We start from the raw sequence: 72,089 nt of genomic DNA, 5'->3' as shown, positions 1-72,089 counted from the left end.
ATGCCCCATGGCCCCCTCACCCCCAACCAAACATTATGCCCCATGGCACCCTCACCCCCAACCAAACACTATGCTCCATGGCCCCCTCACCCCCAACCAAACACTATGCCCCATGTCCCTCACCCCCAACCAAACATTATGCCCCATGGCCCCCTCACCCCCAACCAAACATTATGCCCCATGGCACCCTCACCCCCAACCAAATACTATGCCCCATGTCCCTCACCCCCAACCAAACACTATGCCCCATGGCCCCCTCCACCCCCCAACTCAGCACACACACACACACAAGCACCCAACCAGACCCGAACCCCCACCCCCCAACTCAGCACACTCTCAAACATGCACCCATACAGACCCGAACCCCCCACCCCCCCAACTCCAAACCCCCACCCCCCAAATCAGCACACACACACACACGCACCCAACCAGACCCGAACCCCCACCCCCCAACTCAGCACACTCTCAAACATGCACCCATACAGACCCGAACCCCCACCCCCCAACTCAGCACACTCTCAAACATGCACCCATACAGACCCGAACCCCCCACCCCCCCAACTCCAAACCCCCACCCCCCAAATCAGCACACACACAAACATGCACCCATACAGACCCGAACCCCCCACCCCCCCAACTCCAAACCCCCACCCCCCAAATCAGCACACACACACACACAAGCACCCAACCAGACCCGAACCCCCACCCCCCAACTCAGCACACTCTCAAACATGCACCCATACAGACCCGGACCCCCCACCACCCCCAACTCCAAACCCCCACCCCCCAAATCAGCACACACACACACAAGCACCCAACCAGACCTGAACCCCCACCCCCCAACTCAGCACACTCTCAAACATGCACTCATACAGACCCGAACCCCCCACCCCCCCAACTCCAAACCCCCACCCCCCAAATCAGCACACACACACACACGCACCCAACCAGACCCGAACCCCCACCCCCCAACTCAGCACACTCTCAAACATGCACCCATACAGACCCGAACCCCCACCCCCCAACTCAGCACACTCTCAAACATGCACCCATACAGACCCGAACCCCCCACCCCCCAACTCCAAACCCCCACCCCGCAGATCAGCACACACACAAACATGCACCCATACAGACCCGAACCCCCCACCCCCCAAATCAGCACACACACACAAGCACCCAACCAGACCCGAACCCCCACCCCCCAACTCAGCACACACTCAAACATACAGACCCAAACCCCCACCCCCCAACTCAGCACACACACAAACATGCACCCATGCAGACCCGAACCCCCACCCCCCCAACTCCAAACCCCCACCCCCCAAATCAGCACACACACACACACAAGCACCCAACCAGACCCGAACCCCCACCCCCCAACTCAGCACACTCTCAAACATGCACCCATACAGACCCGGACCCCCCACCCCCCCCCAACTCCAAACCCCCACCCCCCAAATCAGCACACACACACACAAGCACCCAACCAGACCCGAACCCCCACCCCCCAACTCAGCACACTCTAAAACATGCACCCATACAGACCCGAACCCCCCACCCCCCCAACTCCAAACCCCCACCCCCCAAATCAGCACACACACACACAAGCACCCAACCAGACCCGAACCCCCACCCCCCAACTCAGCACACTCTCAAACATGCACCCATACAGACCCGAACCCCCACCCCCAACTCAGCACACTCTCAAACATGCAAACATACAGACCCAAACCCCCCACCCCCCACACACATCCAACACCCCCCCACCCCCGCATCTCAACATACACACAAAATACATTCAAATCTAAACATCCGACACACATCCAACACCCCCACCACCCCCGAATCTCAACATACACATAAAATACATTCAGATCCAAACATCCGACACACACCCAACACCCCCCCACCCCAACATACACACAAAAAACATTAAAATCCAAACATCCGACACACATCCAACACCACCCCACCCCCGCATCTCAACATACACACAAAATACATTTAAATCCAAACATCCGACACACATCCAACACCCCCCCACCCCCACATCTCAACATACACACAAAATACATTCAGATCCAAACATCCGATACACATCCAACACCCCCCCACCCCCACATCTCAACATACACACAAAATACATTCAGATCCAAACATCCGACACACATCCAACACCCCCCCAATCCCGCATCTCAACATACACACAAAATACATTCAGATCCAAACATCCGACACACATCCGACACCCCCCCGCCCCCGCATCTCAACATACACACAAAATACATTCAGATCCAAACATCCGACACACATCCGACACACATCCGACACCCCCTCGCAACATACACACACAAACAAAGCAAAACAGACCCGACACACAAACACAAACAGACCACTTACCGGAGACGTGCTGGAAGGCAGGCAGGTAAGCAGGAACGCTGGACTCGTACTACGGCTGGCGTGGTCCAAGGCTGAAATGCCTTCCGCATCAAGCCTTATGGTCCACGCCAGCCGTAGTGCTGGCCCTCCATTGGTGCAGCACACACGCATTACGTGGCTCGTAGGAGCGACGTGATGCGTGTGTTTGCTGAGCCAATGAGGGCCAGTGTTTTGTCCGGCCCGGAAGACAACAAAGAATTTCCTAATGGAGGGCGGCCGCGGGCCGCCCTCCATTAGGAAAGTCTTTGTGCCTCGCGGGCTGGACAAAAGAGCATGGCGGGCCGCAACTGGCCCACGGGCCGTATGTTGTGCACCCATGCTTTATACTATTTAATTTCTTTTTACACACACATATTCAAATCATGTTGAAGTAACATTTTTTAGATAAAATATATAGACTGCATATAGTCAAACAAAATTGCATGCACACCCTATGTTCAAATCTCAAACAACAATACTTGTACAATAACATAAACATTTATTTATTTATTTATTTATTTACTTACTTATATTTATATAGCGCAAGCAGCCCATGACATTGAGGCACGATTACTTGCAAGAGCTTAGTTACAGGAATAGTGGTATTCACTGGTACATTATGAATTTCACAAGTCATAGTAAAGATATTTTGTTTGCTACAGTTAGTCATTGCAATACAGTTTATTTATTAAGAACATATGATATGTATTCAACTGGTGTGACGTATCGTATGTGAATAAGATAGTTTTAATGGTTTTGAGGAAGGCGCTGAGGATGTCAATTAAAAAAATTAATGTCTAAATTAAAAACAGTGCTATATACAAACAAAATTACTGATTTGTTTCTTTTTCAATTGCAGTGAAGACCATTCTCCTGAAAAGAAGCAGCCGAATTTGAAGTACAAAGAACAACTAAGAAGTAACCTGCTCATTTTAAAAAAAAAGTAAGTTGAATACCAGCATAATATTTGTATTATTACTCAAACACACTGTAAGGTTAATTCATGCTATTTCTGTGCCTAAAAATAGAGATTGTGCACCATTATGTCGATAAATCCCCATTTCTTAAACAGTGATTTACAGCCAGAATGGCCCACGAATTCCTATTTTTCGACACACAAATTACCCAACTCAGCCGCTAGAATTTTGATGTTATAGAACAAACAACTGTTTTAATTTTATAGCATTAGATTTACTATTTGTACTTCTCCACACCACTAGCTTACTTTTTTCTGTGATGTGAACTCCAGTTTAGTAACACATTAATTCAAGAATACCCATCCCTACTAGTTGTAGTTGCCCAATGCACAATCACACACCATTACATACATCTTTATCATCTTATTCCAACACTCATGCACACAGCACACATACATTGCAGAACACCCCAACCCATACCTTCTTTATTATTTTCAACAGACCCTAAAGAATGCCTACCAAAAATCAAGTCCGTAGAAAGCAACGCAGAAGCAGAGCAAATGAAAATAGAAGTGTCCAACATAAGCATCCATCTCTAGCAGAATTTGTAAGAAAAGTTGAAACAAAACAGCTAATACAGTCATTTAGTGAAACAAAAGAAGTTTCAAGTACAGAAACTTTGCCTCCTCTATCAAAATGTAAAACAAACCAGAAAACAATTAACAAAAAATCAGCTATCACTACAGATAAAACTGCTCCTATAAATCTTGATATAATGCAAAGTAAGCATACCAAGAAAAGTATTTTAGCCAAAATGTTCCGTCACAGAGTCTTTCAAAATCTTATAAAAACAAGAGAGAAACCAGGTTCAACCCTTAAAACCTATCATAGGAAAATAATCTTAGAAGCGTTGATAGACAGTGCAATTCTTCTCAAAAGAAAGTTATTTATTTTAGTGTTAAACAAAATGAAACCACTAACAAAACTAATGACTAAATTACAAAAAAAGACCTCTCAATAAACAAAATGTCCACAGAAAGAACTTTTTAAATATCTGTGGAGGTGAATGGAGTCAAACTACAAGCACAGAACCAGACTTTAATGAAGAACCATACAAACAAAAGCAAACAAATACAATTGCCATACATAGCAGTGGTCGAGGTTATGAAAAAGTTAATAATACCATAATGGAACAAGAAGTACTGCTTACAAAAATATGCCCTGAAAACTTAGAATGAGTGTACAAATGGCCATGCACGTCAATGTGTACCATTCCCAGAAAAAATGTCAAGTCTTTACGCCAATTCCTCAATCAATATGTGACAGGCAAAGACAAAATCAAAATTAAACTACTGCAAAATATGGATACCTGTCCAGTGCGCAAGTACACAGGACTACAACGACATTCATTGGCCTGCATTACAGGACCTATTTGCAAAACCACCTTCCATGACATCAAAAGGATATCAACACATCATTCAACTATAAGAAATTTAGTCTATAAACTGTACTATGCTAAAAGTCCTGCTTTAGCACTAGCCAATTTAAATAACATTCTTCTACATGGTACAGCAAAAGACCTACTTGAAGAAATCGACTATATCCAGAAAAAATATTTTGGAAGTGAAAGCCACTTACAAAATGAAATAGCTTTAAACCAAATTAGCAACAATTCTACGCATGGCCACCTTTTACTAAACACATACAAAAAAGAAATACTAAAATTTCAAAGTACATCAGCTGAAGTACCAAATCATGTGTGTGTATGTTGCCGCAGAACTTTTTATAAAAGTACCACAAAAACTGTAGACCTATCATACAAAATAGAAGACAATGAAGATTCTAAATGGTTTCAATTAGCTCTCTACCTTATAGCAGAAAACAAATACGAAATAACGGACCCCTTAATACTTTGCAGTTACTGCACTACAAAACTTGACAACACCCAAACTCCTTCATGTGCTATCACAAATAATTTGGAATTATATCCACTACCAAAACCCCTACAACAACTAACAGGGTAATTCATAAAATTCAGCGCACAAGTGGCACATGCGGCTGGCGCACAGTGTGCGTGTGCGACTTTCTGCGCCAGCCGCATGCGCTAAAATCCATTTCCGCACACAGCGGGTACTCTCACACGCGATTGGGCCTTTGTGAGTGCGGTATGTGGATTACTGGGGTGCGCAGGAAGTTTCACAAGCGAATGGTCCTGTGCGAGCGGGGTACGTGGATTACTGGGGTGCGCGGGAAGTTTCACACACGATTGGGCCTGAGTGTGCGGGGTACGTGGATTACTGGGGTGTGCGGGAAGTTTCACACACGATTGGGCCTGTGCGAGCGGGGTATGTGGAGTACTGGGGTGCGCGAGAATTTTCACACACGATTGGGCCTGTGCGTGCGGGGTACATGGATTACTGTGATGCACAGGAAATTTTACACGCGATTTGCCCTGTGCGTGCAGGGTATGTGGTTTACTGGGGTGCGCAGGAATTTTCACACGCGATTGGCCCTGTGCGTGCGTGGTACAGGGATTTGGGGGGTGCGCGGGAAGTTTCACATGCAGCAGACCCTGTGCGTGTGGGCTATGTGGATTACTGGGGTCCGCCGGAAGTTTCACACGTGATTGGCCCTGTGCGTGCGGGGTACGGGGATTTGAGGGGTGCGTGGGAAGTTTCACACGCGGCAGGCCCTGTGCGTGCAGGCTACGTGGATTACTGGGGTGTGCGGGAAGTTTCACACGCGATTGGCCCTGTGCGTGCAGGGTATGTGGATTTGGGGGGTGCGCAGGAAGTTCCACACGCGATAGGGCCTGTGCGAGCGGGGTACATGTATAACGCGGTACGGGGGAAGTTCCACATGTGCTTTCGCTCTCAGAGCGGGGTAGTGTATCCAGTGGGGTGCGCGGGGAGTCCCACACGTCAATTGGCAGTGTGGGTTCTCACAGGTGTGCCCTCTACCTCCTCCACGGACCCTGCAGGCAAACCACACCACAGGGAACTACCCAGCACCCCTGGTCATGTCCCGCAGGCAGTCCATCCACCATGGGCATGCCCCCAGCCAGGCCACATGTCACCTTGCACTAGTGATCACCAACTCATGTCCCCCAGCACCCCCACGCCCCAGCAGTGAGGGGCACCTGCCAGCAGGCCCCCACTCATGTCCCACTCATGTCCCCCTGCACCCACAACCCCCAGCAGTGATGGGCACCTGCCAGCAGGCCCCCACTCATGTTCCCCTGCACCCCCACCCCCCAGCCGCGATGGGCACCTGCCAGCAGGCCCCCACTCATGTCCCACCCATGTCCCCCAGCACCCCCACCCCCCAGCAGTGATGGGCACCTGCCAGCAGGCCCCCATTCATGTCCCCCAGCACCCCCACGCCCAGCAGTGATGGGCACCTGCCAGCAGGCCCCCACTCATGTCCCACTCATGTCCCCCAGCACCCCCACCCCCCCAGCAGTGATGGGCACCTGCCAGCAGGCCCCCACTCATGTCCCCCTGCACCCCCACCCCCCACCAGTGATGGGCACCTGCCAGCAGGCCCCCACTCATGTCCCCCTGCACCCCCACCCCCCAGCAGTGATGGGTACCTGCCAGCAGGCCCCCACTCATGTCCCCCAGCACCCCCACCCCTCCAGCAGTGATGGGCACCTGCCAGCAGGCCCCCACTCATGTCCCCCTGCACCCTCACCCCCCCCCAGCAGTGATGGGCACCTGCCAGCAGGCCAGTGGATAGACACAGTGCATACAACGGTGACCGCACTGCATGAGTGAATGTACACATCATGACGGACATGTGTCATGAATCCATGGCGTATCGAAGTCACAGACACACTTCTCAGACACACACACATGTGCACCATACATGTACATGACAGCAGCACCCATCCCTCACACCCCCACCATGTGCAAGAACAGACACTGGCATGCTTTCATGTGTGCATTTGCCATACAGCTCCCCATGTTGCATTGGAACTCATGCACCAACCATGTGGTTCACACATTACTGGTCTCACATGCATGACCATGATGTCCCTGCACACACACATCCATACATGGCCCATGTCACACATACAGGCAAGTATCAGACTACCAGCACACTGCAACGTGCCCTGTCTCACACACCAATGCTTGGCCACTTACAGCTCAACTCCAGACGGGTCTTCCTCTGAAGTATCTGGGCGTGGAGCGCTGGGCATACGTGTTCCACGTCCCTCATCTAGATGTCACTCATGCTGACCCAGCCCCCCTCCGCGAGGCACCGGGCCTTGTGGAGGGTCCTGGACCTGAAGTCCTCCCAGCGCTTCTTGACGTGCTTGATGTCACGGGTTGCCAGCCCCTCCGCATTGATGGCAACCACTACGTCATCCCGATGTTATCCCAGTCGGGAGTCTTCTGTTCCAGCAGGGGTGGACACAGCAACTGGAACCCTTGCTGATGTGCAGGCACCAAATAGCAGGGCACGTGGGCAGCAGGCAGGCAGCAGCAGATGGCAGGTGGGAGCATGCTCAGGGCTCTGGGGGGCAGTAATTCGGCCTTCTGGGCAGGAGCGTGGTCTTCTGTGTGTTTTCGCATGGCCAGCTTGATACAGAGTGATTTTGCACGTTAAAAAGTTGCACATCAGCGTGTAATTTGAGGAAAGGCCCTTAGCGCGTAAGCACGTCAGCACACGTACGCGGTTTCATTGGACCAAAGGCCCTTAGCGCGTAAGCATGTCTGTGACGTGACGCGCGCGGGCGTTTCCCTCGTGACGTGGGCATAGTGGTTCATGGCGCGTGAAAAAATCTGCACGTCCGTGTGTGAATGCGTGTAATCCGAGGAAAGGGCCTACGCGTCTGTGATGTGACGCGCGCAGGCGTTCCCCTCAGCACAGGTGCATGTTAATCGTACACATCCAAAAACTGCACGTCCGAGTGTTAGCTCGTGGAATTGGAGGAAAGGGCCTTAGCGCGTACACGCGTAAGTGATGTTGTTTAAAAGGTACGTGTAGGACCCCATTTCCTTGTATGTGCTTTTCGTGGAGAGCGAGTGGGTGAATTCTGTACTTCTTGTCGGTTCACACGCGTTTTCTTCACAGCGTTTCAAGTTCGTACTCCCAGTTACCTCTGACAGCGTTAATTTTTTTTATTGGGCCTGTTTCCTCAAACAGCGTTCACTTCTTCTTTTGTCCTGTCTCCTCAGACTGTGTATAATTCTTCTTTTGGTGGGGGTGTTGCCAACGCGCACATGCGCGTCTTTTTCACGTTCTTTTTCCAGGCAGACAGTGAGTCGCGCACGTATTTACCAACTGTGCTTGCCCCGTGTGTCACATACCCCTTCAGAGGTCATTGTAGGCTGTGTGTAACACACGTACGCTTATTTTTGTGTTTCTGGGTGCCAAAGCGTAGTGCATGTTCATTTTTCCACGCACGTGGTCTACGAGGGGTTGCGTGCACGTTATTTTTTGTTTTTGGGGTGCCTGTGCGTTGCGTGACCCGTCATCTTCCCCGAGGGGTCACAGACAGCCTTGCTAGAGCACTAGGGTACGAATTCCATCTAGTACCCTACCCCTTTCACCCCCAATTGCCCAGGACAATCGTTTACTGCTACTCCCATACGCACAACAACATCAGTGCCATGGTTGGGAGGCGACCAAGCTGTAAGGGAGGCAAAGGTGGCCAACCTCCAAAAGGTGGGCGTGTTGGGCTTGGTAGGGGACGTGGCCATGATTTGCAGAGTGCTCCTAAACCCCATGTGTGGAGGAGCAATCAGGGATGCCCATGCCCCCCTCATGGTTGTGGGAAACATAGCTGACACCATCCCAGCTCAGCCCTTGTTGGACCAGCCCATTGTGGCACCTGAACTGGCATAGGATGACTCCCAGGCTGACTTCCAGGTCAGCAAGTCTAGGCCACGTGTGGCGGTGCAAGTTGGTGTCAGCAGGCCACGTGGATCTGGGGCAGCTATGTCATCTGCTGCCCCAAGTAGGCAGGGTGGGGAGGCTGCAGGGGCAGCTGCAGCTCAATCCACCCCAGCTCTGAGTCTCCCAGCCGGGACAGTGTCGGTTACAGTCCATCAAACCGACGTTGCCCCTGCCAACTTCACCCTACAGCCAATGCCTGCACCAAGACCTATGGTCATTGTGCATTCGCACACTCCTATTACCCAGTCCACTGGCGCTTCTGCCCCTACTGACCAGAGCGGCGTAAGCCACTCAGGATCCGCACCACCTTTGAAAAAGAGGAAGAAGGGTGCTCTGGCAATACAGGCTGAGACCCCAGACACGGCTCACACTCCGGCACGTCAAGGAAGCCTAGCTTTAATGACGCCGAACTTGATGCACTAGTGGCCTATGTATCGGCACATAGCCGCAAAATGGTGGTGACTGCAGGGTGCAAGACCACACCTGGTCAACGTAAGGCACACTGGGATACCATTGCGACATCATTAGTGCTTTTGGAATTGTGAGGTGCTCAGCTGATCATTGCTACAAGCGCTGGAATGACCTGAAACGCAGAGCAAAGAACAAGCTGGCCTCAAATCATGCTTCTACTCTGGTGACTGTCGGTGGGTCTCCACAAGAGGACAACCAACTCACTGAGCATGAGTCTGTTGCTGGAACCTTCGTCACAGAGGAACAGATCCAAGGTGTGGGAGACCTACCAGATTACGATGCATTGTCCGGTGAGTGCCCGTACATGTGTGTGTAATCCATGTGTATGTTGTGTGGGTGACGGGTTCTGATTGAGTGCCAGGTGTGGGTGTGTGCACCTGAGTGTTATGGGTGACCCATGTGCTTCCTCCAAAACATTCACTGGCCTTGGATTTGGGTATGACAGTATCCCTTCTGCCCACAGTAGCCATTTAGTGCCACATTACTGAAGTTGCCTTTGAACTGTCATCTTGCAACAACATTGTTCAGAATTTTTCAGTGTTCATTCAGGCTGATTGTTTCAATTCTCCCACTTTTGCAACACATTTTTCAGCCCTATTGTCACATATGTGACATGCTTCTGTCATTGATTACACCCCACATTGGCTCACATTTGTTACCTTGTTATGTGAATGATTAGACCATTCAGGCTGATTGAGTATTGCCCTGCTCACATTGATTTTTGGTGCCTGTTTGTATGTGGTACTTGATAGTTGTTTCCTGTGATGTTTAAGTGACCAACTATTGATGTGTACATCTGCCTGCAATCACTGTATTCTTGTACACTGGATGTGTTGCAGTGAGTGGCACATGCGTATTTTGTCACACTATGTAGCATTTCTCATCTCATCATGTCCATCTCACATGGATGGCTGACAGTATTCATTCACTGACATATGGCTGTACTTGTCAAATGCACCATGGCTATGCTACATGCCATCTGTGTGCTGGCATGTGTCATGTATGTGTATTGGACATGCCACTCACAGGCTAATGTGTGATGCCAGTGCTACCCAGCATGCAGCAAATATGTTGCTTTTCCATCTTGGTGTCATCAGTGTCTGCTTTTTGCCTCCCCTTACAACTCAGTGACAGTGCATGCATGCCAGGGTTATAGTCATGTGGGACATGTGTAAATCATGTACTGTATCTCTGGCTTGTCAGGCCTATGTGTGTGCTATGGTGCTAATGCTTGTTTCAATTTGTTGTATTTCATGTTTTTGCAGGTGACGATGCACTTGATGCTGGTGAGGTTCAGGAGATGGTGCAGACCCAGGAGTATTCTCAGCCACGACCAAGCACTAGTGGGGGACGTGGTGTGGTGGTGGGTGAAAACACTTTGGTACTGCAGACCATACTGTCGAGGGGTGTCTCTGGGTGCAGCTCCCCATACCTCTATTCAGGTGCTGAGTCGGATGATGAGACTTATGTGCTGTCGCAGGTCAGTGCTTCTGGCAGGGATTCTGTTCTGTCCAACCCACCTGCACAAGGGGTAGAACCTTCTATGGGGATATCAGTGTTGGTAGGTCCGCCTTTGGCGGTTACGGATGCAGGGTCACACTCCACAGCATCTGATCCTGTACCTGGGCAAGCAGATCAGAGGGGGAATGCAGTCTTGCAGCCTCAGGCAGTGCCAGCACAGCAAGCTGCAGATCGCCTTGCCCCGAACAGGTGTGGTGCCCGCCGACGCGGTGGCCGTGCACCACCAGGCAATACTGTATGGGAAAACTCCATGTACAGTATGGCAACCCAATAGGCATCATCAGTATAAATGATGGCTCAGGTAATGGAGTGGGTGGCCACTTCCATTATCCCCCCTGAAAGGCAGATGAAGCAACAACAGCAGGCTACAGACTCCATTTGCTAATCACGCAGGGAAGACATGTTGTCGTCCAACAAGGACCGACGGGCGGCACTGGAGACTCTGCACGAATCCATATCAATAGAGTCACAGGGCCACAGGGAAACCCTGCGGGTAGAACTCCATAACCCCAGGCAGAGTCTGCTTGAACTTGAGGCTTCCCGAAATTTAAGGGTAGAACAGCAGCTGGAGCAGATCACACGTTCGCTCTCAGCTGAGCTGCAGGCAACAGGTGAGGAGATCTGGGCATCACGCAAGGCCATGCGTGCAGAAGTGCAGGCAACCCGTGAGGTGCTGCATAGGGATCTCCTCACTTTAATCCTCCAGAATCAGACCTTCCAGACCCGCATGCTTGCTGCCATGGAGGACCATACCAGGGCTTTGCGTGGGCTGCCTCCCATAGTGCCACCACCTCCTGATGCAGCAGCAGAGGGTGAAGAGAGCGACAGTAGTTCTCCCACAATGGCATAGCCGTGCAGGCCATGAGCCCATGGAGGTATTTTTTTTTCGAAACATCCACGCAGATGGGTATTGATGTGCATCCTGTCCTCAAACCTCTTGGGTGCCCCCCCGCAACCCCCAGATGGCCATTTTTACAGTGTGTCGCCTTGTGTGGCTCCCGTGGGCATCTACTGTATTCCGACTGGGCACATGCAGGCTTGTCCTGAGTTTGGGTTAGATGCTTGGGTTTGTGACACACACACCCCTCCTGCTTCCCGTTTCCATGGGCTTGCAAAGGGTGTGACCAAGTGACAGTGACTTACACAGTGACATTGGGCTCCCATTAGCTGTGTGGGCAGTCTGTAGTCAATACTGTGTGGACATCCCTAGTGGGTACTGTTGTTGTATTGTACACTGCATGGTGTATTGATATGTGCTTGTGCATCCATGTCTTCATTCTAATTTGCAGGTTCCTTCCTCATGTCTTCACAAGGCCGTCTCCTTTGCAGATGGAATTCATGTTGTATGCAGTACACTGACACATTTGCGTGGCAGCAACACTCTACAGTTGGAAGGAGTCGATGTGCTGGTTTATTCAGGTTGTAAAACTACCACTACTTTGACTTAGTACTATCATGTTTTTGCAATGTTTCATGGTGTGTTGCTGTATTGTGTTGGTGGTATGTATTTGTTCATGTTTGCTGTTTGTTATTGATTACAAGGAGCATATTTTCTGTGGGCAGTTTCCATTTGGGACAGTGCACTTTGTGGCACTTGTGTCAGGTCTTGTGCATTCCTTGGTTTCCTTTCAAATTGCATGACATGCCATGGTGTGTTGGGTGGCGGAGCTGGGGAGGGTTTGGGTGACATGGCGCTGTTTTCATGTTGTATTTTGCAAGGGGGTAATCAATTTAGCAGCATAGATGTATGTCTTTTAATGACACAGCATTGGTGGTGTTTCGGTAGGTAGGGATGCACACAATGTAACACTTCCAGGTGACCAATCTCAGGGTGGTGTGCTTGTGACAGTTGACTGTCCCTTATGTCATCATCATTGATTGTCAGCTGTGCCAGGGCTGTGTGCACTCCACAGGGGTGTGATTTTAGATGAAGTAATTAGCCACCAGCTGCGTACGAGCTGCCTCACCACGTGCCCTTTCCCCTCCCATGCGCAGCGGACGTGCATGTGTTTGGGGATGTGGGGGCACCACCATGTCCACCCGCAGGCCCCAACATGTTGCAACGTTGTGCAGGACACATGCTGCCACTATGATCCTGCACACTACTGGGGGAGCGTATAGCAGCTGCCCACCAGAGTGGTCAAGGGAGCGAAAGCGTGACTTGAACACTCCAAATGTGCACTCCACTATGCCCCGGGTTGCAATATGGGCTGTGTTGTATCTTACCTCGGGTGGTTTGTTGGGGTTCCGAATTGGCGTCATCATTTGGGCGCTCAGAGGGTAGGCACTGTCCCCTGGGGAGGTGGTGATGGGTATCATTAGTGGGGTTGTGACATTACTCAGTATCTGACATGCATTCATGTGCAGTGGCATTTATACTCACCAAGCAGCCATGTATCGCCATGCCGCCCAGCTTCTAGGTCCCGGTTTAGGGTTGACATTCTGTAAATGAAACTGTCATGGGTGGACCCTGGATAGTTGGCATATACTGAGGTGATGATTCCCTTGGCATCACATACTACCTGCATGTTGATGGAATGCCAGTGCTTGCGGTTTCTATAGATGTGCTCCGTTGCACTGGGGGGACGTAGAGCCACATGGGTGCAATCAATGGCACCTAGCACTTTGGGGAATTGTGCCACCCCGTAGAAATCCTGGACGGCAGCCTGGCTTTCTGCGGGTGTTCTGGGCAGGTATATGTGCCTGCGGACTGGTGGGTGTGCTGTCATGAAAGCCAACACCTGGTGTAGGCAGCGTGACTGTGTGGCCTGTGACACCCCCCCACTATAGCACTTGTCTGCTGAAATGACACAGTGGCCAAGAAGTGCAGTTCATTAAGCACCTTTTCCAGGGGGCTCAGTGCTTGGGAGCACAGGGTGGGTGATGTGAGGTCATCCTCCCACTCACTCACCAGGTCGAGTATTATGTGAGGTGGAAACCTGTCCCATACACCTGGTCATCAGGAATCCCAAAAAGGCTGGTTCTGCGTGTAAAAATTCTGGGCCTGACTATCCTTCTCCTGCGGTATCCCACGACCACTACTGCAAGGAACGGTATATTCATCTAAGCGTCTGAGCTTGTTTGTTGTTTGCGCGCACTTTTATGCTGCGCGGGTCCACGTACGCCTGCTTCCTGCTGGTGTACGTGTTTCTGGATTAGCGCGTCTTTTTTGGCGCACGCATTAGCCCCGATCGATTCCATGAATACGTGTTGTAGGCACGCATGTGGGCGTTCCGCGCATTTGCCTCCTGTACTTTCCCCGTGACGCCCACATTTTTACGCGTTGTTCCCCATTCCGCGTGTTACGCCCCATGTTACGCCTACTTTTGTTGTGTGCGCTGCGCTATGTGCGCTTTCGCTGTGCACGTAACGCACGCTGTTGGAAGACGTGTGCGCCAGCGTGCGTCACGCAGGATTTTAGCACACATCCATGGATTTACGCGCGCACGGACTTCCATGTATTGCTCTGCGTGGGTTTTGCTGCGATTTTCGCACTTGCGCTGCGATTCACACGCTTTCGCACGCTTGCGTGGGAATTTTCAGCACACATTAATTTCATGAATCGGCCTGTAAAGTTATATGAGAGCATCATAATTCAAACAGTACACCCATTTCAAGCAATAATGTACCTTCAACCAAAAACAGCATAATTACCTCCCTCTGAATTAGTGAAAGGTATTTGTGGAAAAGTAGTGTATTTACCATTAGATCTAAAAGAAAATGTGCACACTCTAGGAGTGCAACGTCCAATGTAGCAATCTTTAATTATCTTAGTAAATGGAGTACCTACAAAAGACAAAAAAATATGGTAACAGCTGGTAGATTTACATAAAGTTAGACAAGCTTTGCAATATCTTAAAGAAAATGATGAATACTACAAAGAAATTAATATTGAAGAAAACTTGAAGGATACAACTGAAATAATTCAAGAGACTCAAGAAGCTGGTCAATTTGAGCTCCTAGATCCTGCTACAATATGAAATACTTTAGAGCATTATACAATTCATCCATTGCACTCTAATGACACCATAGAAGATGCACTAGAAACATACCAAATGCGTCAAACAAAAGGATCACCAATCAGCATATGGGAAAAAAGTATAGAAGCACGTGCTTTTCCTCTACTCTTTCCTACTGGCAAGCATTATCAGAATACCGCTCATTACGGATGTATTCTGAAGATCCCAGATTTAGACAAAATGTGGAATACATATTCCACCTACTCTTTGAAAGTGAACTAGCAACTTTATGTTACAGAGTTGCACACACATTAAAATCAGGATCCCACTTTCAAAATATGTCAGCTACACAATTATTACAAAAAGTGCAACTAAAAGATGAGGTTTTACAATCAAATATTACAAATCTATTAGCAAAAATGTGTGGTACTAAAGAGTACTGGTTTCGACGTCATGGAGATGTACATTGTATGATCAGAAACCTTGGCCCACCCACTTGGTTTGTTACATTAAGTTGTGAAGGATATGCATGGGAAGATGTACATGATTTCCTACGCATATCAAACAAAAACAAAACAAACATAGATATACTAACACCTGGAGAACTTTATTCTTTGGATCCTGTTAATGTTTCAAGATATTTTCATCATCGCATCATTGCTATGCTACACTTTATTTGTAATAAAACTGTTTCTCCCCTTGGAGAAGTGCAACACTTCTTTTGGAGAAAAGAATACCAAGCCAGAGGAGCACCACATATCCACATGCTTTTATGGATTAAAGATGCACCTAAATTTGGTCAAGACAGTGATGCCACTGTTTTACAGTTTATTGAAAAATATGTCACTTGTGAAATTCCATCAGAAGCCACAAATAGTGATCTTCATGCACAAATTTTACAATTTCAAAGACACAAATGTGGCAAATATTGTCGTCGCAAATACAAAAACAAAGGGAAATACTACACCAAATGCCACTTTGGTTTCCCTAGACCGGTTACAAATACATGTCAAGTGAACAACCTCATGTCTTCAGTTATCCATAGTGTTAAAGGTAAGTCACCTAAAAATACATATAACATAAAAAGAACAGAAGAAGACAAATATATCAATGATTACAATGCAATCATTGCCCACTTATGGAATGCAAACATAGATGTGTGGTACATTGCAGCCAATTCCACTGCAGTTGCACGATATGTTACAGCATACTTAGCCAAAGCAGAAAAAAACAGAGCTCCAAGACCTCTGGAATGACCTGTCATCAGATAAAACAGTGTCTCAGAAATTATACACTCCCATAGAGAATGTGGATCCTATGAAGCAGCAGATCGTTTAACTGGTACTACATTGTATGGTAAATCTGAAAATATAGTATGGCTAAGTCTTGGTCCTGCTAAATCTAGAAAAAGAGTTCTAAAATCATATGAAGATATAGAAACAATAACCAAACATGATCCCAACAGCAAAGACATTTTAAAAAACAATGTATTGGACACATACTACCCAAGTAGAAGTAATACTTTGTAAACCATGTGTCTATACCACATAGCCCAAAACTTCACATACAAAAATAATATTAAACCTGATGAAAAAAAAGGTAAATACAGAGTGACAAACTGTGAAGGCAGCTTAGTAAAACTCACCAAACCAAATTTAATTAATCATATCAAATTGTCATTAAAGACTCCTCCACATAAAGAACTATATTACATGTCCCTGCTACAAGTCTTTAAACCATAGAGAAAAGAAGAAGAAATATTAGATAACTATGACTCATATGAAGACTCTTTCAAAGCAAATGAAAGCACTATAACTGATGTAAACTTTACACAGTACAAAACAATTTTGCACAATGAACAGCAACACGAAGAAGAACTGCAGGCCCAACTAGATAAGGACACTCCTGGCAGTAGTCAACCATCTGTAACAGGAAGCCAAGAACCACTGGGAGAACCACTAATAACAAATGAGGCAGAATTAGCTATGACAGAAGTAGAAATCGAGTTGTATACGAATCGTTCGTTTTACAACTGTTCAAATTACAATTGACCTTTTCACAATTGACCGAATTGTGAAGGTCAATTGTAACATATATGTGGGGGAAACCCCCAAAACCCCCCGCCCAACGCCAAACCCCCCAAAACCCCTATATATATATATATATATATATATATATATTTATATGTATATAGCTACAGAAAGATATATAACCAGTGTGTTAATACGCGCTATCCCTTAAAATTCCAAAATTAAAATGATTGCTTCAGAATTGGAGTAATTCCAGAACCGTTAAATAAAGAATAGCTGTTATTAAGTTATAACAATTGAAGTCCATCTTAATAATATGTTCCAGTGTACTGACAAAAAACGTTCATTGTAGGTTGGTAGTGTTTATTTTATAAGTTGCTCAGCCGACATGTGTTTCGACAATGATGTCGTTCTCAAGGCTGACATTATAAACCAACACAGTAAGAGTTAACAAAATAATAACAAACAATCAGTGGAGCACAAATAGAGAGATAAACATGTCACAACACAATAGCGTTAAAAAGGATTGGATAATAAAGAGATGGAAAATCATAAACATAGCCAATCAGGTATATGGCAGTGTGGGTTCACATGTACAGAGCATGAGAGAAGAAGGAAAAAGCAAAATAAAACTTGGAATTAGTAAAAGCTATGAAAATATTGAATATGGAGTTAATGAATTGGACATGTCTGCCCCACATCACCAGTGTGTGTGCTACCACTCTCCGTTTGCACCTGGTAGTGAGAACCACAGACATATATATCAGAAGATTAAAAATCTGTGAGCATGTTTCTAAATTTATTGAAAAATATAATTAACAAATATGTGCTCACAAAGTAGTCTTCACATGCAGATTGCACGTGTCAAATAAATGAATAAGTTGAACATCGTATTGTAGGAATATTTTAGAAGTTCAAACAGAGTGAAGTCATGTATTAAATAGAAATATAACTCACCAAAAACTTGTGATTATAAATCGTGTTAATGTTCGTTGGATGGCCGTCTATTCAATATTGAAATATATTGAAAAACATAATATTTCAATGTAAGAAGGTGGAAATAAAAATGTATGCACTGGTAGCGTAACATCCATTGTAATCTGCTACATTACCTTGTAAAAGGGTTAAATCCCGATTCGTATCGTCTTTCGTGTGAGAAAAGTGTTGCGCCAAAAGTTCTGGTTTAAATACAACTCGGCGTAGGTGGGCCGAGGAAAATACATTACTGCGCATGTGCACCATGCGACCATAAAGTAGTGGCTATCATTGCGCATGTGCCGTGAAGGTTACGCTTTTTCAATTGACATGCTCAATAGTTGTAGTATGTGGTTGTATCACGCATGCGTGTTAAATGTCTGTGGGTGAAAATATATAGTGTCTGCACCGATGGATTAGTATTCGAATATAAACAGAAGCCTAACACGGAATGCTTAATTTGAATCTAATAAAAATCTAAATAATAATGAATAACGATCACTATTATATTGAAATTGGAAGTGGTGCTACATTGACTGGTGATGTTGGCGCACACATTATAATGTAACATGTAAATGTCCTCAACACATAGTGACAAAATACATGTAGCTTTTAAATTATCATTGACTGAACATTGAAAAAACATTTTTTGAGTGTCGTACTTATTGTGAAAGCAATCGTATAAAACAGAATATAGCCATATATTTTGCTAGAATTGTAATCTTGAAAAATATTCATATTATGCTCAGATTTTTTTCCATTACATTGTGGTCCAAAAAGAGTGTGTCACATAATCTTGAGTCTAAACATTAAGAGACTTACAATAAAATAAGAATTATAAGAAAACATGCATTTCATCATCTGTATTGAGACCCTCGGTAGTACATCGAAGAAAACAGATCAGTTTGGCTTCCATTTGCCTTAATTTACGGGTGATATCACCCCCTCTCTTACCCAACTTGGCCTTGCTTAAACCCACAAAACGGATGTCGGATTTATTATCAGTTTGATGTTTGGCCTGCCAATGTGCCGCTAAAGGCAATCTGGTGTCCTGGCTGCCCAAGCTGGCTAAATGTTCACGAATTCTGAAACGAAATTGTCTAATAGTGGAACCAATGTACACTTTGCCACAGACACAAATCAATGCATAAACTACATGGGTGGTTCTACAATTAATAAATACATGTATTACAATTTCTTGCTTTGATAGAATGGCAAGCGCATTACACCTTAGTAACCTTGGATGTCTCTGCTCTCTACACTAGCATTGACCACCAATTGGCAATAGCGTGTTTAGACTATACATATCGGGGGGAATCTGCCTCATACAGAACACACATCACTATGCTTAAGATGTTTCTTCAGTTAACTTTAGAGAATAATGTATTTCTATTTAATGACCAGTACTACACACAGGTTAAAGGAGTAGCAATGGGGGCTAAATAGGCCCCCTCTTTGGCTAATCTATTCATGGCCCAAATGGAAGAGACACATATCCTCAACAACAGACAATGCATGCCTAATATTGTTATCTGGAAAAGATTTATAGATGACATACTTATGATTTGGTCAGGCTCCTCTCTCGAACTTCAAAGTTTCTTCACGTACATCAATGACAACAAATTTGGCATCAAATTTACCGCGCAACATAGCAACACCACTATTGATTTTCTTGATCTTACTATTTCCATTGAAGATGGACACATCAATACCAAAACATTTCGCAAGCCCTCGGAGGCCAATTCAACTTTGTTCTCTACTAGTTGTCATCGGTCATCAACCATCCGAAATATTCCGAGCAGTGAATTTTATAGAGCTCGCAGAAATTGTAATAGGGACTCGGACTTTGAACGTGAATGTGCATTACTTTCTAACAGATTCAAACAACGTGGTTATTCTATGGCTAACATTACCAAAAGTTTAAACAAATATCGTAACATGAACAGATCTATTACTCTAGAATCTAGAAAACATGCACCCAGCGACCAATCGACTGTAGATTTGATAACCAAGTTCACCAGGGACTCTAAGGTTCTTTATCGGATATTGCATTGGTACTGGGACATTTTACTATTAGACACCGACATTAAATGCTACCAAGCGGCCAAACCCAAGTTGATATTTACTAGATCAGAGACAATTCGGCACATTATTAGTCCATCATTTTTTGCAAAATAAATGCGTAGATCCTAAAATTAGTTCTACTTGGCTGTCCCCAGTTTTGGGATTTCACAAATGTGGCAACTGTTCAATGTGTCAATATGTGGATAAGAATGTCGTTCAACAACTCAATATTAATGGTCAGAAAGTTTGGATTCAGGACTTTATTAATTGTAGAACCACCCATGTAGTTTATGCATTGATTTGTGTCTGTGGCAAAGTGTACATTGGATCCACTATTAGACAATTACGTTTCTGAATTCGTGAATATTTAGCCAGCTTGGGCAGCCAGGACACCAGATTGCCTTTAGCGGCACATTGGCAGGCCAAACATCAAACTGATAATAAATCCGACATCCGTTTTGTGGGTTTAAGCAAGGCCAAGTTGGGTAAGAGAGGGGGTGATATCACCCGTAAATTAAGGCAAATGGAAGCCAAACTGATCTGTTTTCTTCGATGCACTACCGAGGGTCTCAATACAGATGATGAGATGCATGTTTTCTTATAATTCTTATTTTATTGTAAGTCTCTTAATGTTTAGACTCAAGATTATGTGACACACTCTTTATGGACCACAATGTAATAGAAAAAAATCTGAGCATAATATGAATATTTTTCAAGATTACAATTCTAGCAAAATATATGGCTATATTCTGTTTAATACGATTACTTTCACAATATGTACGACACTCAAAAAATGTTTTTTCAATGTTCAGTCAATGATAATTTAAAAGCTACATGTATTTTGTCACTATGTGTTGAGGACATTTACATGTTACATTATAATGTGTGCGCCAACATCACCAGTCAATGTAGCACCACTTCCAATTTCAATATAATAGTGATCGTTATTCATTATTATTTAGATTTGTATTAGATTCAAATTAAGCATTCCGTGTTAGGCTTCCGTTTATATTCGAATACTAATCCATCGGTGCAGACACTATCAGGGTAATTCATAGAATTTCGCAGAAAAGTGTCGCAAGCGGGTGGCGCAGAGTGTCCGCGTGCGATTGTCTGTGCCAGGCGCGTGCGCCAAAACCGATTTCCGCGGACAGCGTATTCATGGATTTTAGGCTCCCAAACCAGCCGTGGCGCAGAGTATCGCAGCGACCCTGCAGCAGCGCCAGTAACGCCCCCAAGAACGCCCTCGCGCAAGGAAAAGCCATCAAAATCGCTAAATCATCGCAAAGGGCTGCGCTAACCCTGGACCAGTTGATAGGGCTGCCAAACAAGGAACACAAAGAGGGTAACGTTCATATCAGGGGTACGCGGGAAGTTTTACATGCGATTAGCCAGGGTAAGTGTATGACAGGGGTACGCGTGAAGTTAAACACGCGATTAGCCAGGGTACGTGTATTACAGGGGTACGCGGGAATTTTCACACGCGATTTGGCTGGGTACGTGTATGACAGGGGTACGCGTGAAGTTTTACACGCGATTAGCCAGGGTACGTGTATTACAGAGGTGCGCGGGAATAATCACACGTGATTTGGCTGGGTACGTGTATTACAGGGGTGCGCGGGAATTATCACACGCGATTTGGCTGGGTGGATCCTCACAGGTATTCCCTGTACACCCTCCACGGCCCCTGCAGGCAGCCCACAAAACAGGGGACTACCCTGCACACCTGCTCATGTCTCCCACCCCCCACCCCCCCCAGCAGTGTGGGGCACCCTCCACCAGGCCCCTACTCATGTCTCCCACCCACCCCCACCCCCCAGCCACCATGGGCAGCCCCCACCAGGCCCCCATGCATGTCTCCCAACCACCCCCACCCCCCAGCCACCATGGGCAGCCTCCACCAGGCCCCCAATCATGTCTCCCACCACCCCCACCCTCCCAGCAGTGTGGGGCACCCTCCACCAGGCCCCCACCCATGTCTCTTACCACCCCCACCCCCCAGCCACCATGGGCAGCCCCCACCAGGCTCCCACCCATGTCTCCCACCACCCCCACCCCCCAGCCACCATGGGCATCCCCCACCAGGCCCCCACTCATGTCTCCCACCACCCCCACCCCCCAGCAGTGTTGGGCACCCTCAACCAGGCCACCACCCATGTCTCCCACCACCCCCAGCCACCATGGGTAGCCCCCACCAGGCTCCCACCCATGTCTACCACCCCCCCACCCCCCAGCCACCATGGGCAGCCCCCACCAGGCCCCACCCATGTCTCCCACCACCCCCACCCCCCAGCCACCATGGGCAGCCCCCACCAGGCCCCCACTCATGTCTCCCACCACCCCCACCCCCCCAGCAGTGTGGGGCACCCTCCACCAGGCCCCCACCCATGTCTCCCACCACCCCCACCCCCCAGCCACCATGGGCAGCCCCCACCAGGCCCCCACTCATGTCTCCCACCCACCCCCACCCCCCCAGCAGTGCAGGGGCAGCCTCCACCAGGCCCCCACTCATGTCTACCACCACCCCCACCCCCCAGCCACCATGGGCAGCCCCCACCAGGCTCCCACCCATGTCTCCCACCACCCCCACCCCCCAGCCACCATGGGCAGACCCCACCAGGCCCCCACTCATGTCTCCCACCACCCCCACCCCCCAGCAGTGTGGGGCAGCCTCCACCAGGCCCCCACTCATGTCTCCCACCACCCCCACCCCCCCAGCAGTGTGGGGCACCCTCCACCAGGCCCCCACCCATGTCTCCCACCACCCCCACCCTCCAGCCACCATGGGCATCCCCACCAGGCCCCCACTCATGTCTCCCACCACCCCCACCCCCCCAGCAGTGTGGGGCAGCCCCCACCAGGCCCCCACTCATGTCTCCCACCCACCCCCACCCCCCCCAGCAGTGCAGGGGCAGCCTACACCAGGCCCCCACTCATGTCTCCCACCACCCCCACCCCCCAGCCACCATGGGCAGCCCCCACCAGGCTCCCACCCATGTCTCCCACCACCCCCACCCCCAGCCACCATGGGCAGACCCCACCAGGCCCCCACTCATGTCTCCCACCACCCCCACCCCCCCAGCAGTGTGGGGCAGCCTCCACCAGGCCCCCACTCATGTCTCCCACCACCCCCACCCCCCCAGCAGTGTGGGGCACCCTCCACCAGACCCCGCCCATGTCTCCCACCACCCCCACCCCCCAGCCACCTTGGGCAGCCCCCACCAGGCCCCCACTCATGTCTCCCACCACCCCCACAGCAGTGTGGGGCACCCTCAACCAGGCCCCCACCCATGTCACCCACCACCCCCACCACCCAGCCACCATGGGCAGCCCCCACCAGGCCCCCACTCATGTCTCCCACCCACCCCCACCCCCCCAGCAGTGCAGGGGCAGCCTCCACCAGGCCCCCACTCATGTCTCCCGACACCCCCACCCCCCAGCCACCATGGGCAGCCCCCACCAGGCCCCCACCCATGTCTCCCACCACCCCCACACCCCAGCCACCATGGGCAGCCCCCAACAGGCTCCCACCCATGTCTCCCACCAACCCCACCCCCCAGCCACCATGGGCAGCCCCCACCAGGCTCCCACCCATGTCTCCCACCACCCCCACCCCCCAGCCACCATGGGCAGCCCCCACCAGGCCCCTATTCATGTCTCCCACCACCCCCACCACCCAGCCACCATGGGCAGCCCCCACCAGGCCCCCACTCATGTCTCCCACCACCCCTACCCCCCCGCAGTGTGGGGCACCCTCGACCAGGCCCCCACCCATGTCACCCACCACCCCCACCACCCAGCCACCATGGGCAGCCCCCACCAGGCCCCCACTCATGTCTCCCACCCACCCCCACCCCCCCCAGCAGTGCAGGGGCAGCCTCCACCAGGCCCCCACTCATGTCTCCCACCACCCCCACCCCCCAGCCACCATGGGCAGCCCCCACCAGGCCCCCACTCATGTCTCCCACCACCGCCACCCCCCAGCCACCATGGGCAGCCCCCACCAGGCTCCCACCCATGTCTACCACCCCCCAGCCACCATGGGCAGCCCCCACCAGGCCCCCACTCATGTCTCCCACCACCCCTACCCCCCCGCAGTGTGGGGCACCCTCGACCAGGCCCCCACCCATGTCACCCACCACCCCCACCACCCAGCCACCATGGGCAGCCCCCACCAGGCCCCCACTCATGTCTCCCACCCACCCCCACCCCCCCCAGCAGTGCAGGGGCAGCCTCCACCAGGCCCCCACTCATGTCTCCCACCACCCCCACCCCCCAGCCACCATGGGCAGCCCCCACCAGGCCCCCACCCATGTCTCCCACCACCCCCACCCCCAGCCACCATTGGCAGCCCCCACCAGTCCCCCACCCATGTCTCCCACCCCTCCCACCCCCCATCCACCATGGGCAGCCTCCACCAGGCCCCCACTCATGTCTCCCACCACCCCTACCCCCCCGCAGTGTGGGGCACCCTCGACCAGGCCCCCACCCATGTCACCCACCACCCCCACCACCCAGCCACCATGGGCAGCCCCCACCAGGCCCCCACTCATGTCTCCCACCCACCCCCACCCCCCCCAGCAGTGCAGGGGCAGCCTCCACCAGGCCCCCACTCATGTCTCCCACCACCCCCACCCCCCAGCCACCATGGGCAGCCCCCACCAGGCCCCCACCCATGTCTCCCACCACCCCCACCCCCAGCCACCATTGGCAGCCCCCACCAGTCCCCCACTCATGTCTCCCACCCACCCCCACCCCCCCAGCAGTGCAGGGGCAGCCTCCACCAGGCCCCCACTCATGTCTCCCACCACCCCCACCCCCCAGCCACCATGGGCAGCCCCCACCAGGCTCCCACCCATGTCTCCCACCACCCCCACCCCCAGCCACCATGGACAGACCCCACCAGGCCCCCACTCATGTCTCCCACCACCCCCACCCCCCCAGCAGTGTGGGGCAGCCTCCACCAGGCCCCCACTCATGTCTCCCACCACCCCCACGCCCCCAGCAGTGTGGGGCACCCTCCACCAGGCCCCCACCCATGTCTCCCACCACCCCCACCCCCCAGCCACCATGGGCATCCCCACCAGGCCCCCACTCATGTCTCCCACCACCCCCACCCCCCCAGCAGTGTGGGGCATCCTCCACAAGGCCCCCACCCATGTCTCCCACCACCGCCACCCCCCAGCCACCATGGGCAGCCCCCACCAGGCTCCCACCCATGTCTACCACCCCCCAGCCACCATGGGCAGCCCCCACCAGCCCCCCACCCATGTTTCCCAACACCCCCACCCCCCAGCCACCATGGGCAGCCCCCACCAGGCTCCCACCCATGTCTCCCACCCCTCCCACCCCCCATCCACCATGGGCAGCCTCCACCAGGCCCCCACTCATGTCTCCCACCACCCCTACCCCCCCGCAGTGTGGGGCACCCTCGACCAGGCCCCCACCCATGTCACCCACCACCCCCACCACCCAGCCACCATGGGCAGCCCCCACCAGGCCCCCACTCATGTCTCCCACCCACCCCCACCCCCCCCAGCAGTGCAGGGGCAGCCTCCACCAGGCCCCCACTCATGTCTCCCACCACCCCCACCCCCCAGCCACCATGGGCAGCCCCCACCAGGCCCCCACCCATGTCTCCCACCACCCCCACCCCCCAGCCACCATGGGCAGCCCCCACCAGGCTCCCACCCATGTCTCCCACCAACCCCACCCCCCAGCCACCATGGGCAGCCCCCACCAGGCCCCCACTCATGTCTCCCACCACCCCCACCCCCCAGCCACCATGGGCAGCCCCCACCAGGCTCCCACCCATGTCTCCCACCACCCCCACCCCCAGCCCCCATGGGCAGCCCCCACCAGGCCCCTACTCATGTCTCCTACCACCCCCACCCCCCAGCCACCATGGGCAGCCCCCACCAGGCTCCCACCCATGTCTACCACCCCCCCACCCCCCAGCCACCATGGGCAGCCCCCACCAGGCCCCCACTCATGTCTCCCACCCACCCCCACCCCCCAGCAGTGCAGGGGCAGCCTCCACCAGGCCCCCACCCATGTCTCCCACCACCCCCCACCCCCCAGCCACCATGGGCAGCCCCCACCAGGGCCCCACTCATGTCTCCCACCACCCCTACCCCACCAGCAGTGTGGGGCACCCTCCACCAGGCCCCAACCCATGTCTCCCACCACCACCACCCCCCAGCCACCATGGGCACCCACCACCAGGCCCCCATTCATGTCTCCCACCACCCCCACCCCCCCAGCAGTGTGGGGCACCCTCCACCAGGCCCCCACCCATGTCTCCCACCACCCCCACCCCCAGCCACCATGGGCAGACCCCAACAGGCCCCCACTCATGTCTCCCACCACCCCCACCCCCCCAGCAGTGTGGGGCAGCCTCCACCAGGCCCACACTCATGTCTCCCACCACCCCCACCCCCCCAGCAGTGTGGGGCACCCTCCACCAGACCCCGCCCATGTCTCCCACCACTTCCAGCCCCCAGCCACCTTGGGCAGCCCCCACCAGGCCCCCACTCATGTCTCCCACCACCCCCACAGCAGTGTGGGGCACCCTCCACCAGGCCCCCACCCATGTCACCCACCACCCCCACCACCCAGCCACCATGGGCAGCCCCCACCAGGCCCCCACTCATGTCTCCCACCCACCCCCACCCCCACCAGCAGTGCAGGGGCAGCCTCCACCAGGCCCCCACTCATGTCTCCCACCACCCCCACCCCCCAGCCACCATGGGCAGCCCCCACCAGGCCCCCACCCATGTCTCCCACCACCCCCACACCCCAGCCACCATGGGCAGCCCCCACCAGGCTCCCACCCATGTCTCCCACCAAACCCACCCCCCAGCCACCATGGGCAGCCCCCACCAGGCCCCCACTCATGTCTCCCACCACCCCCACCCCCAAGCCACCATGGGCAGCCCCCACCAGGCTCCCACCCATGTCTCCCACCACCCCCACCCCCCAGCCACCATGGGGAGCCCCCACCAGGCCCCTATTCATGTCTCCCACCACCCCCACCCCCCAGCCACCATGGGCAGCCCCCACCAGGCTCCCACCCATGTCTACCACCCCCCACCCCCCAGCCACCATGGGTAGCCCCCACCAGGCCCCCACTCATGTCTCCCACCCACCCCCACCCCCCAGCAGTGCAGGGGCAGCCTCCACCAGGCCCCCACCCATGTCTCCCACCACCCCCACCCCCCAGCCACCATGGGCAGCCCCCACCAGGCCCCCACTCATGTCTCCCACCACCCCCACCCCACCAGCAGTGTGGGGCACCCTCCACCAGGCCCCAACCCATGTCTCCCACCACCCCCACCCCCCAGCCACCATGGGCAGCCCCCACCAGGCCCCCACTCATGTCTCCCACCCCCCCACCCCCCCAGCAGTGTGGGGCACCCTCCACCAGGCCCCCACCCATGTCTCCCACCACCCCCACCCCCCAGCCACCATGGGCAGCCCGCACCAGGCCCCCACTCATGTCTCCCACCCACCCACACCCCCCCAGCAGTGCAGGGGCAGCCTCCACCAGGCCCCCCCTCATGTCTTCCACCACCCCCACCCCCCAGCCACCATGGGCAGCCCCCACCAGGCTCCCACCCATGTCTCCCACCACCCCCACCCCCAGCCACCATGGGCAGACCCCACCAGGCCCCCACTCATGTCTCCCACCACCCCCACCCCCCCAGCAGTGTGGGGCAGCCTCCACCAGGCCCCCACTCATGTCTCCCACCACCCCCACCCCCCAGCCACCATGGGCAGCCCCCACCAGGCTCCCACCCATGTCTCCCACCACCCCCACCCCCCAGCCACCATGGCAGCCCCCACCAGGCCCCCACCCATGTCTCCCACCACCCCCACCCCCCAGCCACCATGGGCAGCACCCACCAGGCTCCCACCCATGTCTCCCACCACCCCCACCCCCCAGCCACCATGGGCAGCCCACACCAGGCCCCCACGCATGTCTCCCACCACCCCCACCCCCCAGCCACCATGGGCAGCCCCCACCAGGCTCCCACCCATGTCTCCCACCACCCCCACCCCCCAGCCACCATGGGCAGCCCCCACCAGGCCCCCACTCATGTCTCCCACCACCCCCACCCCCCAGCCACCATGGGCAGCCCCCACCAGGCTCCCACCCATGTCTACCACCCCCCCACCCCCCAGCCACCATGGGCAACCCCCACCAGGCCCCCACTCATGTCTCCCACCCACCCCCACCACCCCAGCAGTGCAGGGGCAGCCTCCGCCAGTCCCCCACTCATGTCTCTCACCACCCCCACTTCCCAGCCACCATGGGCAGACCCCACCAGGCTCCCACCCATGTCTACCACCCCCCCACCCCCCAGCCACCATGGGCAGCCTCCACCAGGCCCCCACCCATGTCTCCCACCACCCCCACCCCCGAGCCACCATGGGCAGTCCCCACCAGGCCCCCACTCATGTCTCCCACCACCCCCATTCCCCCAGCAGTGTGGGGCACCCTCCACCAGGCCCCCACCCATGTCTCCCACCACCCCCACCCCCCAGCCACCATGGGCAGCCCCCACCAGGCCCCCACTCATGTCTCCCACCACCCCCACCCCCCCAGCAGTGTGGGGCACCCTCCACCAGGCCCCCACCCATGTCTCCCACCACCCCCACCCCCCAGCCACCATGGGCAGCCCCCACCAGGCCCCCACCCATGTCTCCACCCACCCCCACCACCCCAGCAGTGCAGGGGCAGCCTCCACCAGGCCCCCACTCATGTCTCCCACCACCCCCACCCCCCAGCCACCATGGGCAGCCCCCACCAGGCTCCCACCCATGTCTCCCACCACCCCCACCCCCCAGGCACCATGGGCAGCCCCCACCAGGCCCCCACTCATGTCTCCCACCACCCCCACCCCCCAGGCACCATGGGCAGCCCCCACCAGGCTCCCACTCATGTCTCCCACCACCCCCACCCCCCAGCCACCAGCCACCATGGGCAGCCCCCACCAGGCTCCCACCCATGTCTCCCACCACCCCCACTCCAAAGCCACCATGGGCAGCCCCCACCAGGCCCCCACTCATGTCTCCCACCACCCCCACCGCCCAGCCACCATGGTCAGCCCCCACCAGGCTCCCACCCATGTCTACCACCCCCCCACCCCCCAGCCACCATGGGTAGCCCGCACCAGGCCCCCACTCATGTCTCCCACCCACCCCACCCCCCCAGCAGTGCAGGGGCAGCCTCCACCAGGCCCCCACTCATGTCTCCCACCACCCCCACCCCCCAGCCACCATGGGCAGCCCCCACCAGGCCCCCACTCATGTCTCCCACCCCCCCACCCCCCCAGCAGTGTGGGGCACCCTCCACCAGGCCCCCACCCATGTCTCCCACCACCCCCACCCCCCAGCCACCATGGGCAGCCCGCACCAGGCCCCCACTCATGTCTCCCACCCACCCACACCCCCCCAGCAGTGCAGGGGCAGCCTCCACCAGGCCCCCACTCATGTCTCCCACCACCCCCACCCCCCAGCCACCATGGGCAGCCCCCACCAGGCTCCCACCCATGTCTCCCACCACCCCCACCCCCAGCCACCATGGGCAGACCCCACCAGGCCCCCACTCATGTCTCCCACCACCCCCACCCCCCCAGCAGTGTGGGGCAGCCTCCACCAGGCCCCCACTCATGTCTCCCACCACCCCCACCCCCCAGCCACCATGGGCAGCCCCCACCAGGCTCCCACCCATGTCTCCCACCACCCCCACCCCCCAGCCACCATGGCAGCCCCCACCAGGCCCCCACCCATGTCTCCCACCACCCCCACCCCACAGCCACCATGGGCAGCACCCACCAGGCTCCCACCCATGTCTCCCACCACCCCCACCCCCCAGCCACCATGGGCAGCCCACACCAGGCCCCCACGCATGTCTCCCACCACCCCCACCCCCCAGCCACCATGGGCAGCCCCCACCAGGCTCCCACCCATGTCTCCCACCACCCCCACCCCCCAGCCACCATGGGCAGCCCCCACCAGGCCCCCACTCATGTCTCCCACCACCCCCACCCCCCAGCCACCATGGGCAGCCCCCACCAGGCTCCCACCCATGTCTACCACCCCCCCACCCCCCAGCCACCATGGGCAACCCCCACCAGGCCCCCACTCATGTCTCCCACCCACCCCCACCACCCCAGCAGTGCAGGGGCAGCCTCCGCCAGTCCCCCACTCATGTCTCCCACCACCCCCACTTCCCAGCCACCATGGGCAGACCCCACCAGGCTCCCACCCATGTCTACCACCCCCCCACCCCCCAGCCACCATGGGCAGCCTCCACCAGGCCCCCACCCATGTCTCCCACCACCCCCACCCCCCAGCCACCATGGGCAGTCCCCACCAGGCCCCCACTCATGTCTCCCACCACCCCCATTCCCCCAGCAGTGTGGGGCACCCTCCACCAGGCCCCCACCCATGTCTCCCACCACCCCCACCCCCCAGCCACCATGGGCAGCCCCCACCAGGCCCCCACTCATGTCTCCCACCACCCCCACCCCCCCAGCAGTGTGGGGCACCCTCCACCAGGCCCCCACCCATGTCTCCCACCACCCCCACTTCCCAGCCACCATGGGCAGACCCCACCAGGCTCCCACCCATGTCTACCACCCCCCCACCCCCCAGCCACCATGGGCAGCCTCCACCAGGCCCCCACCCATGTCTCCCACCACCCCCACCCCCCAGCCACCATGGGCAGCCCCCACCAGGCTCCCACCCATGTCTCCCACCACCCCCACCCCCCAGCCACCATGGCAGCCCCCACCAGGCCCCCACCCATGTTTCCCACCACCCCCACCCCCCAGCCACCATGGGCAGCACCCACCAGGCTCCCACCCATGTCTCCCACCACCCCCACCCCCCAGCCACCATGGGCAGCCCACACCAGGCCCCCACGCATGTCTCCCACCACCCCCACCCCCCAGCCACCATGGGCAGCCCCCACCAGGCTCCCACCCATGTCTCCCACCACCCCCACCCCCCAGCCACCATGGGCAGCCCCCACCAGGCCCCCACTCATGTCTCCCACCACCCCCACCCCCCAGCCACCATGGGCAGCCCCCACCAGGCTCCCACCCATGTCTACCACCCCCCCACCCCCCAGCCACCATGGGCAACCCCCACCAGGCCCCCACTCATGTCTCCCACCCACCCCCACCACCCCAGCAGTGCAGGGGCAGCCTCCGCCAGTCCCCCACTCATGTCTCTCACCACCCCCACTTCCCAGCCACCATGGGCAGACCCCACCAGGCTCCCACCCATGTCTACCACCCCCCCACCCCCCAGCCACCATGGGCAGCCTCCACCAGGCCCCCACCCATGTCTCCCACCACCCCCACCCCCGAGCCACCATGGGCAGTCCCCACCAGGCCCCCACTCATGTCTCCCACCACCCCCATTCCCCCAGCAGTGTGGGGCACCCTCCACCAGGCCCCCACCCATGTCTCCCACCACCCCCACCCCCCAGCCACCATGGGCAGCCCCCACCAGGCCCCCACTCATGTCTCCCACCACCCCCACCCCCCCAGCAGTGTGGGGCACCCTCCACCAGGCCCCCACCCATGTCTCCCACCACCCCCACCCCCCAGCCACCATGGGCAGCCCCCACCAGGCCCCCACCCATGTCTCCACCCACCCCCACCACCCCAGCAGTGCAGGGGCAGCCTCCACCAGGCCCCCACTCATGTCTCCCACCACCCCACCCCCCAGCCACCATGGGCAGCCCCCACCAGGCTCCCACCCATGTCTCCCACCACCCCCACCCCCCAGGCACCATGGGCAGCCCCCACCAGGCCCCCACTCATGTCTCCCACCACCCCCACCCCCCAGGCACCATGGGCAGCCCCCACCAGGCTCCCACTCATGTCTCCCACCACCCCCACCCCCCAGCCACCAGCCACCATGGGCAGCCCCCACCAGGCTCCCACCCATGTCTCCCACCACCCCCACTCCAAAGCCACCATGGGCAGCCCCCACCAGGCCCCCACTCATGTCTCCCACCACCCCCACCGCCCAGCCACCATGGTCAGCCCCCACCAGGCTCCCACCCATGTCTACCACCCCCCCACCCCCCAGCCACCATGGGTAGCCCGCACCAGGCCCCCACTCATGTCTCCCACCCACCCCACCCCCCCAGCAGTGCAGGGGCAGCCTCCACCAGGCCCCCACTCATGTCTCCCACCACCCCCACCCCCCAGCCACCATGGGCAGCCCCCACCAGGCCCCCACTCATGTCTCCCACCCCCCCACCCCCCCAGCAGTGTGGGGCACCCCTCCACCAGGCCCCCACCCATGTCTCCCACCACCCCCACCCCCCAGCCACCATGGGCAGCCCGCACCAGGCCCCCACTCATGTCTCCCACCCACCCACCCACACCCCCCCAGCAGTGCAGGGGCAGCCTCCACCAGGCCCCCACTCATGTCTCCCACCACCCCCACCCCCCAGCCACCATGGGCAGCCCCCACCAGGCTCCCACCCATGTCTCCCACCACCCCCACCCCCAGCCACCATGGGCAGACCCCACCAGGCCCCCACTCATGTCTCCCACCACCCCCACCCCCCCAGCAGTGTGGGGCAGCCTCCACCAGGCCCCCACTCATGTCTCCCACCACCCCCACCCCCCAGCCACCATGGGCAGCCCCCACAAGGCTCCCACCCATGTCTCCCACCACCCCCACCCCCCAGCCACCATGGCAGCCCCCACCAGGCCCCCACCCATGTCTCCCACCACCCCCACCCCCCAGCCACCATGGGCAGCACCCACCAGGCTCCCACCCATGTCTCCCACCACCCCCACCCCCCAGCCACCATGGGCAGCCCACACCAGGCCCCCACGCATGTCTCCCACCACCCCCACCCCCCAGCCACCATGGGCAGCCCCCACCAGGCTCCCACCCATGTCTCCCACCACCCCCACCCCCCAGCCACCATGGGCAGCCCCCACCAGGCCCCCACTCATGTCTCCCACCACCCCCACCCCCCAGCCACCATGGGCAGCCCCCACCAGGCTCCCACCCATGTCTACCACCCCCCCACCCCCCAGCCACCATGGGCAACCCCCACCAGGCCCCCACTCATGTCTCCCACCCACCCCCACCACCCCAGCAGTGCAGGGGCAGCCTCCGCCAGTCCCCCACTCATGTCTCCCACCACCCCCACTTCCCAGCCACCATGGGCAGACCCCACCAGGCTCCCACCCATGTCTACCACCCCCCCACCCCCCAGCCACCATGGGCAGCCTCCACCAGGCCCCCACCCATGTCTCCCACCACCCCCACCCCCCAGCCACCATGGGCAGTCCCCACCAGGCCCCCACTCATGTCTCCCACCACCCCCATTCCCCCAGCAGTGTGGGGCACCCTCCACCAGGCCCCCACCCATGTCTCCCACCACCCCCACCCCCCAGCCACCATGGGCAGCCCCCACCAGGCCCCCACTCATGTCTCCCACCACCCCCACCCCCCAGCAGTGTGGGGCACCCTCCACCAGGCCCCCACCCATGTCTCCCACCACCCCCACCCCCCAGCCACCATGGGCAGCCCCCACCAGGCCCCCACCCATGTCTCCACCCACCCCCACCACCCCAGCAGTGCAGGGGCAGCCTCCACCAGGCCCCCACTCATGTCTCCCACCACCCCCACCCCCCAGCCACCATGGGCAGCCCCCACCAGGCTCCCACCCATGTCTCCCACCACCCCCACCCCCCAGGCACCATGGGCAGCCCCCACCAGGCCCCCACTCATGTCTCCCACCACCCCCACCCCCCAGGCACCATGGGCAGCCCCCACCAGGCCCCCACTCATGTCTCCCACCACCCCCACCCCCCAGCCACCAGCCACCATGGGCAGCCCCCACCAGGCTCCCACCCATGTCTCCCACCACCCCCACTCCAAAGCCACCATGGGCAGCCCCCACCAGGCCCCCACTCATGTCTCCCACCACCCCCACCGCCCAGCCACCATGGTCAGCCCCCACCAGGCTCCCACCCATGTCTACCACCCCCCCACCCCCCAGCCACCATGGGTAGCCCGCACCAGGCCCCCACTCATGTCTCCCACCCACCCCACCCCCCCAGCAGTGCAGGGGCAGCCTCCACCAGGCCCCCACTCATGTCTCCCACCACCCCCACCCCCCAGCCACCATGGGCAGCCCCCACCAGGCCCCCACCCATGTCTCCCACCACCCCCACCCCCCAGCCACCATGGGCAGCCCCCACCAGGCCCCCACTCATGTCTCCCACCACCCCCACACCCCAGCCACCATGGGCAGCCCCCACCAGGCTCCCACCCATGTCTCCCACCAACCCCACCCCCCAGCCACCACGGGCAGCCACCACCAGGCCCCCACTCATGTCTCCCACCACCCCCACCCCCCAGCCACCATGGGCAGCCCCCACCAGGCTCCCACCCATGTCTCCCACCACCCCCACCCCCCAGCCACCATGGGCAGCCCCCACCAGGCCCCTATTCATGTCTCCCACAACCCCCACCCCCCAGCCACCATGGGCAGCCCCCACCAGGCTCCCACCCATGTCTACCACCCCCCACCCCCCAGCCACCATGGGCAGCCCCCACCAGGCCCCCACTCATGTCTCTAACCCACCCCCACCCCCCAGCAGTGCAGGGGCAGCCTCCACCAGGCCCCCACCCATGTCTCCCACCACCCCCACCCCCCAGCCACCATGGGCAGCCCCCACCAGGCCCCCAATCATGTCTCCCACCACCCCCACCCCACCAGCAGTGTGGGGTACCCTCCACCAGGCCCCAACCCATGTCTCCCACCACCCCCACCCCCCAGCCACCATGGGCAGCCCCCACCAGGCCCCCACTCATGTCTCCCACCCCCCCACGCCCCCCAGCAGTGTGGGGCACCCTCCACCAGGCCCCCACCCATGTCTCCCACCACCCCCACCCCCCAGCCACCATGGGCAGCTTGCACCAGGCCCCCACTCATGTCTCCCACCCACCCACACCCCCCCAGCAGTGCAGGGGCAGCCTCCACCAGGCCCCCACTCATGTCTCCCACCACCCCCACCCCCCAGCCACCATGGGCAGCCCCCACCAGGCTCCCACCCATGTCTCCCACCACCCCCACCCCCAGCCACCATGGGCAGACCCCACCAGGCCCCCACTCATGTCTCCCACCACCCCCACCCCCCCAGCAGTGTGGGGCAGCCTCCACCAGGCCCCCACTCATGTCTCCCACCACCCCCACCCCCCAGCCACCATGGGCAGCCCCCACCAGGCCCCCACCCATGTCTCCCACCACCCCCACCCCCCAGCCACCATGGGCAGCACCCACCAGGCTCCCACCCATGTCTCCCACCACCCCCACCCCCCAGCCACCATGGCAGCCCCCACCAGGCCCCCACCCATGTCTCCCACCACCCCCACCCCCCAGCCACCATGGGCAGCACCCACCAGGCTCCCACCCATGTCTCCCACCACCCCCACCCCCCAGCCACCATGGGCAGCCCACACCAGGCCCCCACGCATGTCTCCCACCACCCCCACCCCCCAGCCACCATGGGCAGCCCCCACCAGGCTCCCACCCATGTCTCCCACCACCCCCACCTCCCAGCCACCATGGGCAGCCCCCACCAGGCCCCCACTCATGTCTCCCACCACCCCCACCCCCCAGCCACCATGGGCAGCCCCCACCAGGCTCCCACCCATGTCTACCACCCCCCCACCCCCCAGCCACCATGGGCAACCCCCACCAGGCCCCCACTCATGTCTCCCACCCACCCCCACCACCCCAGCAGTGCAGGGGCAGCCTCCGCCAGGCCCCCACTCATGTCTCCCACCACCCCCACTTCCCAGCCACCATGGGCAGACCCCACCAGGCTCCCACCCATGTCTACCACCCCCCCACCCCCCAGCCACCATGGGCAGCCTCCACCAGGCCCCCACTCATGTCTCCCACCACCCCCACACCCCAGCCACCATGGGCAGCCCCCACCAGGCTCCCACCCATGTCTCCCACCAACCCCACCCCCCAGCCACCATGGGCAGCCCCCACCAGGCCCCCACTCATGTCTCCCACCACCCCCACCCCCCAGCCACCATGGGCAGCCCCCACCAGGCTCCCACCCATGTCTCCCACCACCCCCACCCCCCAGCCACCATGGGCAGCCCCCACCAGGCCCCTATTCATGTCTCCCACCACCCCCACCCCCCAGCCACCATGGGCAGCCCCCACCAGGCTCCCACCCATGTCTACCACCCCCCACCCCCCAGCCACCATGGGCAGCCCCCACCAGGCCCCCACTCATGTCTCTAACCCACCCCCACCCCCCAGCAGTGCAGGGGCAGCCTCCACCAGGCCCCCACCCATGTCTCCCACCACCCCCACCCCCCAGCCACCATGGGCAGCCCCCACCAGGCCCCCACTCATGTCTCCCACCACCCCCACCCCACCAGCAGTGTGGGGTACCCTCCACCAGGCCCCAACCCATGTCTCCCACCACCCCCACCCCCCAGCCACCATGGGCAGCCCCCACCAGGCCCCCACTCATGTCTCCTACCCCCCCACGCCCCCAGCAGTGTGGGGCACCCTCCACCAGGCCCCCACCCATGTCTCCCACCACCCCCACCCCCCAGCCACCATGGGCAGCCCGCACCAGGCCCCCACTCATGTCTCCCACCCACCCACACCCCCCCAGCAGTGCAGGGGCAGCCTCCACCAGGCCCCCACTCATGTCTCCCACCACCCCCACCCCCCAGCCACCATGGGCAGCCCCCACCAGGCTCCCACCCATGTCTCCCACCACCCCCACCCCCAGCCACCATGGGCAGACCCCACCAGGCCCCCACTCATGTCTCCCACCACCCCCACCCCCCCAGCAGTGTGGGGCAGCCTCCACCAGGCCCCCACTCATGTCTCCCACCACCCCCACCCCCCAGCCACCATGGGCAGCCCCCACCAGGCTCCCACCCATGTCTCCCACCACCCCCACCCCCCAGCCACCATGGCAGCCCCCACCAGGCCCCCACCCATGTCTCCCACCACCCCCACCCACCAGCCACCATGGGCAGCACCCACCAGGCTCCCACCCATGTCTCCCACCACCCCCACCCCCCAGCCACCATGGGCAGCCCACACCAGGCCCCCACGCATGTCTCCCACCACCCCCACCCCCCAGCCACCATGGGCAGCCCCCACCAGGCTCCCACCCATGTCTCCCACCACCCCCACCCCCCAGCCACCATGGGCAGTCCCCACCAGGCCCCCACTCATGTCTCCCACCACCCCCACCCCCCAGCCACCATGGGCAGCCCCCACCAGGCTCCCACCCATGTCTACCACCCCCCCACCCCCCAGCCACCATGGGCAACCCCCACCAGGCCCCCACTCATGTCTCCCACCCACCCCCACCACCCCAGCAGTGCAGGGGCAGCCTCCGCCAGGCCCCCACTCATGTCTCCCACCACCCCCACTTCCCAGCCACCATGGGCAGACCCCACCAGGCTCCCACCCATGTCTACCACCCCCCCACCCCCCAGCCACCATGGGCAGCCTCCACCAGGCCCCCACCCATGTCTCCCACCACCCCCACCCCCCAGCCACCATGGGCAGTCCCCACCAGGCCCCCACTCATGTCTCCCACCACCGCCATTCCCCCAGCAGTGTGGGGCACCCTCCACCAGGCCCCCACCCATGTCTCCCACCACCCCCACCCCCCAGCCACCATGGGCAGCCCCCACCAGGCCCCCACTCATGTCTCCCACCACCCCCACCCCCCCAGCAGTGTGGGGCACCCTCCACCAGGCCCCCACCCATGTCTTCCACCACCCCCACCCCCCAGCAGTGCAGGGGCAGCCTCCACCAGGCCCCCACTCATGTCTCCCACCACCCCCACCCCCCAGCCACCATGGGCAGCCCCCACCAGGCTCCCACCCATGTCTCCCACCACCCCCACCCCCCAGGCACCATGGGCAGCCCCCACCAGGCCCCCACTCATGTCTCCCACCACCCCCACCCCCCAGGCACCATGGGCAGCCCCCACCAGGCCCCCACTCATGTCTCCCACCACCCCCACCCCCCAGCCACCAGCCACCATGGGCAGCCCCCACCAGGCTCCCACCCATGTCTCCCACCACCCCCACTCCAAAGCCACCATGGGCAGCCCCCACCAGGCCCCCACTCATGTCTCCCACCACCCCCACCACCCAGCCACCATGGTCAGCCCCCACCAGGCTCCCACCCATGTCTACCACCCCCCCACCCCCCAGCCACCATGGGCAGCCCGCACCAGGCCCCCACTCATGTCCCCCTGCCCACAGGCCCTGACAATTCTCAAGCATGGGCCTCATGGCCAGCCACCACAGCCCAAAGACACAACCAAGTATTACATGCACCCATGATACTACTCCAATGGAAACAATGTAAATCAACACGTGTCTCACACACACACAATGGTTGCAAGTGAACCTGAAAACCCATATCATGACATGCATGAAAACAATGAGATGATACCACACATTGAAGAATTAAAAAATCCAAATAATGTATTAATAACAACAGTAATGGCAATCAAAATTAAACAAAATACACAAGTAAAAAAAAACAAAATTAAGCTGGCTGTCCCTTTTCAAATTAAAATCAATAAATGATAATCCAAAAAAATGTCTTCCAAAGTTCAAGTCCATAAAAAGGAAATGAAGGGAAAAAAGAAATAGAAAAACATTGCTCCATGGGAAAAAATATTCATAGTAAAAAAAATGTCCAAATCCAAAGTCCAACTATGTACAAAGTATTCAGGGTCCATCATCCCAACAGAAGAAATGAAACCTACCAAAAAATCTATCTAAAATGGAACTATATACAAAAGGTGGAGCAGTGTCCGTCGACTCCAAATAAAAATAAACTATAAAGGAAACCTATCACAAATAACTATATACAATGGCGGCGGGCCAGTCCAGCGGCTCACTTAGTGGTGTTCCGGCCAGGGCATCATCGAACTCCTCGTCTATGTCCCGGAGGCGGTCCTGTTCCATGGCCCCGAGGGTCCGCAGGGACGCCGACATGTTCACCTCCAACTCCCTGCGGATTGCATCGAGAGGCACGGCTCACGATGGTCTCCGCCCTGACCATCGTGAGCCGTGCCTCTTCCGCCCACCGCCGCTCCGCATCTATGGCGTGGCCCAACCGCTGCCACATGGAAGACACTTCCCGTCCAGGGTCCTCCTGCCCTCCGGCCGATGCCTGCCCCTCCGATGTTGAAGGCCCCGAGCTATCGTGGCTCCCACCTACAGCCTCCTGCTGCTGCAGCTGCTGCTGTCCATTTGCCCTGTCCGATGGTGCCTGCACATCTTCCTCCAGCTGGGGTGCAGTTGTTGATGTGGCCACCCCTGCTGGATGTCCGACTCCCGACTGTGGCAGGGATCTGTTGTCCACCAGCCTGGCTGCACGGTCGGAGGCAGTTCCACAGGGCACCCAGGTGACACATGGGTGGGAAGATGGCATGGAGGACGACTGGGGCATAGGGGGTTCCGTGGAGGAGGGGGTCGGAACAAGGTACAGGAAACGGAGGAATCCAGCCCTGGTGAGCTGTCCCAGTGGGTCAACGCAGTCAACGAGCCATGCAAGAAGACGTGCAGACTCATCATGAAAAGACTGCAGGTCAGCTCGCATGGCCCGTTGACGCAACGCCACCCCACCCTGGACAGGCTCAACCTGGTGCAGGATAGCCACATCCGCAGGGAGAGGAAGGCCAGGTGTTGTAAGCCAATCCCCTCCCTGAGAACGGGTCTGGAGGTAGGCATCCCCGCTGGTGCAAGATGAAGCAGTGACAGGAGCAGGGACAGGATTGCACACAGGCACCTCTGCGGCGGCCTGTGCTGCCTCCTGTCCCAGATCCTGCACTGCACCACTAGCACCAGTGGAATCCCCACCTCCAGACCCCGCCTCTGTCGCTTGCACGGCCTCCTCCTCCTCCAAACCCCCCACCAACCTGGATGACTCCGTGCCATCTTCCTCCGTTGGGCCCTGTGGGGTCCCAGCTGCCCATTCTGCTGCCGAGGAGTCCAACTCCAACCTCCACCTCTTGGACCTCCCCTCGGCAGCTGCGGCCTGGGACACGGCACCGGACTCCTCACTCCCCGACGAGATCAGAACCTGCGAGGGGATCTGGGCCTTGCGTCTCCGGCTGGTGGTGCGACCCCTGCCGCTGTGCTCCACAGCACCTTCTCCCCCCTCTTCATCAGTTGACGCTGCAGACAGGGAGAAAGAAAACACAGGCATCAGAGCACTGTCCAATGGACTCATACACACATGACAGTCATACATGAGTGGCATTGGTAAACCTCAGACATGGCATCACAATCCCCAACACACATGTCATTTCAACTTGCACACATGAGCCATACCACAGCCATATTGCAACAGCCAGCACCATCCATTCACATACAACAGCATGAGCAGCCAAAGGTCATCCACACATCACATGCAACATAGGGAGTACACTACACATGCACACACACCACCAAACTTGCATGCATGTGTACACCTCCGCCAACTGTCGCAGTGTTCCGATCGACATCCATGTCACACCTGACAATCATTCCTCCACATCCTGTGCCATGCAAGCCCACACACACAAGCACCATCCATGTGTCACACATGAGACCCCTCGCATGTGTCACCCTCACGGCCCTGTACACCCCCCCTACTACTTGCCCACATAAAAATACATGTTCAACCTGCACACTCCTGGCACACCACACGCACAGCTTACAATCAGTATGCATGTACACTTACCGCTCGACTCCAGACGGGTCTGCCTCTCAAGGACCTGGACGTGGAGCGCTGGGGATATGCGTTCCAGGACCCTCATCTGATCTTCCGACAAGTGGCCCCGGCGCCCCTTAGCATCCGCTGCCTTCAGGAGGCGCCGGGCCTTGTTGAGGGTCCTGGACCTGAAGTCCTCCCAGCGCTTCCTGACACGTTCGTAGTCGCGGACTGCCACCTCCTCCGCATTGATGGCAGTCACAATGTCCATCCAGATCCGAGTCCGTCCTTCCTTGTCGGCGCGCAACCTTCCGAAGGAGGCATCATACTGCCACAGGACATGCTCCACCAGGACACCAACTTCGGTGGCATTGAAGCTGGTGCCCCTCTGCCTCCTTGGCCGGGGGTTGCCACTGGTGCCAGATGTTGCAGTGCCCGACATGGAAACCCCAGAGGCAGGAGTGGGTGGGCAACTGGGTCCTGGGGCTGGGCTGTGGGGCGATGGAAAAGCAGTCGGGAGTCTTCGGTTCCAGCAGGGGTGGTCACAGCAACAGCACCCCTGGCTGATGTGCAGGCAGCAAATGGCAGGGCACGTGGGCAGCAGGCAGTCAGGCAGCAGCAGATGGCAGGTGGGAGCGTGCTCAGGGCTCTGGGGGGCAGTAATTCGGCCTTCTGGGCAGGAGTGTGGTCTTCCGCGTGTGAACGCATGGCCAGCTTGATACGGAGTGATTTTGCACGTGAAAATCCAGCACGTCTGCGTGTAATTCGAGGAAAGGCCCTTAGCGCGTAAGCGCGTCAGCACACGTCTGTACATTCATTGGCCCAAAGGCCACCAGAGTATGCGGGTCTATGAAGTCACGTGCACGTTGAATATGGCACACGTTTGAAATGTTGCGTGTTAAAAAAATGAAAGACACGTCCGAGTGTCAAAGCGTGTAATTGGTGGAAATGGCCTTAGCGCGTACAAGTGGAAGTGACAAAGCGTGTAATTGGTGGAAATGGCCCTACACGCGGAAGTGACAAAGCGTGTAATTGGTGGAAATGGCCCTACACGCGGAAGTGACAAAGCGTGTAATTGGTGGAAATGGCCCTACACGTGGAAGTGACAAAGCGTGTAATTGGTGGAAATGGCTCTAGCGCGTACACGCGGAAGTGACAAAGCGTGTAATTGGTGGAAATGGCCCTACACGTGGAAGTGACAAAGCGTGTAATTGGTGGAAATGGCCCTACACGCGGAAGTGACAAAGCGTGTAATTGGTGGAAATGGCCCTAGCGCGTACACGCGGAAGTGACAAAGAGTGTAATTGGTGGAAATGGCCCTACACGCGGAAGTGACAAAGCGTGTAATTGGTGGAAATGGCCCTACACGCGGAAGTGACAAAGCGTGTAATTGGTGGTAATTGGTGGAAATGGCCCTAGCGCGTACACGCGGAAGTGACGCTGGACGTGTGGGCCTGCTTAAAAGGTACGTGTAGAACACCGTGCTTTTCGTGGAGAGCGAGTGGGTGAAATCTGTACTTCTTGTCGTTTCACACGCAATTTACTTCACGGCGTTTCAAGTTCGTACTCCCTGTTACCTCTGACAGCTTTTTCTCTTTTTTCTCTTTTTCTGGTTTTCCTGGGCCTGTTCCCTCAAATAGCATTCCCTTCTACTGTTGTCCTGTCTGCTCAGACAGCTTACAATTCTTCTTTTGGCGGGGGTGTTGCCAACGCGCAAACGTGCTTCTTTTTCACGCTCTTTTTCATGGCAGACGGTGAGTCACGCACGTATCTAACATCTGTGCTTGCCCCGTGTGTAGCCTACCCCTTCAGAGGTCATTCTAGGCTGCGTGTGACACGCATACGTTCATTCTTGTGTTACTGGGTGCCACAGCGTAGTGCAGGTTTTTTTTTCCGCACACGTGGTCTAGGAGGGGTTGCGTGCACGTCATCTCCCTTTTTTGGGCTTCCTGTGCGTTGCGTGACCCGTCATCTTTCCCCAGGGGTCACATTCAGCCTTGCTAGAGCACTAGGGTACAATTACCATCTGGTACCCAACCCCTTTGACCCCCAATTGCCCAGGACAATAGTTTACAGCCACTCCCATACGCACATTAACATCAGTGCCATGGTTGGGAGGCGAGGAATCCGTGAGGGTGGCAAAGGTGGACGAGCCACAAGTGGTGGCCGTGGTGGATCCGGTAGGGGACGTGGTCATTACTTGCAGGGTGACCCTGTCCCCCCATGTGTGGAGGACCAGTCAAGGGCACCCATAATCCCCCCCCACCCCCCCTGGTTGAGGCTGATGTGGCTGACACCATCCTTGCTCAGCCCTTGTTGGACCAGCCCATTGTGGCACCAGACCTGGCTGACTCCATGGCTGACCTCCAGGTCAGCAGGCCTATGACACGTGCGCTGGTGCACGTTGATGTCATCAGGCCACGTGGATCTGGGGCAGCAAGGTCATCTGCTGCCCCAAGTAGGCAGGGTGGAGAGGCTGCAGGGGCAGCTGCGGCTCCATCCGCCCCAGCTCTCACACACCCAGCCAGGACAGTGTCGGTCCTAGTCCATCCTGCTGACATTCCCCCTGACACCATTACACTTGAGCCAATGCCTGCACCAACTCCCATGCTGAGTGTGCAATCCCACACTCCTGATACAGAGTCCACCAGGGCTCCTGCCCCTAGTGTCCAGAGCGGCGTAGGACACTCAGGATCACCACCACCTTCCAAGCGGAAGAGGAAGAGTGCTCGTCCGGCACAGGCTGATGCCCCAGACACGGCTACACAGTCCGGCCCGTCGAGGAAGCCCAGCTTCACGGATGCCGAACTGAATGCACTTGTCGAGTATGTGTCCGCACATGATAACGAGATGGTCATTGTTGCAGGATCCAAGACCACACCTGCACAACGCCAGGCACACTGGCAGACCGTTGCAGACATCGTAAGTGTCCTTGGAATCGTGAGGCGCACAGCCAATGATTGCTATAAGCGCTGGAATGACCTAAAGCGCAGGGCAAAGAATAAGCTGGCCTCAAGTCATGCCGCAACTCTAGTGACTGGAGGTGGGTCTCCAGTAGAAGACATGGAACTCACTCCACATGAGTCAGTCGCTGGGACCTACGTCACGGAGGAACAGATCCAAGGCGTGGGAGATCTGCCTGATTATGAGGCCTTGTCAGGTGAGTGCACATGCATGTGTGTGTCATCCATGTGCATGGTGTGTGTGTGAGGGCTTCTGTTTGTGTGCCAGGTGAGGGTGTGTGCGCCTGAGTCGTTTGGGTCACCCATGTGCTTCATGCAATACATTCTGCGCAGCAGCATTTGGCCATAGCAGTATCCCTTCTGCCAACAGTAGACATCTAGCCCAAGAGCACGCCAGTTGCCCTTGAAGTGTCACCTTGCCACAACATTGTTGCTTATTTTTCTCTGTTCATTCAGGCAGATTGTTTGCATTCCACCACTTTTACTAGGCATGTCTCAGTCCTCTAGTCACATGTCTGACATGGCTATGGTAAAGTGGAGTGACTTTGTTACCTGGATATCATTTGTTTAGACATGTCCCTGTGCAATCGGACCATTTTGGACTGGCAGCTCCAGGTGAAAAATCAGACCTGTTTGAATTAGAAAAGCTATTACATGAGGGAACTGGACTGAATGAATAAGTGCTGCCCTCCTCCCCATCTTCACTCAATAGCAATGGTACATGCCATCTGTGTGATGGCATGTGTATTTCACCTGGCAATCACAGGCCAATGTGTGATGCCACTGCCAGGCAGCATGCAGAAAATGTGTTCATCTTCCATCTTGGTGTCATCAGTGTGTGCCATTTGCCTGCCCTTCATACGCAGTGAGGGTGCATGCATGGGAGGGTTTTAGTCATGTGGGACATGTGTCAATTAAGTACTGGTTCTGTTGCTTCTCAGTCCTCATTGTGTGCCATGGTGCTAATGCCTGTTTCCATTTGTTTGCTTTTATGTCTTTGCAGGGGAAGAGGCACCTGATACTGCTGGGGTTGTGGAGATGGTGCAGACCCAGGAGGGGTCCGAGGGCCGACCGACCACCAGTGAGGGACGTGGTGTGGTGGTGGGTGAGAACCCACAACTGCTGCAGGTCGTGCTCTCAAGGGGTGTCTCTGGCTGCACCTCCCCCGAGCTGTACTCAGGTGTTGATTCGGATGATGAGACCTACGTGCCGTCGCAGGTGAGTGTTCCTGGGAGGGATTCTGTTCTGTCCCACCCACCTGCACCAGGGTCAGAACCCTCAATGGGGATGTCAGTGTTGGCAGCTACGCCTTTGGTGGTTACGGATGCAGGGTCACACTCCGCGACATCTGATCCTGTTCCTGGGCCAGCAGATCAGAGGGGGAATGCAGTCCTGCAGCCTCAGGCAGTGCCGGCACAGCAAGGCGCAGTTCGCCTTGCCCCAGACAGGTGTGGTGCCCGCCGACGTGGTGGCCGTACACCACCTGGCAATACCACATGGGAGCAATCCATTTACTGTATGGCAACCCAACAGGCAGCATCATCAGAGATGATGGCTCAGGCCATGGATAGGGTGGCCACTTCCATTGTCCCCCCCGAAAGGCTGATGGAGCGACTACAGCAGGCAACGGACTCCATCTGCCAGTCACACAGGGAGGACATGTTGGCGTCCAACAGGGACAGGCGGGCGGCACTGGCGACTCTGCAGGAAGCCATCTCCATAGAGTCCCATGGCCACAGGGAAGCCCTGAGGCTGGAACTCCTTCACCTCAGGACGACTCTTGTTGAGCTTGAGGCTTCAACAAACCGAAGGACAGAACAGCAGCTGGAGCGTCTCACCCGTACGCTCTCAGCTGAGATGCAGGCAACTAGGGCGGAGGTCCGGGCATCCCGTGAGTTGTTGCATGGGGACCTCCGCACACTCATCCTCCAGAACGAGACCTACCACACCCGCATGCTTGCAGCCATGGAGGAACAGACTAGGGCCTTGCGTGGGCTGCCTCCCATAGTGCAACCACCTCCGGATGCAGCTGCACAGGGTGATAATAGCGACAGCAGTGATACTCCCACAATAGGGTAGCTGTGTGGGCCATGAGCCCATGGAGGTGCTTTTTTTTTCGCAAGATCCACACAGGTGGGTTTTGGTGTGCACCCTGTCCTCGGACCTCCTGGGTGGCCTCCCCAACCCCCCCGGGCCCATTAATGGCCATTTTTGATTTTTTTTTATTTTTTAATTTTTTTTTTTTTTTTTTTTTTTTTTTTTTGGGACAATGTGTTGCCTTGTGTGGCTCCCGTGGGCATACGCTGCATTGTGGCTGGGCACATGCAGGCTTGTCATGTATTTGGTTCAGATGCTTGGGTTTTTGTCACACACACCCCTCCTGCTTCCCGTTTCCATGGGCTTGCAAAGGGTGTGCCCAAGTGACATTGACGTACATGGTGACATTGGACTCCCACTACATGTGTGGGTAGTCTAGTCAATACTGTGTATACATTCCTAGTGCATATTGCTGTTGTGTTGTACACTGCATGTTGCATTGATGTGTAACTCATCATCTGTGTCTACCTCCTAATTTGCAGGTCCTTTCCTCATGTCTACACAAGGCCCTCTACTTTGGAGATGGGGCCCATGTTGGCAGCAGTGCACCTACAACTGTACATGGCGGCAACACTGTACAGTTGGAAGTGGTGGGAGTGCAGGCATTTCCAGATGGTGAGACTACTAATTCCTTACATTCGTAATGTAATGTTAATGGTAGTTTTGAGGGTCAGTAGCTGATAAGTGTTATTGCTAAATACCTGCTCAAGTGTGTTGTTGGTCCTGCATTACTGTGAGCATTTCAGGCGTCGCGAGTTTTAATTAGGGACACTGTACATTGTGACACTTGTGTCATGTTGTGGGGATTACTTTGTTTACCTGCACATAGCATGACATGGCACGGTGTGTCGTGTGGCGGTGCTGGGGATGGGTTGGGTGACATGGCACTGTCCTCATGTTGCATTTTGCAAGTGGGTATTCATTTTAGCTGCATGAATGTGTTTCTTCACGAAACTGCATTGGTGGTGTCTGTGTAGGTAGGGATGCACACATTGTAACACTTCCAGGTGAACAATCTCAGGCTGATATGGTTTTGACGGTTGATTCTCCAGACATTCAGGATCAGTGTCAGGTTGAGTCATCATTGATTGTCAGATGGTATGTGCCAGGGCAGTGTGCACCCCACAGGGGGGTGATTTCTATGTGAAGTAATTAGCCACTAGCTGTGTACGGGCTGCCTCCCCCGTGCCCTTTCCCCTCCCATGCGCAGCGGGCGTGCATGTGGTTGGGGATGTGGGGGCACCACCATGTCCACGGCCAGGCCCCGGTGTGTTGCAACGTTGTGCAGGACACATGCTGCCACTATGATCTTGCACACTACTGGGGGAGCGTATAACAGCTGCCCGCCAGAACGGTCAAGGGAGCAAAAGCGTGACTTAAGCACTCCGAATGTGCGCTCCACTATGCCCCGGGTTGCAATGTGGGCTGTGTTATATCTTACCTAAGGTGGCGTGGTGGGGTTCCGAATTGGCGTCATCATGTGGTGGCTGAGAGGGTAGGCACTGTCCCCTGTGGAGGTGGTGATTGGTATCATTGGTGGGGTTGTGACCTTGCTCAGTATCTGACATGCATGCATGTGCAGTGGCATTCATACTCACCAAGCAGCCATGTATCGCCATGCCGCCCAGCTTCTAGGTCCCGGCTTAGGGTGGACATTCGGTAAATGAAGCTGTCGTGGGTGGACCCGGGATAGTTGGCATATACTGAGGTGATGATTCCCTTGGCATTACATACTACCTGCACGTTGATGGAATGCCAGTGCTTGCGGTTCCTATAGATGTGCTCAGATGCCCTGGGGGGACGTAGAGCCACATGGGTGCAGTCGATGGCACCTAGCACTTTGGGGAATCGTGCCACACCGTAAAAATCCAGGGCGGCAGCATGCCTTTCTGCAGGTGTTCTGGGCAGGTATATGTGCCTGCGGACTGATGGGCGTGCAGTGATGATGTTCAAGACCTGGTGTAGGCAGCGTGACTGCGTGGCCTGTGACACCCCACCCACTATGGCACTTGTCCGCTGAAATGATCCAGTGGCTAAGAAGTGCAGTACATTGAGGACCTTCTTCCAGGGGGCTGAGTGCTTGGGAGCACAGGGTGGGTGATGTGAGGTCATCCTCCCACTCACTCACCAGGTCCAGTATTATGTGTGGTGGAAACCTGTACCTCCCATACACCTGGTCATCAGGCATCCCGAAAAGGCTGGTTCTGGGTGTGAATATTCTGGCCCTGACTATCCTCCTCCTCCTCCTTTGGTAGCCCACGGCCACTGCTGCTAGGAACGGTATATTCATCCTGGCGTCTGAGCTTGTTATTTTTTTGCGCGCAAATTTATGCGTCGCGGGTCGACGTATGCCTGCTTCCTACTGGCGTACGTGTTTCTTTGCGCATGTTGTAGGCGAGCGTGTGAAACTTCCCGCGCACCCCTGAAATTCCAGTACCCAGGCCAATAGCGTGTGGAAATTCCCGCGCACCCCGGAATACACGTGCGCTGATGTACTCGCGTGTGTAAGTGCCCGCGCACCCCTGAAATACACGTACATAGGCCAATCGCGTGTACGCGCACTTTTGTCCAATTACACGCAATGACACTCTGACGTGCAGTCTTTCCACGTGTGCTCCGTCATCACGTGCTATGAGGGAAACACCCATGCGGGTCACATCACAGACGCGCTTACGCGCTGAGGGCCTTTCCTCGAATTTCACGCTGACATGCAGGATTTTCACGTGCCATATCACTCCGTATCAAGCTGGCCACGCGAAAACACACGGAAGACCACGCTCCTGCCCAGAAGGCCGAATTACTGCCCCCCAGTGCCCCGAGCAGCCTCCCATGTGCCATCTGCTGCTGCTGCCTGCCTGCCTGCCTGCTGCCACTGTGCCCTGCCATTTGGTGCCTGCACATCAGCCATCTGCAGGGGTCCAGTTGCTGTGTCCACCCCTGCTGGAACAGAAGACTCCCGACTGGGATAACATCGCTCCACAGCCCAGCCCCAGGACCCAGTTGCCCACCCACTCCTGCCTCTGGGGTTGCCATGTCGGGCACTTCCACATCTGGCACCAGTGGCAACCCCAGGCCAGAGGGGCAGAGGGGCACCAGCTTCAATGCCACCGAAGTTGGCGTCCTGGTGGAGCATGTCCTGGGGCAGTATGATGCCCTCTTTGGATCGTCCCGCGCCAGCAAGGAAGGACGGGAGAGGATCTGGGCCGACTGTGTGGTTGCCATCAACGCGGAGGGGGTGGCAACCCGCGACGTCCAGATCAAGAAGCGCTGGGAGGACTTGAGGTCCAGGACCCTCGTGAAGGCCCGGCGCCTCGTGGAGGGGGGCCGGGGCCGCATGAGTTCCATCCAGATGAGGGTCCTGGAACGTGTACGCCCAGCGCTCCACGCCCAGATCCTTGAGAGGGAGACCCGTCTGGAGTTGAGCGGTAAGTGGCCAAGCATTGCTGTGTGAGACAGGGCAGGTTGCGGTGTGCTGGTTGTCTGATACTTGCCTGTATGTGTGACATAGGCCATGTATGCATGTATGTGTGCAGGGACATCATGGTAAGGCATGTGCGACCAGTGATGTGTGAACCACATGGTTGTTGCATGTGTTTAAATGCGACATGGGGAGCCCTATGCAGATTTTACACATGAGAGCATGCCAGTCTCTGTTCCTGGACATGGGTGGGGGTGAGGGATGGGTGCTGATGCCAGATACATGTATGGTAGCCATGTCTGTGTGCCTGACCTGCGTGTCTGTGACTTGTGAATGCCATGGATGCATGACACATGTGTGTGACAATGCACAGATTCACTGATGCAGCCTAGTTATCCTTGTATCCGCTGTGTTTGGGGTGTATGGGGCCAGATGGATGTGACTGAGGTGAAGTGTGTGCATGTGATAGGCATGACCCATGATGCATGTGAGTTCCATATCATTGAATGTTTCAAGAGTCCATTGGACATGTATGGAAATGTCCATGGCATGCACCATGCCTGTTACTGTGTGTGTTTTGCCTGGACTGACCCATGTGTTGTGGAGGGACATGATGGAAGTGTACTTTGACAGTGGTACTCATCTGCTATTGCTTCCTGTCTAGGGGACCATTGAACAGTACCCTGATGCTTGTGTTCTATGTCTCCCTCTACGCAGCGGCTAGTGAAGAAGAGGGCGGAGACGGCGCTGTGGAGCAAGGCGGCGGGGATGCCCCCACGGCTGCAGCGGAAGGGGTGGGTGAGCCCCCACAGGGGCCTGCTACGGCGGAAGACGGTAAGGAGCCATCCAGGTTGGTGGTTTCCACAGAGGAGGAGGAGGCCGCCACTGAGGCACACATGGGGCCTGGTGGGGGCATCCCTGCTGGTGCAAGTGGTGCAGTCCAGGGGCAGGGGCAGGAGGCAGCACAGGTCACCGTGGAGGGGCCTGTGCATGTCGCTGTCCCTGACCCTGTGAGTGCACCACCATGCACCAGCAGGGATGCCCCGTCCAAGGCCCGTCCGCAGGTAGAGGGGATGTCCATGTCACCTGACTCCCCTCCACCTGCGGACGAGGGGACCCGTGGCCGTATGGAGAAGGTCCTGATTGGGGTCGCGATGCGGGCGGGTGCAATTGTTGATGACGTGCGTGCTTCCCGGGAGGAGCACGCACGTCATCACGAAGAGCACCGTGCCGACGTGGCCCAATTGGGATCTTCCATGTTCGGGGGTTTCCTGCATGTGTCGGCCAATCTGGCGGCCCTCTCCTCCTCTGTGGAGGCTATACGCCGGTCGTTCTCCTTGCCGTCTTCCGGCCCAGATGCCACCAGAGCCCCCTGTGGACCTGCCCTGACCAATGCAGCCAGCTCGGTGGGGATCCCATCCCTGCCACAGTCGAAAGTCGGAGGTCCAGCAGGGGTGGACACCACAGCAACTGTACCCCAGCAGATGGAGGATGTGCCGGCATCATCAGGCAGGGCACGTGCACGACGGCGTCGGTGGATTCCATCAGCCTGGATGCCGTCGTGCTGGCAGAGGCAGTTGCGTCGGAGGCAGCAGCAGAGTCAACATGGGAGGCATCATGGCTCGGGGCCATCAACATCGGAGGGGCAGGCATCGGCTGGAGGGCAGGAGGACCCAGGACAGGAAGTGTCTTCCGTGTTGCTGCGGTTGGGCCAGCAGATAGGTGCGGAGCGGCGGCGGGCGGAAGAGGCGCGGCTCACGATGGTCAGGGCGGAGACCTCCATGCGGAGGGCCCTGAGGCGGGCCGAGTGCCTCGAGGCAATCCGCAGGGGGTTGGAGGAGCAGATGGCGTCGTCCCTGCGGACCCTAGGGGCCATGGAACAGGACCGCCTCCGGGACATAGACGAGGAGTTTGATGATGCCCTGGCCCGGAACACCACGGAGTGGGCCGCTGGACTTGCCCGCCGCCTTTGTATGTAGTTCTTTAGTTTTAGGTTTCCTTTGTTTCTTCTTATGATTTGGAGTCGACAGACACTGCTCCACTTTTTGTATATAGTTGCATTTTAGTTAGGGTTTTTTGTAGGTTTCCTTTGTTCAGTTGGGCTCATGGACCCTTGGATGTTTTGTACATAGTTCTTCATTGGATTGTTTTTTGTTTTTTTTATTTATTCTCCATGGAGCTATGGTCTTTGCATTTATTTTTCTCTCTCGGATTGATTTTATTTTTAATGTGACTTTGGACAACTTTTTTTTGGATTTGGATTTGTAGTTTTGATTTTTTTGGACGGACATGCAGCTTATCTTTTTTTCATTGCCATTGTAGTTTGTTTAATTTCATTTGCATTCAATTTTTTTTAATACAATTTTGTTTTCATACTTCACTGTGTGGTATCATCTCATTGGTTTCATGCATGTCATGTTGGGTGTTTTCCCATTCAATTGCAACCATTGTGTCTGACGGACATGGGTTCATTTGCTTTATGAACATTGGGGGTGTAACATGTAATTTCAATTTCCATGTGGGTGAATGGGTTACTTGGTAGGGCCTTTTGGCTGTGGAGGCTGACCATAACGCACATGATTGGGGATTGTGAGGACCTGGGTGCAGGGAGACATGAGTGGGGGCGTGGTGGAGGCTTCCCCTACACTGCTGGGGGGTGGGGGTGGTGGGAGACATGAGTTGGACATGAGTGGGGGCCTGGTGGAGGGTGCCCCTGCACTGCTGGGGGGTGGGGGTGATAGGGGCCATGAGTGGGGGCCTGGTGGAGGCTGCCCATGGTGGCTGGGGGGTGGGGGGTGGTAGACATGGGTGGGAGCCTGGTGGGGGCTGCCCATGGTGGCTGGGGGGTGGGGGTGGTGGGAGACATGGGTGGGGGCCTGGTGGAGGGTGCCCCTGGATGCTGGGGGGTGGGGGTGCAGGGGGACATGAGTGGGGGCCTGGTGGAGGGTGCCCCTGGATGCTGGGGGGTGGGGTGCAGGGGGACATGAGTGGGGGCCTGGTGGAGGGTGCCCCTGGATGCTGGGGGGTGGGGGTGCAGGGGGACATGAGTGGGGGCCTGGTGGAGGGTGCCCCTGGATGCTGGGGGGTGGGGTGCAGGGGGACATGAGTGGGGGCCTGGTGGAGGGTGCCCCTGGATGCTGCGGAGTGGGGGTGCAGGGGGACATGAGTGGGGGCCTGGTGGAGGGTGCCCCTGGATGCTGGGGGGGTCGGGGTGGTGGGAGACATGAGTTGGACATGAGTGGGGGCCTGGTGGAGCTGCCCCTGCACTGCTGGGGGATGGGGGTGATAGGGGCCATGAGTGGGGGCCTGGTGGAGGGTGCCCCTGGATGCTGGGGGGTGGGGGTGGTGGAAGACATGAGTGGGGGCCTGGTGGAGGCTGCCCCTGCACTGCTGGGGGGTGGGAGACATGAGTGAGGGCCTGGTGGTGCTGCCCCTGCACTGCTGGGGGGTGGGGGTGGTGGGAGACATGAGTGGGGGCCTGGTGGAGGCTGCACCTGCACTGCTGGGGGTGGGGGTGGTGGGAGACATGAGTGGGGGCCTGGTGGAGGGTGCCCATGGTGGCTGGGGGTGGTGGGAGACATGAGTGGGGGCCTGGTGGAGGCTGCCCCTGCACTGCTGGGGGGGGGGTGGTGGGAGACTTGAGTGGGGGCCTGGTGGTGCTGCCCCTGCACTGCTGGGGGGTGGGGGTGCAGGGGGACATGAGTGGGGGCCTGGTGGAGGGTGCCCCTGGATGCTGGGGGGTGGGGGTGCAGGGGGCCATGAGTGGGGGCCTGGTGGAGGGTGCCCCTGGATGCTGGGGGGTGGGGGTGCAGGGGGACATGAGTGGGGGCCTGGTGGAGGGTGCCCCTGGATGCTGGGGGGTGGGGGTGGTGGGAGACATGAGTTGGACATGAGTGGGGGCCTGGTGGTGCTGCCCCTGCACTGCTGGGGGGTGGGGGTGGGTGGGAGACATGGGTGGAGGTCTGGTGGGGGCTGCCCATGGTGGCTGGGGGGTGGGGGTGGGTGGGAGACATGAGTGGGGGCCTGGTGGGGGCTGCCCATGGTGGCTGGGGGGTGGGGGTGGTGGGAGACATGGGTGGGGGCCTGGTGGAGGCTGCCCCTGCACTGCTGGGGGGTGGGGGTGGTGGGAGACATGAGTGGGGGCCTGGTGGTGCTGCCCCTGCACTGCTGGGGGGTGGGGGTGATAGGGGCCTCAAGTGGGGGCCTGGTGGAGGGTGCCCCTGGATGCTGGGGGGTGGGGGTGCTGGGTGACATGAGCAGGTGTGCAGGGTAGTCCCCTGTGGTGTCGGCTGCCTGCATGGGCCGTTGAGGGTGTACAGGGAATACCTGGGAGCACACAGCCAAATCGCGTGTAGAATTTCCCGCGTACCCCTGAAATACACGTACCCAGCCAAATCGCGTGTGGAAATTTCCACGCACGTATCCGGCCAAATCGCATGTGGAACTTCCCGCGCACCCCTGAAGTCCACATACCCTTCCAAATCGCGTGTGGGACTTCCCGCGCACCCCTGAGATCCACGTACCCAACCAAGTCGCGTGTGGAAATTCCCACGCACGTACCCGGTCAAATCGCGTGTGGAACTTCCCGCGCACCCCTGAAATCCACGTACCCTGCCAAATCGCGTGTGGGACTTCCCGCGCACCCCTGAGATCCACGTACCCAGCCAAGGCGCGTGTGGAATTTCCCGCGCACGTACCCGGCCAGATCGCGTGTGGAACTTCCCGTGCACCCCTGAAATCCATGTACCCTGACAAATCGCGTGTGAGACTTCCCGCGCACCCCTGAGATCCACGTACCCAGCCAAGTCGCGTGTGGAAATTCCCGCGCACGTACCCGGCCAAATCGCGTGTGGAACTTCCCGCGCACCCCTGAAATCCACGTACCCTGCCAAATTGCGTGTGAGACTTCCCGCGCACCCCTGAGATCCACGTACCCAGCCAAGTCGTGTGTGGAAATTCCCACGCACGTACCCGGCCAAATCGCGTGTGGAACTTCCCGTGCACCCCTGAAATCCACGTACCCTGCCAAATCGCGTGTGAGACTTCCCGCGCATCCCTGAGATCCACGTACCCAGCCAAATCGCGTGTGAAAGTTCCCGCGCACCCCGGAATACACGCACACGTTATTTTTCAGTCAGCGGGTGTCCGTGTTTGTGGGTACCCCTTTGCACGTCATTTGTCCTGGAGGGCCACAGTATAGGACATTCATCATGGCTGTATATAGGTGCTATTTGTTGGCGCACCTTTTGGTGCACATTTATTACAGGCGCAGAGACGCTACCGCCTGCTTTCTTGTGGCGGTCGTGTTTGTGCCTGTGCGCTGGTTTGACCGTGCGCTTTTTTGCCCTATTCGATTCCATGAATACGTGTTGTAGGCGAGCGTGTGGGCGTTCCGCGCACTTGCACCCTGTACTTCCCCCGTGACGCCCACATTTTGGCAAGTTGTTCCCCATTCCGAGTGTTACGCCCCGTGTTCCGCCTACTTTTGTTGTGTGCGCCACGCTATGTGCGATTTTCGCTGTGGCGAAACGTTTTTGCTAAAATATTTTTTTTACTATAGGTTCTTGTTACTCTATCAGGATTAATAGGAGCATTGTTAGCAGTACTGGTAGCTGATATTTTTTTGTAGAGTGTTTTGTGTTTCGTGCCATATTTTGTTGGAAAAGGTAAAGTGTCGGTAGTTGATGCTTCATTTGTTTTTGTAACGCTCACCTGGCTCCCACGGAGGCGCTGGTCTGGTCTGGGTTGCTGTGGCCTCTTCAAGCGTGATGCGCAGAATTCGGACCACCGATTGAACAGGACCCCCAAATCTTGCTTGTCTGGCCCGTAGGAATATCCTTCTGCAGATGAGAAAGGGGATTAACTGTCTGCTGAATATTGTGCTTGCTCCCCCCTTTCCCCCTTCGTTCTTCTCTGACTTCCTCCAAAACCCCCGGTTTAAGCTCACCTTATGGTTTGGAAGGATGAACTATCCATCCTGCTTCTGGTGCAGGGGCGCGCGTTCGTCCAGTTACTTCACTGGTTTTCAGAATGGCGCTGGCAAATCCACTTGACTTTTCTGAGCGATACGCCGTAAGTATGAAGATGCAAAAGTTCAAGTGTGAGCCTCCTTTTATGTTGTTTTTTCTGTCCTTTATTTCAGGTGCAGAACAAAGGCGATGCGTTGAGGGGTTAAATTGCCGGTGGTAAAATCAGGTGAGTTAGTGATGAGGGCGACCCCTCTAAATGTCTTTATAATTCCCCAGTAATGTCTTTTGTCCTTTCCCCATAGGGGCCGGGGTGCGGTACCTGCCAAAGATGCGGCGCCGACCCGAATGGTTCACCAAGAAAAAGCCGGTAAGTAATATGGCTGAAAATTCGGCTTTCCTCTTGTGTTCCCTTGCTCACCTTTTGTCTCTTCCTCTCTCCCCTAGGTGCAGAGATGTGGCGACCGGTGCTGAGAGCCGCGATGGAGCCGGGCGGCGTCTCGGGAACAGGTGAGTGAAGCGCTGCGCTGCAGCGAGCAACGCGGTGCTTTTAAATGGAAGTCTGCCTTCAGGAATGCTGGCGTGAAGATTCCGGATGCAGGTAAGAAGGTTGAATAAGTTCTTGGTTTTCACCTTTCTCTTCTCTTATTCCCTTACAGGTGTTCCAGGTTCGAGGCGGGCGTGGCTGGAGTCCAGGTGCAGGAGCAGACACAGTGAGCGTTCAGCTGCTGGGATGCAGAACAACGCGAAGCATGTGTGGCTGTCCGGGCGTGGCTTAAATAGCCTTGGAAGATGTTCCAGGTGAGTATTCTTCCACAGCCCCACCCAAGTAACAAAATAGTTCCTTCAGAAAAATAGTCCCTCCTAAGCCTCATTTGGCATGGTTCTTCATGCAGCATGGTCTGCATCAGGTGAGTGTGCAGCATGGTCTGCTTCAGGTAAGTGCACCAAACACTTCCCCTTATGAGCCTGGCGCCTATGGCGCCAGGACTGATGTCCAACATGAGCCTGGCGCCAACGGCGCCAGGACAGAGTCCAAAGAGCCCCTATAAAGGGCCGCTGGGCTTTTACCCGGGGGCGTGATGCCTGCTCCCGGGGGTGCTGGGCCTGGCCTGGTGCTCCGGGGGTAGGCATCATGACAGTTTTGCTAAACGACTGTATTAGCTGTTTTGTTCTAACTTTCTCTACAAACTCAGCTACAGATGAATGCTTAGGTTGCACACTTTTATTTTTATTTGCTCTACTTCTGCGTTCCTTTCTACGGACTTGTTTTTTGGTAGGCATTCTTCGGGGTCTGTTGAAAATAAGAAGGCATGGTTTGATCTGTTGTACAATGTATGTGTGCTGTGTGCATGCGTGCATAAGTTTGATGGGGAAGCTCTTTGTGGTGGTGTGTGAATGTGCATTGGCCTCTTACAATGATTTGGGAAGGCTTTTTCTGTTTGTACAGCACTACAATGTGCTTCAGATGAGAGTACAAAGTGGGCTAGTGGTGAGGAGAAGCATTAAAAGTAAATGTAATGGCATAACATTGAAACAGCAATTTCTTTTCTAGTACTAACATTCAAAGGCTTCTGCATGTTATTTGAGTTCCAAACACACAGGGATTTGTGAGCCATTCTGCCTGTTATTCTTTGTTTACTAAATGGGGATTTGTGGGTAGAATGGTTCAGAAATCACTGTTTCCTTTGGAGCGCAAATTAAATACATAACCTACACAGTCTGTTTGAGGCATAGAGTATAAAGGTTGTACTGTACTTACTTTTTTTTGCTGAATAACCAGGTTTCTTCGGATATGTACTTTGCAGTGTAGATGCTGTTGATTTTCAGTAGAGTAGTTTTCACTGCGATTGTAAAAAGAAGAAGTTAGTAACTTTGTGTGTTAAAGCAGTGATGTTACTGTACATGGTAATTTTGCATCTTTTGTCGGTATTCTCCTTTGACATTTCAACACAGTGCATGTCTGCATTTCACTTCACTATGTGCTGCTTTTGTATGTTACTTTCTGTATGTTAATTGCTCGTGCGTAAGAGATGAGTCAAATTGTTAGGTTATGAAAATGCCTTGTTTCTTTTAAGCTGTGTTGTCTACAGCAGAGAGATAGGCCATTATAGTAGATGGGAAAAATGTCTGCACTTTCATACTATAAGTACGATTTCGAAAAATCGGGAAAGCCTCAGAGGGAGATGTCACCACAGCAATCGGGAGCGTTCATTTTTCTCTTAAGATCGTATTGGAAGTAGCATTTATGTAGGCGGTACACAGTAACAAATTGTGCCATTTTCTAATGGAAAATCGAGATTTGCGCCAAATAGTGAGGGTTGTAACGTATGTATAGGTTATGCGGGAGACAGTAAGACCTAAAGGGGAGCGTTGGTATGTATTGGCTATGCAGATTTAGTGGCATTAAGTTGTTTAAATCCAATCATAAGGTTTGTACATGTTCTATGATTAAAATATGCATACTTGTACTTTATACACATGCATGTGCGCATGCATGGAGATGTACGTAGAAATCTGCAACACTTGCACAGTAGTTTTTGAAGTAGGTGCTCAACTTGCATGCAGAGTGATCAATAGTACATTTGAAGTGCGCAATTATGATGACAGAGTTAGATGTAGGCATGTTGAATGTGATTGGTGGATGGTTGTGTGACTGCTTAGCTGTGTCCAATGAGGGAATGGATTCACGAGTGATGGGCAAAGGGTAGAAGGACTGGCTAAGAGTTATGTGCCGCACGTAGACAACGCTTGGTCGCGGATAGGGCGTGTCACATACGGGTTTCTACAGCAAATCCAGCATGGAAAGGGGACTGTAGGCATCAGTTGTTCACATTGCTCTTTTGTGTTGAAAGACGGTGCGTATACTGAAGATGGCAGTGGTGCAGAGGGTCAGGGTTTTGGTCCTTGGAGATATTTTTGTGCATGGTTTACAGCACTAGGCCGAAAGTCGGCATGTGGCACACCATTTCGATGTGAGAGGAGTGGAGGTGGTGTGGAGTGCTGAGACTGATCACAATGTTGTGCCAAATTCTCCAAGTTTGCACCGAAATGCGTACGATGACCACTCCTCATGTAGTAATTTTGCACTACAGTGCTTGCCATTTGGGCTACGTGAGTTCATGTACTTTGTTAGAAGATTTAAAACAGTTGGTTCAAGCAGTCATGAACATATTTCCAACTGCGAAAATATTTTTCTCTGGGTTACTCCCTAGAGGAAAATGGGACAACAATTCTGTTTTCTGTCCTGATCAAAGTATTGGGAGGTGTAACATCAATCGCGGCATGCATGCTTTTATGTTACGCGCTGGAATGTTTTTCTGCAGCCACAAGAACATTGTTCACAGAAATGCGGCTTATTTTGAAGCAGATGGTGTTGCGTTATCTTCTTTGGGAAATGCCATGTTCTTTTGGAATGTGAGGCTTGCTTTGGAGAAATTTCTGTAATGCTTGTAGGAGTAAAGTAAGAACAAAAAATAAAAAACATAACAGAAAATAACAGGTGTCTGTAAGGCATCTGCCCAAAAGAAGAAAGAAAATGGCTCTTTTCAGAGCCCACCTTAAATGGGAAAGGGGGAATAATATTTAAATGTACAGTCGTCACGCTTTGATCCTGTACGTGTCCGCGAACATGGCGGTAGTTTGCAGGCGGCGCGTATTACCAACGGGGATTCTGTGGTGGAGACGCATGCAAATGAGAATGTGCGAAAGTAGGGATTGGTCAGTAAAGTTCAGTGGGTGTGTTCTGTAAGGAGAAATTTAGTGAGAACGTCTTTTCCCTGACAGGAGACCAGACAGCCATGACTCTGTGTGCTCGAAAACAGATTATCTGGATTTTGGGAGACTCATGGATACATTGGTTGAAGGTGCATGCAGAAAGTTGTGGTCTATCTGCAGATCTTGGATTTCCTTATGCGGAAGTGCACTGGCATGGCGTGTGTGGAATGAGGTGGCAGGACTTGGTACCTCTCTGTGCAACTTTACAGACAGAGCGTCATCCTGATATACTTATCATTCATTGCAGAGGAAATAGTTTAGGCAATGTCTCTGGAATTTCTTTGCAATTTGCAATAAAGGAAGGACTTGCGAAGGTCATGGACATGTTTCCAAATTGCCAAATAGTTTTTTCCCATATTGCACAAAGACAAATATGGCTGCGTTCTTCTGCATTTGGTCCACAAATGGAGAAAGCGCGGCACAATGTCAATAAGGCTGTTTGTGCCTTTCTAAGGGATGTTGGCATGTCCTCGTTCCACAATGAAAATATTTTGTTTCGCAGCTCTTTCATTTTTCGCAGAGATGGAGTCCATCTCACATATGCAGGCAATCAGATTTTTCTTCGCAATGTACAAAATGCATTGCGACTATTTTTGGAATCATAGTCACCTATTTGGCAATCCATTTTTTCCAACTTACATTTTTTGAAGCACTCACAACACCACCAAAAGGCTCTTTTCAGAGCCGCCACTTACTCCCATTGGTTTTGCTATGCTTGCACCCTCCATTTCTGTGTGTCCTACGACTGAGGGGGCCTACACTGATCACTTGATAATTCTATTGTTAAACTGAGAAAGGCAGCTCTGAAAAGAGCCTTTTTTAATAATTTTTGTTATGTTCCAGTTTACTGCTTTTGAGGACACGACACACTAGGAGAGGAGGGCAAAGGAGGGTAAGGAAGGGACACCAACCACGGGGATAAGAAGGGCCAGGTGGAGAGAGAAAGATATAGGGTGGGCTTTACTTAGGTAGGGAGCACTTCTTTTGGTGCTCCGTGACCATAGCCTCAAAAGCACTTCAAAGACTCTCCCCCCTGCAGAGTACTGCATCACAATCACAATACACACACAATATTGTCACCCTCGAAAGGTAATGGTCAACAGCATCGCAAATGGCTTGTGAGGCAGCTGTAGGGATGCGCTCCCCCACAGGAGTGTCTCTTGTGGTGAGAGGTTCGGACACTGAGGATGCTGTGGAGGAACTCAATCTACTACTTTCTTCACATGGCACCACCTTGCGAATGTCCGCACTGTGGAACGAAGTTAGGTGTCGCTTCATGGTTGTCGTACCAAAGCTGTACGCACCAGGTCTCCTGCAACTCAGCACCAACTGTCACTGGTTACACCTGATCAGGTTCGCACGTGCTTTCGGTATGTTCCCATAAACGGAAAACAACCGCCACACCCACGACTCTCGGCGAGTTTTTGTAGTACGGAGTTCCTCCACCTCATTCTCTTCTTCCTCTTCTTCAATCTCTACATCCTCACCTGTATATCCCTCTGCAGGCACTTGGGGAGGTGGTGGCGGTGGAGGGTTTGGGGGTGGTACTGAGGCTAATGAAGGAACAGTAGACATGGATGCCATAAGGATTAGTTGCCAAATGGTCCCTACAGCAGTAAAGCAGCACAACTGAAACTGCTATAGCCAGAAGCACAATGAAGATGAGCTCGGGGGTGTGACCATTTATAGGGGTGGAGGGATGCCCCTCGTGACCATATTGATCACTCAAAAGCGCTGCTAAACTTCTAAACTACACAATCACAGGTAAAGCTATTGTATGGGACATGTGAAATGGTCATTTTATACTATAAAATAATTTCACATTTATGTATAAATTCTTTTGCAATGTTGTGGAGGCAGACAAACTGTGCAAATTAGTCTACGCGCTCAGCGTGGGTGTGGTCACATGATGACATCCTGAACACATCCACGAGGGAAATGCGTGGCCGCTGGACAGCAAATGCAGAGTAACGGACGTGCGCATGCGCGCGCGTGTTCTACGGACAGTGTTCGGGTCGTGGAACTAATTAAAAGTGTGACACAAGTGAGACGGACAGTTGGGGACAGGCGTGATGTTCGCAGTCCTTAGAGGTGTACTGCGCATGTGCGTACATGATCTGATGACTGTACGGAGAGGTCTAGTGTCCTTAGGGCACCTCCATTTTGTTTGACTACGAACACGCCAGCCACCACGCCTGTTCTACGGACGGTTCCATCTTGGCTTAGAGTGATACGGACAGGTATAGTGTCCTTAGGACGCTCCCATTTTGCTCATTTGCAGACATCCCGGACACCTGGTGTGTTCTGGGACATGTTTTATCTCGTTTGTAAGCGGTATGAAGAGGTATAATGTCCTTAGGCCTCCCCATTCTGTTTATTTACGCACAACTTGCACAGATGGTGTACTCTAAGATCAGTTCCATCTTGGTTGGTATTGGTACGGGTAGGTGTGTTGCCGTTAGAACATCCATATTCTATTGCATACGGATAGCTTGAACAGGCGCGCTGTTGGCGGACATTTCAAGTCTTTTTTTTAAAAAATGTCCTCAAACTCTTCAACTACAACTAATATACAAACACTTTCTAAAAACACACACACACTTCAATCAACAGAAATACAGGGGGAAGCAGATACTGACACGAATATAGGGGAATTAGGATTCAACACGGGCTGATTGTGAGGGGATGATTTGTGAGGGGAAGAAGGGATGGATGTTTCATCAAAACGTCTATTTTCTTCTTGAAGGTTTGGGGAAGGTTCACTAGGGAATGAGAAGGGGGGCAGGTACAGGTGGGAAAGTGATAACGTATTTTTCATCTCACAAACTCCTCTACAAATTGCCATAAACTATTAAAATTGGCATTCAGTGTGTCCATTTTCAGTTCTATCCTTTTCAGCCTTTCTTCCTCTGTGTCGTTTGTTGGCCTTTCTTCTTTTTTTTCCTTGTCTATTAAAAATATATATATATATGTTAAATTCCCATAAAATACTGACCATTATTTTTCTTATGCAGAGCAGTGTCTACCATTATTATCGCTATCTTCAGACATTTCCCCATGTGGAAAATTCTCCACTCCAAAGTACTGCACATTTCTGTGTCAAAACAACAGAAAGATATTATTTGTTTGTGCCCCACATACCAAAAAGAGAACACCCACATATAAGAAAAATGGTCCTGGCTGCAGAGTTTCTGTGAGGTAATTACGTTGGAGGCATACTTTATTTTGTAATGGTATAATCCATTTCATTCTACATGGTCATTAAATGCATGGTTTTTATTTCACAGGTTTAGGGTTCCCTACTTATTTACTAGTACTTCCAATGTCTTCATCTGTTCCTTTGTCAAAGTTGACTATTTTTTGTGTAAGACAATAGTACACATTCAGATACCCCCTGACTGTTTGGGTACTGTTGACCTCGTCCACGCCCGTCCGCCAACAGGCGCTCAGTACGTGTCTTTTAAATATCAATAGCGAGGGGGTTATGTATGTTCTATGTTTCATGTATATAAAGTAAGTAAATTAAATTACATATCTCCCAAGATCATATGATGATAGTGTATATTCAGCAAGAAAACATTATTAACGCAATGTTATGATTAAGTTCCCGTTACAAAAAACCTGTGAAATTCAATTAAAAAAAACTTTGTTATAGGGACGTTATGGTTAAGTTGCCCTACTAAAAACCCGTAAAATTTCCTAATAAAACCTTTGTTAAGGGGACGTTATGGTTAAGTTGCCCTACCAAAAACCTGTACACTTCACTAAAAAAACTGCCATTATGGTTCCAAGTAAAACCCTAATCATAAGATGCGATTAAATTCTAAGGAAAGTATCATAAGAACATGTGAGAATAGCAATATCTGTAAATGTAATACCTTTTGAAAGTTAAGTTTCTGAATGTCAGTAAATAAACCCACCTGGCCTAGATATAGCAATGAACAAAAACAAAGGGGCTACACATGTGATGTCATCAGTGATGTCATCAATGACATTTGTGATGTCATCTTTGATGTCCTGGGTGTTAGCGTTAGCAGTGTACAGTGGTGCGGGCAGTTATGGTTGCTTAGTCTACCATAACTGATGAATTTCAGGGGTTTTTCGGTTTTACTTTGAACCATAATGACCCATTTGAAAAGTTTTTTTAGTGAAGTGTACAGGTTTTTGGTAGGGCAACTTAACCATAATGTCACCTTAACAAAGATTTTTTTAGTGCATATATATTACATGGCCATGGTAGTGGCCATGTAGTTATGGTTAAGTTGGTGTTTCCATAGGAAGAGCACCTTTTGATTGGCTTATAACTTCGCTCTCCCTGGACAAATCCTCACCAAACTTTGCAAAAGAAGTATTTGGGTTACTATGAATTTCTCTGCAAAGTTTGGTGAGGATTCGTCCAGGGGGGGCAAAACTTTTTTTTTCCCATAGACTGAATGGGAAACATTTTTTGCTCGCGTCTACAGCCCAAACCGCTGGACAGATTTTCACCGAATTTGGACCAGGAGCAGTGGCTTGTTCCCGGAAGTGTGCTTTTGCAAATTTGGTGAAAATCCGTCCAGTAGTTTTTTTTTAAATGACCAAAAAGTAGGTTAAAAAAATTAATGATATCTGTGTTCGGTCCGCGGACACACTTCCATGTTCGCTCCGCGGACAGTGTCCTGATTGGCCAATCGGCTTGCGTGATGTCCACGGACATGCAACGTGTTCGCTGATTGGACGGCGTGGAGTGTGAAGCGCGTCAGATTTTTGGTAGCACCTGCCATCTTGGATTCGCGGAGGTCCGCGGACCGCCCGGTGAAACTTTGTTCAACATTTGTATTTAGTAGAGTGTGTTGGTGTGTAGGAGTGTTTGGGGAGGTTGGGAGTGTATGAGATAGGATGAAAGTTGTGTTTTTTTATGTGTTAGACTTTTTTTTGTGTTCGATTTGTCTGCGGACATCACAGGTGTTCTGAAATGTTCTAAATAAACTGAATGGGGGGGTGTTCTGAGGACTCAACATGTGTCTGTTTTGGTCGCAAGCAAGCTGAAACTGTTCTAAGAACACTCGCGGTGTCCTGAAATGTTCGCAAATAAACAAAATGGGGGTGTCCTGAGGACGCTGTCCGTATTGTTCGTTGTCAAGTTGAATGTGTTCTAAGAACACTTGCGGTGTCCTGAAATGTTCGCAAATACACAAAATGGGGGTGTTCTGAAGATGTTGTCGAACACTCGCTGTGTCCTGAAATGTTCGCAAATATGAATTGGGGGTTGTGGCTGGCAAGTTGAATGTGTTCTAAGAACACTCGGGGTGTCCTGAAATGTTCGCAAATAAACAAAATGGGGGTGTTCTGAGGACGCTGTCTGTATTGTTCTCTTTCACGTTGAATGTGTTCTAAGAAGTACAGAGCTAATTCAAACCATTTAGAATCTTCATTGTCTTCTATTTTGTATGATAGGTCTACAGTTTTTGTGTTACTTTTATAAAAAGTTCTACGGCAACATACACATACATGGTTTGGTACTTCAGCTGATGTACTTTTACATTTTAGTATTTCTGTTTTGTATGTGTTTAGCAAAAGGTTACCATGTGTAGAATTGTTGCTTAATTGGTTTAAAGTTATTTCATTCTGTAAATGGCTTTCACTTCCAAAATATTTTTTCTGGATATAGTCAATTTCTTCAAGTAGGTCTTTTGCTGTACCATGTAGAAGGATGTTATTTAACTTTGCTAGTGATAAAGCAGGACTTTTAGCATAGTACAGTTTATAGACTAGATTTCTTATAGTTGAATGATGTGTTGATATCATATTTTGATGTCATGGAAAGTGGTTTTACAAGTAGGTCCTGTAATGCAGGCCAATGAATGTCCTTGTAGTCCTGTGTACTTGCGCACTGGACAGGTATCCATATTTTGCAGTAATTTAATTTTGATTTTGTCTTTGCTTTTCACATATTTATTGAGGAATTTTCGTTAAGATTTGAAACATTGTTTGGGAATGTTACACATTTACGTGCATGGCCATTTGTACACTAGATGTTCTGATTCAGTTAAATGGAGGGGTAATTCTTGTTCCATTATGGTATTATTCACTTTTTTAATAACCTCGACAACTGCTATGTATGGCAATTGTATTTGTTTGCTTTTGTTTGTACGCTTCTTCATTAAAATATGGTTCTGTGCTCGTAGTGTGATTCCATTCACCGCCGCAGATACTTAAGAAGTTCTTTCTGTTGACATTTTGCTTATTGAGAAGTCTTTTTTGTAATTTAGTTATTAGTCTTGTTAGTGGTTTCATTTTGTTTAACAGTAAAATAAATAACTTTCTTTTGAGAAGAATCGCACTGTCCATCAACGCTTCTAAGATTAATTTCCTACGATAGGTTTTAAGCATTGAACCTGATTTCTCTCCTGTTTTTATAAGATTTTGAAGGACTTTGTGATGGTACATTTTGGCTAAAATACTTTTCTTGGTATGCTTACTTTGCACTAAATTAAAATTTAAAGAAGTAGTTTTATCTGTAGTTATAGCTGATTTTGTGTTAATTGTTTTTTGGTTTGTTTTACATTTTGATAGAGGAGGCAAAGTTTTTGTACTTGAAACTTCTTGTGTTTCACTAAATGTCTGTATTAGCTGTTTTGATTCAACTTTTTTTTACAAATTCTGCTAGAGATGGATGCTTATGTTGGACACTTTTATTTTCATTTGCTCTACTTTTGCCTTGCTTTCTACGGACTTGACTTTTGCTAGGCATTCTTTAGGGTCTGTTGAAAAAAATAAAGAAGGTATGGTTTGGGGTGTTCTGCAATGTATGTGTGCTGTGTGCATGAGTGTTTGAGAAAGATGATAAAGATGTATGTAATGGTGTGTGATTATGTGTGATTGTGCATTGGGAACTACAACTAGTAGGGATAGGTTTTCTTGAATTTATGTGTTACTAAACTGGGGTTCAGATGACCAAAAAAAAGTAAGCTAGTGGTGTGGAAAAGTACAAATAGTAAATCTAATGTATACAATTAAAACAGTTGTTTGTTCTATAATATGAAAATTGTAGCGGTTCAGTTGGGTAATTTGTGTGTCCAAAAATAGGAATGTGTGGGCCATTCTGGCTGTAAATCGCTGTTTAAGACATGTTTAAGATATGGAGATTTTTGGACAAAATGGTACACAATCTCTATTTTTAGGCACAGAAATAGCTTGTATTAACTTTACAGTGGCCCTCATTACGACCCTGGCGGAAAGTGACTGACCGGACCGCCACAGCGTAAATAGCGTTTCCGCCATTGCACGAAGGAGCAAAGTGCGGCCCATTCCGACCCATCGGGCACGAGCACCACGGCATGGCGGAAGTGCAAAGTCCGCGATGGCGGAAATGACCCCAAAACGGCCCACACCGCCGCCGTACGGCGCCCTAGGTGCAATACCGCCACCCATCTTAGCGGACACCGCAGTGAGCGCCAACCGGAAAGTACGGTGACCGTAAATATACGGAAACGGAAGTAAAAACATGGGCCCGGAACGGGAAACATCCCGCCGTACACCTATAAAACCACAAAATCCACACAACCACTAAAAACACTACCCCGAGACACACCCCAACCCGTCATCCACCCTAGCGAAACCAAGAAAAATGGGAAAAGTATCGAAGAAAGGGTGCGACCGCAAGCGGCAGGTCCACTTCTCCCGTGAGGAACTCACCGTGCTAACAGAGACCCTCCAGGAGAATGCTGCCGTCGTCTTCTCGACGCAAATGACCAGGACGGCACTTGCGAACAAGAAGGCCATATGGGCCCTGGTGGCACAGCGTGTAAGTGCGGTGGGGACCGCACCCCGCAACCCACAGCAATGCAGAAAGCGATGGGACGACCTGCGGATACGCGTCCGTAGCATACTTTCTGCCAACCGCAACATTGCCACAGCCACCGGGGGAGGATCGGAATCACCCATCAAGTTGACCCCCTGGGAAGAAATCTGTGCCTCCACCATTGGAATGGAGAGCATAGAGGGAGTCGGAGGGATGGAGAAAGGAGTGCAGACATCCGAAGAATCAGGTAGGTGGCCCAAATAAAACAATGCTAAATCCACAATTTCCAATCATGTGAAGTACCATGTGTCCCCATAGTGCAACAGAAACACATGTCCAGGAGAACGTCCACACACATTGGCCTGATAGCGCACTTTAAAACTCACAATAAATACATAAATAATTAAAAAACCCTAAAACACCCACTACACGTGCAGCAGGCACACCCTAACTGCAGGCTGCCAAACAACTGCACCCTCACTCCACACACAAATGAATGCACCTCCAAGGCCCCGACCCAAATCACCCTCAGGTACCACCCCAATGCATGTGATACAATGCCATTCCAATTCCCACAGACCCATTAATAACCCTCGCCCTCCTTTACTCCACCACAGGGTCCGATCCAAACGACGAGCATCAGGACACCCCTACCAGCACACCTGCAAAGAGGGCCAAGACCAACGGCCAAAGACCCTCCACCTCAGCTGCACGGATCAAGACACGGCAGCAGCACAAATCAGGTGGCAGCACAGAGGAGGGAACATCAACAGGCACCCCAGCAGCCAGCATGCCCACAACACCACCACCACAGGTCCCCCCAATGGATGCCACAGAAGGCACTGCCTCTGGTGGCAGCAGCACCATAGGTGACACCCCATTGATGGCAGCATGCTCCGACACAGAAAACGGGGATGTCGAAGTCAGATCCATCCATGACCTGTCCCAATCCCCCTGTCTGTCCCATCCCGTACACCATGAGGATACCACGCAGGGGCACCCACAAGACGACGACTGGCCATCCCCCACAAGCCCTGTGGCAAGGCAACATGAGGTCACCAGCCCCTCTGTGACACCACCGCAAATGGCCATGGCCCAGCAGAGGCAACAGTCCCTCGACCAGTTAATCGTGCAACAGCAGCAACTGGCCACGCTCCTCAAGGACCATGCCGATGAATGTGGGGGCACTAAGGCAGACATAGAAACATCAACTGAGACACTTAGGGCAGAAATGGAGAGAAGTACAGAGACACTAAGGGCACAAATGGAGAGTAGCACCGAGAGCCTGAGAGTACAAATGGAGAGTAGCACCGAGAGCCTGAGAGTCCAAATGGAGAGTAGCACCGAGAGCCTGAGAGTCCAAATGGAGAGAAGCACCGAGAGCCTGAGGGGGGAACTGCATGCGACGTCCAAAGACGTATGTCCGAACTTGCCGCAGTGCGCCGTGTGCTCACTGAGCTCTCACAAACCCTTAGGGACATGCATGGACGTGAGCAGGCAGAGACATCATCCGTTGCAAGTTCCGTCCAGGGCAGCCCCCAACGTAGATCTGGGAGGAACCTGCGCTCCACAGGCAGGGGTGCCCCTGATACCCGCAGAGGGGGCTTGCAATAGCGACTGCCCACTGACGATGAGCATCTTTGGACACTGGTGTTCGGGGGGGAGGTAGGAGGGTGGAGGGGGTGTTTTGGGCTCACTTGGGTGGCGGGTCGATAGGGTGTTCAACATGATATCACATATGCCATAAACAATGCACGATCAACCAATGAGATGTGTGGACAATGATCTTTGTGTACTAGGCCATCATAGGCGTACAGTCCATATTGTGCATGTACCAGACACACACAGTGCCACGAGTACCGTGTCCATGTATCAGCCACCAGGCGTGAGTGCTAGAAGCATGCATCAATGAGATGCTGACGAATGTCACGGCCCTCCGGTGCCTCGCAGACTCCTTGAGGTGCTGCCACATCCCCACCCTCATCATGACCATCTTCAGGTGCTTGCAGTTCTGCGTCAGGGGGCATGGGCACATTTCTACGTACGCACATGTTGTGGAGCATGACACATGCCATCACCATCTTTGCAACCTTCTCATGGCGGTACAGGAGTGCCCCGCCAGACCTGCTGAGGCAGCGGAAACGAGTCTTCAGTAGGCCGAATGCCTGTTCAATGACTACACGGGTACGTGAGTGGGCATGGTTGTAGTCCTCCTCATGCTGGTCCCGTGGGTTCCGGACTGGTGTGAGGAGCCATCTCTTCAGTGGATATCCAGCATCACCTGCATGTGGACGATAAACGTATGATGTGGAATGCCATTGCTACGTACGCACCCCCCCCCTTCCTGCCAGCTCATTGCCGAATCACATACCCCACATCATCATGCATGAAATGAGACTCACTGAGTAGCCAGGATCTGTTCCCTGCGTGTCGCTCCATGTAGCGTGGTATTGTAGAGTTCCTCAAGACCATAGAATCATGGGTTGATCCAGGGAATCGGGCACAACAATGTGTAATGATCCTGTTGGAGTCACACACCATTTGTACATTCAGGGAATGGAATTGTTTTCGGTTGCGGTACTGGGCCTCCATGGCATGTGGGACGACCAATTCCACATGGGTGCAGTCGATGGCACCAATGCAACCCGGTATGCCGGCAAGTGCATGGACTCCCACTTTTGTGTTGGTAATTTCCTGCTCCGAGCGTGGTAGAGAGATGTAGTCGTCTGCGTGCTTCAGGAGGGCATCGAGCACTTGCAATAGTGTCCGTGAGAACAGTGGCTGAGAAATGCCATGCAACTGTCCGACTGTGTGCTGGTAGGTGCCTGTGGCCAGGAAGTGGAGTACAGACACCACCTTCAGTAGGGGTGGGATGGCGGTTGGGCTATCTATCATGCTGACAAGGTCAGCCTGTGTCATGTCCACAATGGCGGCTATGGTGTCCCGGTCCAAACGGTAGAGGGTGTGGATCTGCTCATCAGTGAGGTTGAACGGATGTGCTCGGAGGCGTGGGATTGCGGGCTGCCTGCGTGGTGGTAGTGGCTGTGCTGGCGGCCCTTGCTGGCCCTGCCTTGCCCTCCTCCTCCTCCTGCGTCTCCTCCGTGCGGCCGGTTGTAGTTGGTGTTCGTCTTCTTCTTGGAGTTGGAGTACTTGCAGTGCTATCAGGTCCCCCAGGGCCAACATGGCGAGTCCTGCCGGTAGCATTTCGGAGTGGGTGTGATTGTGGGAGGAGACTGGGTGTGCAATTTATGTGTTTTCAGGCTGTATGGCCTCCACCTGTGGTGATTCATTCCACCTGTGCAAGCTGCTCTCCCCTTTGGCCGAGCACGTCCCGCACACAACGCTGCAATTCGAGGAATGGCATCATGCTATTGCAATCATGTATTTGTACCCGATGGCCGTGTAACATTGGTTGATATGTACATTCGGCTATGGTCCCATTGTTTCACATACAATCTTTGCAGTCGCGAACAGACTTGTGAAGGGTCAGTGGAACGTAGTACTCGAGTAACGGTGGGCCCTCATGCATCACTGTACCGAGTTGCACCGACGGGCGGGGCGTCCCATTTGTGGGTGAAGGCAGTTGCCATTTTCACACACAGCCGCACTAGATGGATTAATTTGTGATTTCAAACGGCCACAGATGCCTTTTCGACGTGATGTTGCAAATGAGGAATTCGAAGGGCGGCGCTTTCGGTTTTCAGCTAGCGGCGAGGAGATGCCCACAGGTCTGACTGCAAATATAACGTTCTATTGTTCAATGTCCTTGAGACAGGGGCCATGGCGAGGATGCAATGATTGATATGAATAGTTTGGGATGCGCAATAGCGACGTGGGCGATGAGGCCGGACGTTCCCAAATACATGTTGCTTCACAACACTGGAATTCCGGGCTGGGGCACTGTGGATTTTGCAGGCTGCATAACGCACAGACTCAATGGATATTTCTAATGTTATGTGAGTAAATATTCAGGCGTTTTTATACCGGGATGAGGGAATGATGAATGGATGCATGGGCAGATGATTTGATACAGAGTTTGCCATGTACAGGGCTTCTTGGAATCTGTCCGCCTCCCCTGCGCTATGTGATGCAGGGCTGCCATAGTGGGACCATCGTCTATCTGGCCTTGTTGAGCCCTCCCTGTCTCGACGCGCCTTCAGACACTTGTGTCCATGCACGTTAACATTCCCATCTGATGGATTCTGTTTTCACAGACGCATGCACAGGTACACTCATTTGTGATGGTGTTTACACCTCGATATAGATAGTTATGAGTCGCAAGTGGTTTTGGGGTGGTGATGATCCTTTGGAGTGGGCTAGCATGCATATGGCTGTGGATTTAGTGTGATCATTGAAGTGAGTTGTTCGAATGTAGTTCTGATGGCCATTCTGTTCTTTTTCTTTTCTTTTGGTTGACAGGTATCTCCTCCCCTTTTGCCACTGCCATCTGTATGCCACTCCTGCAGATGGCTTTTACTCCCGACACCTGCTGCTTCGTGTTAATCAGTGGAGCAGCATTACGATCTTATGGGACGATCGCCAATGGGCCACATGCCCTTACGCAGTACTAGTGGCTCGGAGCAACATTTCGGCCTTTCAGCTGGACTAGTGCCTCCCCATTGGGACGGCCCTGCGGTTCTGTGCGCTTCCATGTTGCCTTTTCGTACGTGAATGTGGCTCTGTGTACCATGATGGAACAGGGCGTCACACAAGTAGTAGCTGGTCATTTCTTGCGGATGCAGCCCACAATGGTGAAATGTGTTTTGGAGTTCATGGCCTAATGGCTGTATGGGCTTGGTGAATTTGTTGTGCATTAAATTTCTATTCTGATATGGGCCGTGTAGCGTTCTTCTTTGCAAGTGATGTGGCATATTCCTATTTGGGGAGCGATGTATTGTGAGGGGATCTGCATTGGGTTCCAGCTTCGGAGTTTAGTTGCGTGGTACTGTGCTGGGCGCGTTTGCCTACGAAGCCCAGTGAGGTCAGGGATGGGGGCTGCCAATATGACTGTTTGAATGTTGTCATGCTCAGGGGCGGGGGATTGGGTTTTGTGTAACAG

The sequence above is a fragment of the Ambystoma mexicanum genome, chromosome 6q, assembly GCF_040938575.1.
Source record: "Ambystoma mexicanum isolate Mex_15411 chromosome 6q, UKY_AmexF1_1, whole genome shotgun sequence".
Lineage (NCBI taxonomy): Eukaryota > Metazoa > Chordata > Amphibia > Caudata > Ambystomatidae > Ambystoma > Ambystoma mexicanum.
This window is presented reverse-complemented; position numbering follows the sequence as displayed.